The sequence below is a fragment of the Lemur catta genome, chromosome 9, assembly GCF_020740605.2.
Source record: "Lemur catta isolate mLemCat1 chromosome 9, mLemCat1.pri, whole genome shotgun sequence".
NCBI lineage: Eukaryota > Metazoa > Chordata > Mammalia > Primates > Lemuridae > Lemur > Lemur catta.
Genome location: NC_059136.1, coordinates 55,665,979 through 55,738,067, shown reverse-complemented (window position 1 = coordinate 55,738,067; position 72,089 = coordinate 55,665,979). Strand labels below are relative to the sequence as shown.

General features: G+C 39.1%; 1 protein-coding gene across 1 annotated transcript; it reads left to right on the top strand.

Moving 5' to 3' along the window:
- The first annotated feature begins 27,052 nt into the window (after window positions 1–27,052).
- ATP6V1C1 (ATPase H+ transporting V1 subunit C1) lies at window positions 27,053–69,492 on the top strand. Its single transcript, XM_045561906.1, has 13 exons — window positions 27,053–27,219; window positions 43,744–43,912; window positions 44,941–45,008; window positions 50,348–50,433; window positions 52,143–52,237; window positions 53,706–53,797; window positions 54,869–54,967; window positions 56,971–57,039; window positions 64,674–64,766; window positions 64,851–64,944; window positions 66,362–66,459; window positions 67,342–67,468; window positions 68,875–69,492. Exons 2-13 carry the CDS (start codon window positions 43,781–43,783, stop codon window positions 68,968–68,970), a joined length of 1,149 nt encoding a protein of 382 aa, XP_045417862.1. The 5' UTR covers window positions 27,053–27,219; window positions 43,744–43,780; the 3' UTR covers window positions 68,971–69,492.
- Window positions 69,493–72,089: the final 2,597 nt, after the last annotated feature.

Below are 72,089 nucleotides of genomic sequence, written 5' to 3'. Positions count from 1 at the left end.
GAACAGGCATACAATTACAAGAACATACTGATAGCCCACTGAGGGTGGGAAATAAAGTTCATTTATAGGTGTTCACATGGCCCAGCAGGTGGTGAAAATGTACCCAGGATTTTCCCCAGGATTATGAGTCTGACAAATCAGACATTGGTTATAAATCATTTTTGCAAATCAGAACAACTACCCCACCAATACTTATTCACACTTTGGACCATTTGTCTACACTACGGTGAGGTGTGGAGTGTAGAGACTTTAATATTGATCATTTTAAGGACTCAGGGAGGACCAGATAGCTGTCTAGGCTCTCAGTGAGTACACATTTAGTATTAAGTTTGCATCCATTTAAGTGACAATTTTGTTTTTCTAATTTAGGTGTATAGTATTAATATTTTTATTGAATAAATTATTATAGATTTTTTAATCTGAATTCATTTTGTAGAGTTCATTGATTCAAATTGCATATCCTAAGACGTTTAGTGCTTGCTAACTTAGCATGGAAGTCCACTAGGACATCTTGATATTCACGTTCAGTTTTATGAGTGTGAACTCCAATTTTAATAATAGCAGCTTGTGAAGGCAACAAAATAGCAGAAAGGAGTTCATTCACTTGGGGTTCATTTTTGATCATGGTCCCACTAGAAACGAGGAATGCTCTTTGTTTCCAAAACACGCCAAAATCATGGACTACCCCAAGGGCTTATTTACTATCTGTATAAATGTTGTCTGATTTGCCCTTAGATATTTGACAGGCCTGTGAGAGAGCATGTAGCTCTGCTGGTTAGGCTGACCTAAACTGAGGTAGAGATCTATTAGTTCATATTGGGTAGTCATAGTCTACCCTGCTTGGTACTTTTCTTCTGCATTTTTAGCATAAGATCTATCAATAAAGAGTATTAATTCACAGGCTGGGCATGGTGGCTCACTTCTGCAATCCTAGCACTTTGGGAGGCCAAGGCAGGAGGATCGCTTGAGGCCAGGAGTTTGAGGCCAGCCTGGGCAACATAGCAAGACCCTGTCTCTAAAAAAAAAAAAAAAAAAAATTTAAAATTTAGGTGGCTATGGTGGTGCATGCCTGTAGTCCCAGCTACTCAGGAGACTGAGGCAAGAGGATTGCTTGAGCCCAGGCATTCAAGGCTGCAGTGAGCTACGATTGTGCCACATCACTCCAGCATGGGTGACAGAGCAAGACCCTCTCTCAAGATTGTCTAATGGAGCATCTTATAAATCAATGTCAGGGCTCAATAGATGTGTTATGACATTACACAGTTGTGGTCCTTACCATAATCAGGGAAGGGTAGTAGAGTAGCAGGGTTAAGTAGATTGCAGTATTTTAGATGGAGAATAGGAGACAGGAGAAGAATTTCATAAGATGTTAGTTTATTTGCTGAGAAGTGCTGAGTTTGATTGAAATTTAATTGACTTGCCACAGCATGTAGAACTTGCAAATAAAGTTAATTTCCTAAAAGCAGCTCAGATGAAACCTCTACCAATCTGGATGCTGCTGCAACTGCCTTTAAATAATTGTGAAACACCTTAGCTTCTGGGTCTAATTGCAGGCTAATAAGTGGTGGGCCTATTTTTCTCCAGGTTCTTAAAGTAAGAACTCCTGGCTGGGTGCTGTGGCTCATGCCTGTAATCCTAGCACTCTGAGAGACATAAGGCAGTAGGATAACTTGAGGTCAGGAGTTTGAGACCAGCCTGAGCAAGAGTGAGACCCTGTCTCTACAAAAAAATAGAAAAATTAGTCGGATGTTGTGTCACATTTCTATTGTCTCCGCTACTCAGGAGGCTGAGGCAGGGGATCGATTGAGCTCAGGAGTTGGAGGTTGCAGTGAGCTATGACAATGCCGCTGCACTCTAGCCAGGGCGACAGAGTGAGATCCTGTCTCAAGGAGAAAAAGCAAAACAACTCTTAAAGCCTGGTTGTCATGTTCATGAATGGTTTGATATAATTTGGGAGTCCTAAGGCTGGAGGTTGTTGTGGGGCCAGTTTTAGTTGGCTGAAGCCTTGTTCATGGTTGTCCTCTCAAGATGAAGGCTCTGAGACAGAGTTTTTAAATAAATTCAGACCAGGGAGATGGTAGGAAAAAGAAATTTGGGCCCTAAGACCTATAATATCCTGCAAGTCCAAGGAAACCTCTTAATTGTCTTTTAATCATGGATGTAAGGGAAACTTTGAATGGTTTTTATTCTTTCAGGTGAGAGGAAAATTCCATCTGTAGTCAGATCATGTCCCAAATAATGGACCTTTTCTCTGGGAAACTGGAGTTTTTCCATGGAAGTCTTACGGCTTTTGTAAGCTAGTTGTAAGAGATAAATTGAAGCTACTGCTGAATCCTTACTAACAGAACATAGCAGTAGGTCATCAACATACTGAGTAACAGCAAAATTCTTAGGGAATTGTAAATTTGCCAAATCCTGATGCAATGTCTGAGAAAGAAGAGATGGGGCTTCAGTAAACCCCTGTGGGTTTACAGTCCGAGCATATTGTTGATTTTTCCATGTAAAGGCAGGTAAGTGTTGACTCTCTTTATCAACTAGAATGCTGAAGAAAGCTGAGCAAAGGTCCATCACAGTGAAACACTTTGAATTTGTGGGTACATTAGATAACAAGGTATTAGAATTTGGAGCTACTGGAAACCTTGTTATTACAATATTATTTGCTGCATGTAGGTCTTGAACAAATCTCCAGCCTCATCCACTGGGTTTTTTAACTGGTAGATTGGAGTGTTACAAGGGCTAGTGCAAAAAATTAGACGTCCTCATATAATTAGGTTCTCTACAGTTGGTGAGAGTCCCTGAATTGCCTCTAGTTTAGAAAGTGACTTCAAATGATCTATTTGGTTTTTTATAGGTTCAGCACTTTAAATTTTTCCTATGTCAGTTGATGGGGAAGCCCACAAATATTTAGGCTTCAGAAAGGTCAGGGTTTTTATAGGCTTGAGTTTCAATGTTATCAACTTCTGCCTGTAGGGAACAGAGCAGTTCAGCTTCAGGAGAGTCAGGAAATTCTAAGATTATCTCTGCTTCTGAAGAGAATTGTATGTGACCTCTTAATTTAGAGAGCAAATCTTGTTCCAATAGAGAAAGCATGTTTTTCTGAAAATGGTCCAAGTGTCAATTGGATAGGTTTAGACCCTGGGGACATTTTGGACTTGATTTGAAACCCCCACCACAAATATATTCTTTTTACTCCGAGGGATTTATTGATTTATGAAGGTGAGTTTAAAGTGTTCTAGATAAGGTGGCTCCGGTATCCACCAATACTGTATAAGATTTCCCATTAAGCTTAGTCTTTTTGTAGTTTCCCCTTGTTCATTTAAAGGCATTATGGGAAGCAGTTTGGTAGAGGACCCCTTGGAGCCTCCTCAGTGTTGACGGCTATTCTGGGAGGCAAACCCTTGGGGCACTTCCTCTAGCAGGCAAACAGCCCAGGACAAAGGGAGTAGGTCCAGCAGGTGGCTACTGTAAGAGCTGACAATTTTGTTTCCAACATCCTGGCTGTTTACAATAAAGGCAGACACCTCAAGGCACAGGTTTCTGTAGTTTGAGACCTCTTGGTTTTGATTGAAAATACACAGGAGAGGAGGACCTTGGTCCCTGTAGCTGTTGTAACTGTAAGCACATGAGCGTCTTTGGCTTCTGATTTTTCTTTTGTTCTGAGTCCTCTCAGAATGTTCAACTAGGGCCACCAATTCAATCTTATCTAGAACTTTCCACCCTGGTTTATGTTTTCTAATTAAGCTACTAAGTTCAGGATGAAGTCCATTTACAGAGAGCAGTTAATGCCATTTCAGTCCCTGCAGGAAGCAACCCTTGTGGTATTTCCAGTCCAGAATGTTTTATAAATAGTATCTCTAAACAGCCTCTGTAATCTGAAACTGGTTCATCTTTTTTTGTCTACAAGATTGTATGATGGACCAATCAATTTTTTATGGAAAAATCTTAGGAATTGAATTTAAAAGATTTGTGGCAATTCTTCTGGCTCCTTTTGGCTTTTCTCTTGAGGAGGTTTTGGAAGGGGTCTTTAATATCTTCCTCAGGTGTTTCCTGTTCCACTGCTGCCATCCATTTTCAAGCTTCATCAGGTCCCAATATAATAACGAATAAATTGGTAAAGATCAGGGAGCCCTGGATCAAACGCTCCAGTAAGGTTTCTAAATTCCTCAGTAAATTTCTAGGGCTTTTCATTGGGTTAGGGAAGTCTTTTATGACGGCTCTAAGCTCAGTTTTAGACCGTGGAGTAAAGGTTGTTAGGGCAGGCAGGCCTGGCTCCCCAGAGGGGTCTCACTTTGCAAGTATTTGCCTAATTTCCCTTTTTTCATTATCTTCAGTGTGAAAGTGTAGCTGAGCAAAAGTGTTAGGGACTCAGAGTATTTAGGTAAGGACAGATAAAGAGAAGGAGCAGTCGGGGTTTAATTCAAAGAACAGTCCTTTTTTGTAACATCCTCAGTTCTTGTTTTGTTTGGTTTTCTTTAAGAGATAGGATCTTATTGTCCAGACTAGAGTGCAGTAGTGTGATCATAGCTCACTGCAACCTCAAACTCCTGGCCTCAAGCGATCCTTCCACCTCAGCCTCCGAAAGGGCTAGGATTACAGGCATGAGCTACTACACCTGGCCAATATCCTCAGTTGTTGCTTAAGATTTTCATCTGCCTTCTTAAGTAAATTTTTAGGGAAGCAATTTTTGTTTTTGTTGTTTTTAATTTTTTTTTTCTACGTGTTCTTTTTTTTTTTTTTTTTGAGACACAGTCTTGCTCTGTTGCCTGGGCTAGAGTGCCATGGCATCAGCCTAGCTCACAGAAACCTCAAACTCCTGGGCTCAAGCAATCCTTCTGCTTCAGCCTCCCGAGTAGCGGGGACTACAGGCATGTGCCACCATGCCTGGCTAATTTTTTTCTATCTATATTTTTAGCTGTCCAGATCATTTCTATTTTTAGTAGAGATGGGGGTCTCACTCTTAATCAGGTTGGTCTCGAACTCCTGACCTGGAGCGATCCTCCTGCCTCGGCCTCCCAGAGTGCTAGGGTTACAGGCATGAGCCACCTTGCCTGGCTGGGAAGGAATTTTTGATTCATTTTTATCTTCAAGATGCTTCTGTGCATCCTGTTGCTTTTGAGGCATTTTGGATTCTTTCTTTCCTAATGCACCTCACAAGTGAACAATTTTATCTAGGTTCAAAGTTCCCCATTGTGGCCACTCTAATTCTAAGTTATCTTTGTAATATTAATCCATTTTTCTAAAAATGTGCAAGTCCTGGGTCCATAACTCTTATGCATGAAATTTGCTGGAGTCCCAGAAGGTGGAGTGTCAGACTCCTTTGATTCAGACGGACCCATTGCTAAAAGATACTGACCCCCCCCCCAAGGCCTCTAACTGGATCCAAACCAGTTAATTATCAAATCCAATCTGATCCTGAACCCTGTCCAGTCTAAGAATTGCTCAAATAAATTATGGCGAGCTCAAAACACAACTCATGGAGCTCAATTTCAGAGGGAATCCATCATGGCCTCCAGTTACAAACAACACAGCAGTGAGACCTGGAGCAAGTATTGCTCGTCAGAGTTCCCCCAGTTAGGCCCAAATGGCTGTGCCTTTATACCTCACTTCCTTCAGTCACTGGCCTCAGGCTGTCCTGGGCGTGGCCTCAGAAGGCATAAGCTCGGATGAAACAGCTTATGGGCTGAGGCTGACCTTGAAGGAGCTGACAGCTGAAAGCTATTTGCTGACCACACTCCTCGCAGCTGGGCAGCATGCCCTCCTTGAAGGACGATTTGGGTAATACATCTTTGTGTCTACCATATTTTGGGAGTCACACTCCTCACACCCAGCTGTGCCTCAAATAGCAAAAGTGCATTCCAGTTGCAAACCAACTGTAGGATACCCTAAAACTGGAGCACAAATGTAACAGCACAAATCTCATCCTGAGCAGAAAAGAAAGGGTCATTTATTCATACATTTTTTTGAAGAAAAAAACTGCTTTGCTATTTCTTTATTACAACATGGATACTCACAAAGAATAGTCATTTATATATTCCATTCTTTTAAATCTTCTAGAAAAGAAATCTCAAATGATTTTTTTCCTTTCCAGTGTCATTGGGAAAGTAGAGTCATCTGGTAAACCCTGTTACTAATACACAGTTAAATTACATAAAATTAAACACATCTCACATGACTGTCTTGGGTTCCCTCTGAAGAGCTGAGTCACATATACAAAAGCAAACTCCCCTAGAAGAATAACAGAAACATGGAAAATGAGAGGAAGTCTTACTGTTAGAGACGCAGTAGGAAGGGAGCTTGGAGGTTAGCTACGACCTGAATCCCTAATGTGCTATGATAATAAAATGATTTCAGTCCACTGAAAAGTGTTCAATTAGCATCTTCAATGTTGCCTCTAAGGTTCCACAGGTCCTGAGGGGATGCTGGGGACTGCAGGGACTAAATGACTCCCCCAAGGGCATGTTGCTCCTTTCTGGCAAAACTGTGGCCAAGCCCAGCCCTCCTGATTCATAGTATGGTGCATGTTTCTCCTTTCAGGTTGCTTTCTCTTCAGCAGACAGTAAATGGTCTGTTTGGCATACGTACAGATAGAAAATAAAGCAAAGTGGTGGCTTTGCTTCTTTTTTTATTTTCCTAGTATCATTCTCTTTATTCCAAAACAGATTAATTACAGATTTCAACTTTTCAAATGCAACAACTGGGTAAGTTAGGAATATTCACAGCACCTTGCTAGGGCACCATGCCAAAGAAAGAGACTATCTGGGCTCACAGGTATCTGCTCTGTGTGGGGGAAATTGAAAAACAACAAGCCAAAGTATAACCACAATCTCGACTTTTTTCTTTTTAAATAAAGTTTGTTTAATTTCTCTTTTCACATTGTGAATTGTTCTCGACTCCTTTTCTCAACATTCGTTTCCATTTTCAGAATTTCTATCCTTCTCCTGGAACTAATGTGCTATTCTCTTGACTGCCTGCAAGGCCAGTATCCGACTGCCAGCCAGAAATATCACACTGCCCGGCTTTGCTTCTTTTTATGATGCTTCTCCAGTTTCAGGATCACTGTATCAGATGCTGTCAGTGTGTGCTGGCTCTGGGCGTGCTTTCCTCCCATGGCCACACCTTGTCTGCCAGAGCCCACATCACCTGTGATCATAAGATGTGCCTGGGGATTAGCCCTGTCCCCAGCCCCCAGGGGCGGCCCTTAGTCAATGACTGGTGGGTATGGGGATATACATATCCCTATTCCCTTTCCTCTGAGGGGACAACTCTGAGACCTACCTCCCTGTCCCAAGCCAATTCTGCTTGCTATCAACCCCTTCCCTTTTCTGCCCTACTTCCTTATTCCTCTAATGATTTTTCCCGGGAACACTACCTAATAAATCATGTTCACATGAATTCTTGCCTCAAATCTGCTTCTGAAGAATCCAAGTGAAAAAACCATCAACTCTGAATTTATTATTATTATTACAACCACCCTCTTTCTTTTCTTTTCTTTTTTTAATTGATATATTATAGTTGTACATATTTGGGGGTATATATGAGATTTTAATACCAGTATAAAATGGGTAATGATCAAATCAAGGTAATTGGGATATCAGTGACCTCAAACATATATCTTTTCTTTGTATTGGGAACATTATAATTTTTGCCTTGTAGCTATTTTGAAATATACAATCAATTATTGTTAACTATAATTTCCCTATGGTAGTATTAAATACTAGAACTTATTCTTTCTATCTAACTGTATTTTAGTGCCCATTTCTCAATTTCTCTTCATCCCTGGTTCCCTCCTTCCATTCCCAGATGCTGGTAACCATCATTCTACTCTCTACCTCCATGAGATTCACTTTTTTAGCTCCCACATATGAGTGAGAACATTTGTCTTTCTGTGCCTGGCTTATTTCACTTAACATAATGATCTCCATTTCCAGCCATGTTGCTGTAAATGGCAGGATTTTATTCTTTTTCATGACTTAATAGTATTCCATTGCATATATATATATATATATGTATGTATATATATATATGACCTTTTCTTTATCCGTTCATCTATTGAAGGACATTTACGTTGATTCCACATCTTGGCTATTGTGAATACTGCTGCAGTAAACATGGGAGTGCAGATATCTCTTCCATATACTGATTTCCTTTCTTTTGGATAAATACCCAGAAGTGAGATTGCTGGATCATATAGTAGTTCTATTTTTAGTTTTTTGAGGAACCTCCCTACTGTTCCCCATAGTGGCTGTACTACCTCACATTCCTACCAACAGTGTGGGAGCATTCCCCTTTCTGATGACCGCCCTTTCCTGAGTACCTACTGTATGGATCTGGGGATCAAAAAACTTCGGTTAAAATCCTGGATCCACTACTGACTCATTATTTGACTTTGGATGTTATTGAGCCTCTTGTATCTAAGTTTCCTTATAAAACATGGAAAGAAATATCTCTCAAGCATAGTAAATGCCTGTTTTTATGTGGGTGTGTGTGGAGGGCTTGGCACTCCATTAGGCAGGAGGGCGGGTTGGTGCCTTGGCACGAAGTGAGGCTGCAGCTAAATAACTTGCCCAAGTGTCTATCACTGATATCTGTGATCACCGAGTAAAAAAAATATATTCCAAACTTTGCTGATCACTGGGGCAAGAGAAATAGCATTCCTTTGTATCTCTCTATCCCTCCTGGGACTAGAGCACTGAAGTGTTTTGCAAGCATTTGTTGGCTGACTGGTGACTATGACCAGGTGAGTTCCCAGAGGAGACAGGAGCATTCTAGGGAATTGGGGAGGTGTTGTGGGGAGAAGAGGAAGAAGACACTGAAGGGGAGGGAATAGAACAGGCACAAATGGGAGCATCAAGCCTGGTATGTGGAGGGGAAAGGGACCTGGTCCACTGAGGTCCTTGGGAGTAGCTGAAGATTCCAGAAAAGGAGGATGGTGATGGTGCAATGGTGTGGAGGCATAATTGGAATAGGTGAAACTGGATAGGGACACAAGAACACCCAAGAAAGAGAAGTTTTTTCATCTCTTACTATTAATAACTGCCAGGCAAATTAGCCAGTAAGGGTCAGAAACTTATGGCTACAAAACCCACAACACAGAGCTAGTACTGCAAGCCACGATGCCTGGAATTCCCACAATTAATCAAGCCATTTGATCTTGAAGGCAAGATTTCTTAACCTGGGGTCCAAAGACCTTGAATTCAGGGGGTCTGTGAACTTGGATGGGGAAGAAATTATATCTTTATTTTCACCATCACCGAATTGAAATTTTAATTATGAATGTAGTTGACAAAACTTAGCACTATCTAAAACTTTGTCACCAATAGAAATAACAGCTGTTTTCATATAACATTACAGTTGCTATGGATATTTAAAAATATTTGTACTCATCATGTTTTGAAATTAAGAAAACTAGACCTGCCTCTAAATCTTGGTTTTTAATGTATTATTTATATTTTATTTATATTATTATTTAATATTTTCAAACATTTTTGATAGCAGTATTTCAATATAATTGGTTTCCTTTCTGTTTTTTGAGACAGAGTCTCACTCTGTTGCCCTGAGTAGAGTGCATGGCATCAGCCTAGCTCACAGCAACCTCAGACTCCTGGGCTCAAGTGATCCTACTGTCTCAGCCTCCTGTGTAGCTGGGACTACAGGCATGCGCCACCATGCCCAGCTAATTTTTTCTATTTTTAGTAGAGACAAGGTCTTGCTCTTGCTCAGGCTGGTCTTGAACTCCTAGGCTGAAGTGATCCTCCCGCCTCGGCCTCCCAGAGAGCTAGGATTACAGGAGTTAGTCACCACACCCAGACAGTTTCCTTTTTTATGCATTTAAAACCATCATTCCGAAAAGGAATCATGGAAGTAAAAAAATGATTAAAGCCTTGAAGTTCACAGATATAAGCTCATGTAATAGTTTTCCTTTGCGCTCTATAGAATGAACTTCATCCGCTCATGACCAGAAGAAAGGGTCCAACACGAAAGGTCAATTCTGATGACAGAAAGAGAAGGTGAAGATTCTGTGTGGGTGACTGAGCTGGGCGTTGGCACCATGCATGGCGAATCATCAGCACCCTGGAAGGACATGCTTCAGAAAGAGAAAAGCAGAGGATCTGGTACCAAAACACAACAAACAAACAAACAAACTAAAAACAACCCTCTTTCTGCAAAGTGACTGTGGATTGAGGATTGAATCAACCAAAACCTAGGTATTTGTAAAAAAAAAAAAAAATACAGATTCCCAGGCCTGGGGTAGAACGTGGGAATCTGTATTTTTAACAAGCACCCCTGTGATTTGGGGATAAAGCCCAAGTAGGTAGTCTTGTCCATATAAGAATGTCGGGGTAAAAGAAAATGCTCTAGTTTTCCAGGGAACAACTCAGCTGTCGGTGACATTCTAATTTGTACCTGAATTCCTAAGAAATGGAAATTGCAATTCCTGCTGGGTGATAACACAGTCCCCTACTGGGGCAGGTGGACCTTCCACCCCCAGGAATTTTAATTCCTGTGTCTTTCATTAATACATGGTGCCATATTTTTCAAAGCCCCAGGTTAGAGCTTTTCCTTGGACTAGATGAATTTTTTTGAATAGGTGTAAGTTCTAATTATACTTCCTGTCCCTGTTTTATAAAGAGTGAGATATTTACTTATTAGCTGATGCTTATTATGTAAATCACAACATTCTAACATTAGTATAATTGAATACAGTTTTTCAGGGTTTCTTTTACAGGAGCTCTGAGGAGTAAATCCACAGTCTGGTTCAAAGAGAGATTTAAATTGCTAATTTCCCAGCCCTGGAATGTGAGGAAAGATTGTCACAGATTTAGCATGAAAGCTGTGTATTTAACATTCCTATGTAATAACTGTCTCTTAAATTGCATTTTGGTTTGAAAAACAGCAAGAGCAAATTCAGCACTAGGGGGAAACTTTGTTGTTAATTTTAAAGGGAATGAAAATTTTTGAAGAGCCTCTTGCCACCAGGAAAGAGCTTTCTCTTTGGTTCCCCACATGATTTTTTTTTTTTTTTTTTTTACCATTGATCACATTGGAAAGAACTTCTTTTTTCCTAATGCTGTTTGAGTTCTGCATTTTGGTGCCCAGAACAAGGAAGTGAAGGAGACACGTAAGAGACACACATAATAGAAATGTAAAGAACAAAGCGTACCAGCAGACAATAGATGTTTAACTGGGAACAAAGACATTTTTATTGTATAAGGTTCAGAATGTCGTGCCAGGGGATGCTGGGAGGAACTGGTTGGGTCCTTCCTTCCCCACATCACATCCGGTCCTCATTCTCTTTCAAGTGGCCAAGATATGGCATTTTGACTGCTCCCAAAATGTCATTATGACAACTCAATGGCGTAATTAGTGACAATTCAGCCAATTTATGTTGGGCTCCTACCACATACCCCAGGGTCTGGGCTCAGCCCTTTAGGTACATTGGCTCATTGACTCCTCACAATGACTCCACTGGGTAGGTTTTATCACCCACATTTACAGAATGGGTTTTACAGTGGCTATTGTTTTTAATCAACATTCTTACTTTTATGAATAACTTCCATATGAGGTGACAGGAAAATTTCAGATTTTGACTTGGGCCTTGGACAATAGGTTCTGTTTTAGTAAATGAAGGTAGAAAAGAGGCAAAGAGCAATCTAATATAGAGCGCAGGCTGAAGGTAGGAAACTCGAAAGACTGTGTAGATGACTGGGAGCAAACGCATGTGCGTCTGAATTGAAGGGTTTGTATCCAGGCTTATTTGGAGTCATGCTTAACAAGATAACTTTGGGTCTAATTTTGGAGGCTTGCTAGGCCAGAGCTTGGACATGAATTTGAAGGCAGTGGGAACTCACATTAAGGTTTCTGAGTGGGGAGCTGTTCTGGAGTTTGCCAGAAGGATTGGGTGGCAGTGGCGGGGCGGGGAGGGAGGGGGAGGACAAGGAGAGGAATGCATTTTACAGATTGCAGTATTCCAGGCTTAACATGATAAAGTCAGAGCCCGAACCAGGATGTTGGCTGTAAGGACAGAGAGGAAGGGGTATGTGTGAAAGAAGTTGCAAAAGAGAGGCCAGGCACAGTGGCTCACACCTGTAATCCTAGCACTCTGGGAGGCTGAGGTGGGTGGATTGTTTGAGCTCAGGAGTTCGAGACCAGCCTGAGCAAGAGCGAGACCCCGTCTCTACTAAAAATAGAAAAATTATCTGGCCAACTAAAAAATATATAGAGAAAAAATTAGCCGGGCATGGTGGCACATGCCTGTAGTCCCAGCTACTCGGGAGGCTGAGGCAGTAGGATCGCTTAAGCCCAGGAGTTTGAGGTTGCTGTGAGCTAGGCTGATGCCACGGCACTCACTCTAGCCCGGGCAACAAAGTGAGACTCTGTCTCAAAAAAAAAAAGAAAAGAAATTGCGAAAGAGGAGTTCTTAGGACTTGGAGCCAGGTGAAGATTATGAGGAAGATGGAGAAATCAAAGAGGATCCCAAGGTCTTCATCTTGAGTACCATTTTCAGAAAAAGGGGATGGTTTTTAGATATAAATTGGTCTGACTTTGAACACATTGATTTTTGTTAGACTGGACCATGTCGGTGAAACCATCTACTAAGCAATTGCAAATGGAGAATGGCTAACTACTTTAAACTCCAGTAGAACAGAAGAATGGAGGATCCATTCTTTGGAAAGACTCATCTTTTGTGGGTAGAGGAGAAAGGGAGCCATTGAAGGAGAAGGAGGGGTTCGATATGTGGGAAGAGAAACGACATAGAAAGTAGTATCACATAAGTCAAGAGAAGAGACAGATGTAAGCCAGGGGACGCGGAGTGGTCAAAAAGGAAGAGGGCAGCTTTGGCCACTAGAACATCTGTGAGGCCACTCACCTTCTCCCGACCTCTCTGCTTCTGGGTGGTATATAAGAAGGTACTATGACTATGATGTGTTTTATAATACCACACTAATTTTGACTCCAAATGTGTGTGCAATTTCCCATTCTCCACCCCCTGCCACCTACCAATTCTCCAACATTCCAGACCCCAACTGGGTGTCCTACAATTTAATTCTAACACTAATTACCCAGAGTCAGCGCAGACCCCACAGGTTAAGGTCTCATTCCCACAAGAGTGCCCCCACTGCAGATGCCAATCAAAAGTCTGGGCCACCTGTACTGCTAACCAACCAGTTATAAGTCAGGGAGTTCATTCCCACAACCCCACTTTGTGTTTGATAATTTGCTAGAATGGCTCACAGAACTTGGAAAGGCATACTACTTACTGTTACTAGTTTATTATAAAGGATATTATAAAGGATACAAATAAACAGCCAGATGAAGAGGTACATAAGGTGAGGTTGGGAAAGGTTCTCAGGACAGAAGCTTTTGACCCTGTGGAGTTTGGGATGTGCCAGCCTCCCAGCACATGGATGTGTTCACCAACCCAGAAGCTCTCAAAACACCCACACCCCTTCATTTAGGGTTTGTATGAAGGTTTCATTATGACACTATTGGTTAAATCATTGGAATTGATGATTGACTCAACCTCCAGAGGTTGGGAGTGGGGTTGAAAATTCCAACCCTCTAACCATGCCTTGGCCTTTCTGCCAACGAGCCCCCATCCTGAAGCTATCTAGGGACCCCCAGCCACCAGTCATCTCATTAGCATAAACTCAGGTATGACCGAAAGGGGGTTATGAGGGATAATGAAAGATGATTCTCCCTCTCCTATTATTCAGGAAATTACAAGGTTTTTAGGAGTTCTGTGCCAAGAACTCGGGATGAAGACCAAATATGTATTTCTTAGTATATCCCCATATCACAGAAGATTCTAGAGCCTTAGGAGAAAGAGGGTAGCTCTGTGGAGTAAAGGTTGTAGGTCTTGCATGGATATTCTTATTCACAATTCTACAGATAAATCTTAACCATGGTCAGCAGCAACATCTTTGAGGACGGCGATTGTGTCATTTTATTTTCACGTCATTGTCAGCATCTTGAACCGACATTTTCTGAGCCTTAGTTAGGATGCTTTGGATGCAAACACAAAAACAGTCTCAAGCTGGTGCTAACAATAAATTGGGAGTCCTGAGGTAGCGCAGATGTTGCCGTTGATTGATTTCCATTTCTCCTCTCTGTTATCCGCAGTAGAAGCCTCATCCTCAGGCAGGCAGCAAGGTGGCTGCGGCAGTTCCAGATCACAACAGAAGCAGGACTGACTCTCTGGGGGGAAAAGAGAGACCACCTTTTCCTGTCGCTCTCTCCCAGGAGTGGGGAAACTTCAGAGAAGCCTCCTGGCAGATTTCCCCTCGTGGCTCATCTGCCAGAATTAGGTCACGTGCAAATACCTGAAGCAATCGCTGGCAAGGGAAACGGCATTGCCCTCCTACAGCAGAACCGTTCCTGACAGTTTCCTCTGAAATACTTGGCTAAACAGATGGGTCTCTGAACAAAACGGTGATTCTGTTAGAAAGGAAGAAGAGGGAACTGGACCCTACGTGGGACCCTGGGTGGAGGGTACCTTTGTTATCAGTCTCTGGGACTACAGAGAAATGTTTACATAGGATCCCCATCAGAAAGGGCCTTTTAATCTAGTTGCTGGTAGACACACCAAAAAAATGACAAAGAGTTTTTAGTATAGTGCTGGACACATAGCAGGCATCTAAAAATATCCATTGAGGCCCGGCATGGTGGCTCACGCTTGTAATCCTAGCACTCTGGGAGGCTGAGGCGGGACGATTGCTTCAGCTCAGGAGTTCAAGACCAGCCTGAGCAAGAGCGAGACCCTGTCTCTAGTAAAAACAGAAAAACTAGCCAGGCGTGGTGGCGCGTGCCTGTAGTCCAAGTTACTTGGGAGGCTGAGGCAGGAGGATTGCTTGAGCCCAGGAGTTTGAGGTTGCTGTGAGTTAGGCTGACGTCACAGCATTCTACCCAGGCAACAGAGTAAGACTCTGTCTCAAAAGAAAAAAAAAACAAAAACCCGTTGGATGAATGAATACGTACTAACACACTCTATATACTAAGTGAATAACACAGTCATGCCACAGAGGTTCAGAATAACGACTGCTCAACAAGTTCTAGAGCAATGATGTATGGAATCTAGTGAGGTCCTATTACAATGCAGATACTCAGGCCACAGCCTCCTAAACTTAGACGCATGGGCCACAGTTATCTTCATTTTTCACAAGAATTTCAGGGGGTTCCAGTACAAGTTCCATTGATATTAGGGAAGGCAGCAGTAGGGTATGGTTGAGGTAGGTAGGTGTAATTTCCCATCCCTCCCAAAATCATTTAATGAATCATCAAATTAAAGAGCTAGAAGTTTACCTTCTGGTATTTGTAAAGTGATTTCTAAGATCCACAAAACAGTGTTTTGTAGTTCTTACCAAAGAACCATATGTTCAAAGGATTGTGTAACTCTTCCCTTCTGGGCCTAAAGTTATTGACTGCTGAAGAAAAGGTGAATTATGTCTTAATAATTAAACAATGTTTCCAAGTTCAAAGGTATTTGTTTTATTTTAGAATACAATCCTATAAAATTATGAGGCTGCTTTTTGAAAATGAATGGGAAACATTAGCTCATATTTATCTTTCCCTAACACCAGTTTATTCCATTGAATTGCTTTATAGTTTATGGTGCTCGGTAAACTTATAGGTGTCGAGAAAGACTATTATTTCTTCCTTGATTGCAAAATTAATGTTTTCTTTTCTTTCTTTTTTTTTTTAAAAGAGACAGAGTCTTGCTCTGTCACCCAGGCTGGAATGCAATGGCACAAGCATAGCTCAGTGCAACCTCAAACTTCTGAGCTCAAGGGATCCTCCTGCCTCAGCCTCCTAAAGTGCTGGGATTACAGATGTGAGCCACTGTGCCCAGCCCTATTTTCCCCCTCTGTTAATTCACTCTTTTACTTCTGGATTACAGTTATTCCCTTTGCTTAGTGTGTGGGTATGTATATGTATCTCTTTTATTTTCTCTATGAACCCACTGGCATTGATAAACCATTTTGGATTAGATATTTCTAAAGCTTAGCTGGAGAATGTATTTTATAATCATATCATAATTAAAACTATATCATAATTATGATTTCAAAGCACTCTCAATTCTATTATCTCAGACCTAAAACTCATGAGGTGCTAATATTAACACCATTTAACAAGTTATAATCTTGGCATTTTCTCAGGATCATGTAGCTAGTAAACAGTGGAGCCAGAGAAGTTTTTTGTTTGTTTGTTTTTATGTAATGGTGGATTTGGAAGTGTCATATACACTGGATTTAATTTTGAGGGATTATTTTTTAAATGTAGAAGGTTATCTCATACGCTTTTATACAGTATTAGCTATATCTAGATACTCTTTAAGTAAGTTGATTCTTTTAGGGTGTTCTTAATGTCAGGGATTGTTTTAGTGCAAACTGGGTATTTAATGATACTTTAGCTTTGAAAAACTAAAGCTAAAAAAGAAGTTTCAGGCCAGGTGCAGTGGCTCACGCCTGTAATCCCAGGACTTTGGGAGGCCAAGGTAGGAGGATCGCTTGAGGCCAGGAGTTCCAGACCAGCCTGGGTAACATATCAAGACCCCATCTCCATTAAAAATGTTTTAAAAGTGTGTGTGTGTGTGTGTGTGTGTGTGTGTGTGTGTGTGTGTGTTTTAACAGAAAATAGGTTGTGATTGCTCCTGTAAGATCTTTAGGCACTGCTTGTGTTCTGTTTCTGCAGCAACTTTTTTCCTGGGGCTCAGGACTCTGCTCCCATGTCTGAGGCCTACTCTTTGGAGCCACTAGCTCACCACATGGCGATTCCTGATCATCAGCCTTGTGTCTGATTGACCAGCTGCCTCTGTTTTGGTAACCTGGCTACTGCCTTTTTGAGATTCCATTCCCTTTCTTGCATTCTAATTCTATTCATAAACGTGATCATCATTATGGCTAGTGTTCTGTGGGGAGTCATTGGGTGCCAGGTGCTTGCTTAAATGCATTATGGGCACTATCTCATTCAATCCTAATAAGCCCAATGAGGGAGGGTTACAGATGAAAAAATTGTGATTCATACACATTAGCAAGTGGCAGAGCCAGGCCCACCCTACTCATTGCAGGGTCTCTGCCTCCCCACAGTCCCGCGGAGAGAGTGCTTTACAGCCGTCCTTCCCTGCGTTGAATCTATACTTCCTCTCCACAATCATAAAACTCTCATGTCTCCAGAGAATCAGTTATGCCAAGAATATTTTGTCAGGTGTTAATATCTATAATTTGTATTAAACACAATCTGTCTACCCCTTTCCCCAAGTGATCTTATATTAATTTTACTTTTGAAAGTACATCCCCACCGTGTTTAAGGATCCTTACTCTAGAATCTGGGTCCTGCATCCTGCATACCTTTTGATACTGTTTAGCTCAGGACTAGAATCCTACTGCTGGACTCCACGCCAGGGGCCAGAGTCCTCCTAACGGCTCACGGACCTCACTCAGCACCTGCCAGGACTGCCTGGTGCTGTGCTATGCTGACATGACTTACTGTGAGTTGCATCCGCCTTATGTATGCTCCTGACTACATGACTGCAATACCTGAGGTTTGTTCCTGCATCCTTTGGATACCAGGTTTTATTAATCGGTCTAGTCACTCTAGACTTCTCTCACACCCTAAAGATAGCTCTGACCTGTCCCACTCCCCCAGCGCTCCACTTTTCTCTCATTTTCACCCCTACTAATAATCACTTTACTCCCATGGGCCTGTATAGCATGTTCCATTCCCCTTCAATTGAATAAGCAAAGACCTATTGATATGACCAAGTTCTATGCAGAAATCAACCTGACCTCCACCTCAAATTCATTCTACACAGTTGTTAAAATAAATTATTAGCTCATTTTAGTTCAGTTCAATTCAATACGTATTTATTGAACAGGAACTTGTTGCATGCCTTCAAGGAGCTTACAGACATGTGGGGAGTTGGTAGTGGTGGTGGGGTGATTGTCAATAAGTGTGAAGGGTTTGGGATTTTACCCTTTGTGCAAGCTAACAAGTTAGTCTGCCATATTTTAATGGATGCTGGTATAAGACACACGTCTCCTGGGCCAGAGAAAAAGGACTTTATTACTCATGGTATGGCAGCAGGAGGATAATCATATTTTTGTCAGCTCCCCTTGCCACCGAGTCCCTCAGGGTTGACGTGGATGACGATTGGATGCCTCAACACACAGTGGGTTCCATTACAGGAGAGGAACCCTAGGCTTAGGGAACTTGAATCTTTCAGACCACACATTATAAAAGCTTACCTAGATATAAATATGCCATGCTAATGTAAGATGTTAATAGTGGAAACTGAGTGCAGGGTATATAAGAACTCTCTGCTACCTTCATAACTTGTCTGTAAATCTAAAACTATTCTAAAACAAATATTCATTTTTTTAAAAAAAAAATCTTCTTTCCTTTGTTCTGGAGGGAGATACCATCTCTATCTTCCAACACTGTTTGTTATACAAACATCCTTGAAAAGAGTCCAGAACAAAGGCAGAAATGCAAGAAAATGGAGTATTGTCTCCAATTATATCCACCCCTGGTTTCTACACTGTCTTGCTTCTGGTGAATTTTCCCATAAATATGCCACTCCACTGGCTACTCTGATTAACCTGACAGAGGCTGGGACCAAGTCTGTTCAATTTGTCACAGGCAGCATCTTATCAAGGCTACTATCAACAGGAGTTCAAGCAGCAGGAGGAAACCACCCTTTAGCATCAACCTCAAAAATGCCCCTCAGGGTCTCAGAATCAATTCATTGAACAAATACCATAAACCATCAGGATCTGACTTAAGAAGAGTCAGGGATAGGCATCACTCCTTAAGTGTCTAAATTGATCTTTCCCCTTGGTCCAAGGCATTAATGTATGCACGACAAGCTGTATTAACAATTGTACAGATGACCGTGCTTTGGCCCGAAATGCAATTACAGCTGGCCAGTAAGTTGAGGCTAACCTTGGCCTTCTAGGGCCATGGTGGTATCATTGCTCACCTCTGCTAAAGTTAGAAACAGATTTTGTACTGCTTTTTCTAATTGGATGACTTCCATCGTAGCAATAACTGGCTGCTGATTATTCATAAATAATGAGTCAGTTATCCCTTTGGGGGAGTTCCGCCAGGCAATCAGTGGAAACTTCATTTTGGAGAAATCTCCACAGTCATCTGAGAGCTATGTGACCTACTAGTGGTGTGCACCTGAAGGTCTCTTATGCTCACACCTAAGGTGCAAGTCACCAGGTTTTGAGGAGAGACTCAAGACAGTACCTGGCTTCCATGCATTCCTGGGGGTGCGCATGGCAGTCCTGAAAAGAAAGATCGTTGGGACCCCCAAAATGGGACCTACACCATTCAGTGGGCACAGGTAGGCAGGCCACCAACATGGCCTCCCGTCCAGTTGTCAAATCTCCGAGTTCTCAGGTCACTTTGCATAATCGAGTCTAGTATCCTTTATGGAGGACCTGCCTACAGGCAGGCAGCCCAAACACTCCTGTTTGTCCATGTCACCAGCCAGGTGACATTTATCCACCCCATGGAATGAATGAGCAATGGCTACAGAATGGGGCTTAGGAAGACATCAAGAGGTGTTGACAGGTGTTCTGTGTGGGTGGTGCAGGAGCTGGGGCTACCTCCTGCTGTTGCAGATAGATTTCTCAGTAAGGTTAAAGGGAATGATAATCAAACTGTGGTCACAGCCACCTGGCAGGGGATGGCAGACCCAGCCATGAGTTAAATTTAAGTTGCATGCAACAGTTTAGGAGGATCACACTAAGATGTTTTCCTTCCTGAGAAGGCCTCAGGGATGATTCTAAAAGCCACAGATCATTCAGGTCCCTCCCTCCCCAACACCTGCTGAGGTCTAAGGTGTTAATTCCCCAGGTGCTGGGTGGCTGTTCTCCCTCCGCCATCAGAAGATCAGTGTGTCCCTGATTTCAGTAGCTATAACTTCACATTTTTTCCAATTATCCCCTACTGGCCCCCAGACTTTTCATCTGGAAGACTCATGAGAGAAGGACAAGAGCATTTTTGCAAACTTACAGCAACTTATTATGACCCCACTTTGGCCCCCATGGGCCACTGTAGGGGGACTTGGCGAGTAGTGTATTCACTAAGTGGTCATAATTCTTATGAACTTTGTGACTGTTGTTTGATGGAGGTGGGACTTCTGCCTACCTATGAGTAGTCATTACAAAGTACTAGTCATAACAAAGGATGGACTTGCAATTGATTGCCAGAATGACAAGGAAGTGCTTCTGCCTGGAGGAGAGTTAGTACAACCATGGCCCCATATGGAGTCTTTGAGACTATGTGGCCTGCAACCAACCCCTCATTCCTCCTCATTAACAGGCAGTGAAGCAGACGACCATTTATTGCTCAGCAGACCGCATAACTTAGCCTACAAGTGATTCCTAGGGACCATACAATTTGGCTTACTATCAACTCCCATGTTCTTCCCTCAAATTCCATTAGTTGTTCTATGAGATCCTCATCCTTGCTCTTCCAGAAAGCTATGTCTTTGATGTATCTCATCTTTGTTGTCAACACGGTCGAGAACTGGGAAGGGTCTGAGATTTTACCCTATAAATTAGCCTGGCCTTTCGCAGTTTCATGGAGGCTGGTGGCAGACACGAGACCCTTATTCACAGCATGGCCAGCAGCATGAGCATCAGCAGAGCATCAGTTCCCCTTGTGTTCCCATGGGGGAATGGCCTGGACACACAGTTGGTTTCATTATAGGAGAGTAATCGTGACTTAGAGAACCCAACCCTTTTGTACTGTACGTAAATGTGGCTGTCCGTTGCTCCAGAGGGAGATATTATCTCTATTTTCCAATGCTGTTTGCAACCCAAACATCATTGTGTTTGCAACACAAATATTCTTGAAAAGATAGTCTGGAACAAAGGCATTCAGTACCTCTAGTCACGAGACATGCAGAAATGTGAGAGAGCCATAAAGAATTGTTTCCCAACAGAAGTCACATAAATAAAGACATTCAATAAAATAGTAAGAACTGAGATAGAAGCACTCAAAGGACACGTAAGATGAATGTTCATCACTTCTGTTGATAAACATATATTTTTTAAGAGACATGGTTTCACTCTGTTACCCAGGCTGGCATCCAACGGTGTGATCCCAGCTCACTGCAACCTCCAACTCTTGGGTTCAAGCAATTCTCCAGCCTCAGCCTTTCAAGTAGCTGGGTCTACAGGCATACACCACCATGACTGGCTGATTTTTAAAATTTTTTGTAGAGATGGGATCTCACTATGTTGCCCAGGCTGGTCTTGAACTCCTGGCTTCAGGCAATCCTCCCACCTTGGCCTCCCAAAGTGCTGGGATTACGGGCATGAGCCACCACATCTGGCCCCTCTGATGATAATTTTTTAGCCAAACCACCCTCATTCAGTTTCCCTATGTATTATTAACTATTTTCAAAGACATATATTTTTAAATTCAGGAATTAGGTGTAACAATAAATAGGGTACTAAAGAGATGCTGTTAATAATTATTAAATACAGTACATCCATTTTTTTTCCTAATTGGATTGATACATTATAACTACTGAATACTTGCTTCCTGTGCTATCGTTTTTAGACTATTCAGCATAAATAAGATGAAAATTAAATAGATTTAGTCCATAGGCAACCACTCCTAGTACAGCACAGTGGTTGTTCAAAGTCTTTCCCACTGTGTCATATAAAGCTGGATTGAGCAAATTGGAAAGTAGTAATAAAGGGAACAAAATCCTGAAATGAAGGTGGGAGGGCAGAACTAATTTAAAAAAATTATCTTCCTATTTCTATGAACATTTGCTGCTCCTAAGAAGATTTCATAACATTTTTAAGGAGATAATGACAAAGATGACAATTTCTATTAGTTCAGGGACCAAGAATACAGGGAACAGAAGAAAGGAAATGACAGGCTTAATTACTCAGATTACACACTACCTCTTCCCTTCCCCACCCTCTGTCATAAAATGTTTGAAATCTGGCCTTTCATTTGGTTGTGAAATCTATTCAGCTACCACCTATTGAATGCTTACTGTGTACAATGCATATTCAATACTCTGTGTAAAAGATGGTCCTAGTAAGGCTGATAAAATGTAATATAAATGAAATTAGCTAAATGCCATAAGACTGCCATGAAAATTCAGAGTATGGAGTGTGTTGAAGAGACAGTGTGACAAGAGACTTTAAACTGCAGAGGACATGGGTTCACATTAAGAGCGTGGACCTAGGAGTCAGACAGCCTAGATTCAGAATTCATATCTGTCACTTATTAACTTACTGAGACCATGGCACAGGCTGCATATGTGCAAGCTTATGAATAGAAATATTCTCGAAGGGGCCTGGCACTGTAGCTCACACCTATAACCCCAGCACTTTGGAAGGCCAAGGTGGGAGGATGTTTTGAAGCCAGGAATTTGAGACTAGCCTGGGAAACACAGCGAGACCCTGTCTCTATATAAAAAAAAAAAATTAGTTGGGCATGGTAGTACATGCCTGTTGTCCTAGCTAATAGGGAGGCTGAGGAGGGAGGATCGCTGGAGCCCAGGAGTTCCAGGCTGCAGTGAGCTATGATCATGCCACTGCACTTTAGCCTGGGCAACAGAACAAGACCCTATCTCTAAAAATAAATAAAATAAACATTTTTTAAAAAGAAATATGGCTGGGCACTGTGGCTCACACCTGTAATCCCAGCACTTTAGGAGGCTGAGGCAGGAAGATTGCTTGAGGCTGGGAGTTTGAGACTAGCCTGAGTAAGAGTGAGACCTGTCTCTATGAAAAATAGAAAAATTTGCTGAGCGTGGTGTTGTGCACCTGTAGTCACAGCTACTCAAGAGGCTGAGGCAGGAGGATTGCTTGAACCCAGGAGTTTGAGGTTGCAGTGAGCTATGATGACGCCACTGCACTCTAGCCGGGTTGACAGAGCAAGACCCTGTCTCAAAAAAATAATGAGAACATTCTCCATGTTTTAGCCAGTGGTATTTCTTCTTTTCTCAATTGTTTGTGCTTTTTGCTCATGTTTCTTTGGGGTCTTAGTATTGTTCTTATCAATTTGTCCAAGCACGGCTGCGCACGGTGGCTCATGCCTATAATCCTAGCACTCTGTGAGGCCAAGGCGGGAGGATCGCTCGAGGTCAGGAGATCAAGACCAGCCTGAGCAAGAACAAGACTCCGTTTCTACTAAAAATAGAAAGAAATTATCTGGACAACTAAAAATATATAGAAAATATTAGCCGGGCATGGTGGTGCATGCCTGTAGTCCCAGCTACTCAGGAGGCTGAGGCAAGAGGATCACTTGAGCCTGGGAGTTTGAGGTTGCTGTGAGCTAGGCTGACGCCACAGCACTCACTCTAGCCTGGGCAACAAAGCGAGACTCTGTCTCAAAAAAAAAAAAAAATATATATATATATATATATATAAATTTGTCCAAGCTCTTTTTATAATGTAAACTGGATAGCATAAATTTCTACAAAAAAACAGTTCACATAAAGCATATGAGCTTAGACTTTATCAAAGGTTTGGGCAGATGGCAAAGGATTTACATAACAGCAATTGAAGCAATCTAAAAGGGAATTCTGAACACTCCGCTTTTTACAAATCCTTCATCATTTGTCATTTTCTTTCCTCTTTCCTTCTCTTCCCTATGCCTTCCTCCCACCTCTCCACCCCCAATTTCCATTCCTTGCCAATGGAGACTAGTTAGTTACCTCTTTGGTTTCTTTGCCTCTTCTACCCAAGCTCTCAGTTTATCTTCCATCCTACTAGTTTATTAAGGTATTTTCCTAAACAAAGACACTAATTTTTCTAGGGGGAATACCATTAATAACTTTCAAGATATCTTTAATATTATATGGGAGTGAAAAAGGGTTATAAATCCTATTGCCCTATTTGTTTCAACTATTTTCCCACTTTATTTAATTTAAAAATTTTATTGCTGGTGTGATTCCATCCTATGTAGCTGTTCTCTGGAATGTGGTCATTCAGCTCCGTCCAACTTCTCTCCCACCTAAGAGTGTGCCACCACCTCACTGAAGATTCAAACGACAAGGACATGAACCTCCTAAGACCCCAGAGCTATCTTTTGGTAGTGAACTAAAGGCCAATAAAGTTTATCATTTTAGGGTGGATAATGATGAAAATGAGCACCAGTTATCTTTAAGAATGGTTGGATTAGGGGCTGGTACAACAGATGAATTGCACATTGTTGAAGCAGAGGCAATGAATTATGAAGGCAGCCCAAATAAAGTAACACTGGCAGCTTTGAAAATGTCTGGACAGCGAACGGTTTCCCTTGGGGGCTTTGAAATAACACTGCTTGTGGCCTAATGGTTGAACTGTGGTTCAGCACCTCTGCACATTAGTGGACAGCACTTAATAGCTGTGGAGGAATATGCAGAGTCAGATGACTCAGGAGACTCGAAGGGGTGGGGGGGATGAGGGAGTCAATGATGGGAGGTTTCTTGGTGGGTACAGTGTGTGTTGCTCCAGTGATGGATGCACTGAAGCCCTGCATATATCAATGTAACAAAATAGCACTTGTACCCCACGAATATATACAAATAAAAATTTCAAAAAAAAAATCTCTGGCGGAAGAAGTCTCTTTAAGAAAAGAAACAGTTTGTTAAAAATTACTGTCTTATTTCATTTTTGTAACAGTTGATATCTGGCTGTCCTTTTTATAATGCAGAGTGAGAACTTCCCTACTGTGTTGGATAAATATTGTCCAGGTTCTATTACCACGAATGTGTTGTCCAAAATGCCACTTTAGTTTTTGAAGATGGGACTCCACCCTTTGCTTGGTTTTAAGTATGTATGGAATGTTATGACAGGATAATATGACATAGTAGCAGTGGTCAGACAAATGGAAATGGTAGGAAGACAAAACTATACAAGTGAAATAAGTTCACTATTTCAATTAGATAAAAAAATAAATGAAATAAAAATTTCATTTTTTTCCTTTAAAAAAGTTGTGTCTATAGCCATATCACCTTGAATTTGCTTGATCTTGTCTCATCTTGGAAACTAAGCAGGGTTGGGCTTGGTTAGTACTTGGATGGGAGACCGCCTGGAAATACTGAGTACTGTAGATTTTAGATTAAAAAAAAGCTGTCAGGAAAAAAAAATCTTCTTTATGCATCTTATGAGTACTTTCAGCTTAGATGGTGCTTCCAGATGGGTAGTATTTAGATAGTTGGGAATAGAGGGAAAGGTGTAGCATGTCCATTACATACTTACAGACCTAGTATGCTCCTATGTACAGTACAGTATAGAAAAGTTAGCTTCTTCTTTCTTTATAAAAACACATTCTTTTATAATTAGAAACCATTAAAAAGCAATCATTCCCTGCTTATGTTAAATACGTTTGCTAGATTTTTCTTTTCTTTCTTATTTTTTTATCCCCCCCCACCTATTTGCTAGATTTTTAAATGAGATATGCTAGGCCTAATAATAATTAGAGCTAACATTTACCGAGCACTCTACTATACTGCCTCCCAAGTGTAACATGGTAATTAAAACATTGGGAAGTAATGCAAGGTCAGAAGTAGGTGAACTTCGGTTCAGAAGTTAAGAATCTGAGATGAGAAGTCTGCTTCAGGACCACACACAAGTACGAAGAAACCAAGAGGTTTCAAATGCAGACCTTAAAATTGCACTGTCCAAAGCTGTTGTCACTAGTCTCATGTGGTTATTTAAATTTTAATTAAGGTGAAATAAATTTTAAAATTCAGTTCTTAAGTCACACTAGCCATATTTCAAGTGCTCAGTAGTGGCTAGTGGATACTGTACAGTCAGCACACAATAACATTTCCATCTTTGCATAAAGTTTTGTTGGACAGCACTGATCTAACAAAAAGTTGGCTTTAGGCTTATTTTGTGATGGCAGATAAAGCCTCTGGAATTCCTGACAAGTTTTTAAAACTGTGTTATAGAACTGGTTATTGGAATTGCCTGAACTTCACCCAAAACTGGTGGAAAGCATCAGGTTGGGGTCAGTTTGGTTGGTTGTCACTTCCTGTTCAACCTAATACTGCAGCTCTAAGAGATTCTGCGGTGAATTTCTACAGGGACTCACAGCAGAAAAGGCATATAGGATAGGTTAGAAAATCTGGGTCCTATAATATATAGTAATAATGGTGACCACTTACCAGGTGTTTCCTAGGTGCCAGGCACTGTGCTAAACTCATACTTCATTTAATCCTCACAATACCTCTCTACGGTATGCATTATTACCACTCTTTTGCAGGGAAGAAGCTGAAGTTTAGAGGTGTAAGGTCACACAGCTACCAAGTAGGCAAGCCCCGATTTAACACCAGGTGTGTCTCTTCCCTTGAGCTAAACAACTCTGTGCCCTCTGGTTCTTCACTTTCCTCATCTGCAAATCTAAAAGGATTAAATCAGAAAACCTCAAAATTCTCTACCGTTTCCAAAACTCCATGTTCTAAGTTAGAATAATACCACCTATCTTCCCAAGCTAATGAAATATGCAGGGTTCCGAAGAGCAGCTTGCAGCTTACTTTTCCCCAAAGGACATGCTTTCCCCTGTCCGCCTGTCCGGAAACCTTCCTCGGTTTCCCATTATCTAATGTGGTTTGAACTGCTTATGACGAGATCTCGTGGCAGAGTGATTCGCTCCAGTACGTAACCCTGGGAAGAAAGAGCACGTGCCTGGCGCACAGCAACGCTCCATGGACGTTTATGGAATTAAGCTGAAGTGGGCTGCACCGGAACAGCGAATCAGGAGAAACGCACTATTAAGGCTATGACTCAGAAAAGGGGCTGACGAAGAAAACCCCGAGGGGAGAAGCCCGTGTAGGAGGCCGGAGACAAATCCTGACCCGCAAAAACCCGCACTGGGGTCTCGTTAGGCGTGGTGGCGATGACGCCCCACGTGGCCCACGACCCGCCGCCCGGCACACTGTGACCCCGCCCTCCCCGGGACGGCCCCGCCTCCCCAGGCCCCCTCCACTCCCGGCGCCTCCCGGCCCCGCCCCTCCCAGGCCGGGGCGGCTGCGGCTGCGCAGTGGCGCGCGCGTGGGCGGAGCGGCGCGCGCCACGGTCAGCTGACTGTTCCGGCTGGCACGTGACTTGCGCTGTGGGCGCTGGGGTCGAGGAAGCCGTGAGGCCGGAGCTTAGGTCGGGGAGGGATGGAGCGCTGAGCCGTTAACGTCTGCCAGGCTGTCTGCCTCCGTACCTGTTGCTGCTGCCACTTCCTCGTTTGACACCTTTCTGGGTCAGTGAGCGATGGCTCTCCCGGATGGGGAGTCCTGGCCGGGCCGAAGCTTGCGCTGCGGTCGCCGCCTGGGAGGGATGGGGGCGGGCGCGGGGGCCCAGGCCGCGGCGTTGGAGCTGGCCGGCTAGCTGTGTCTGATTTCTGGGCGCCGCTTCACCGCAGCCTGGGGCCTAGGTTCCGTCCCTAAGGAAGAGGAAAGAGGGAAAAAGAGAACGAGCCCTGGGGGTACTCAATGACAGAGGCAGGAAGGAGAGACGCAGCGGTCCGGGACCTTTCTTCTTGGGGAGGGGTCACAGTGAATCCACGACGCCTGATCGAGGGGGATGAAAGGTGACAGAGTGGCCCAGGTGAGGCTCTGGGGTGGTGTGTGTGAGGTCACAGCCAGCGCAAGAGCCTTCACTGATGTACGCGCTTGTGTGGGATTAAGGGGAAGGCAGTTTAAAGGGCCTAGGAGCCGCTCACTGCAGGCAGGGGATCCTCACAGAGGATGCATGGTCCTTCTAGGAAGAGGAAGGAACAGGAATCTAGAGAACTCAACAATTTATTAAAATGGGGGAAGGATAGGCAAAAAGAAGAAAAAACCCTGAAAAGGAATTTGGGAGAGAGTCGCATAAGGCAAATTGAATTATCCGAGAAACAGGAGGAAAGAGGGAGCTAATATTCTTTTCAGATGAAAAATCTGATAGGGAAAAATGAAATATTTTGTATTGCTCTGGGAGTGGAGGAGTGGAGTGTACACAGCCTTAGGAGTTTGCACCAATGTTGGGGAGAAAAGGCACACACAGGACACGCTAAAGTACTATGGAGTTATATATAATTATCAGAAAGAGAACGTGAAGTGCTTTGAAAGCGTGGAACAAGGACAGATGTATGAACTGGCACTATGGAAAAACAGCCTGGAGGAAAGAAAACTGAGTCTTGGCAAGCCTGTGGGATTTAAACAGATTGAGAGAAATGGGGATAACTTTACAGGCAAGGAAGGACACAGGATTTGAAAGCCTGAAGATGAAGGGGGAAGAGGGCTTCTGGAGGGAGCAAAAATCTAGATTTGTGGTGGATTGCATTGTGGAGAAGTGGGAAATAAACTTGAGGTCAGGTAGCAAAGGCTTTTGAATAATATTCTTTTACCTTATTTATTAAACTAAGATGTATTGAGTGCAAACTATATATCAGGTATTGTGCTGATGCTAGGGTTTAGGAAATAGGGTCTCTGCCTTCACAGAGCATACAGTCAAGTGGAGGAGATGGATCTTCATAATAATCATGCAAGTGTGAAATGTGCTTTGAAGGAATAACAGAGAGTTGTGTGAAAGAGTTTACCAGGGTCATGACCGTTATGGAAGATTCAAAGAAGGCATTGCTGAGGATATAACTTTTGACCTGAGATCTGAAAAGAGGCTGAAAAGAAGATGTGAAGGTGTGAGTGAAAAGAACATTCCAGGCTGAGAAAACAGCATCTGTCAAGGCCCTGAGATATGAGGAGGAATAAAGCTTTCGAGAAGTTGTAGGAGGGCTAGCATGGATGAAGCCGGAAGGGAATGGTGTGACAGAGACAAGTAGGGAAAGCTGGGGTCAGGCCCAGCGGGGCATTTATAATATCCTGAAAGCAAAGGGAAGCCAGGTTATAGGCAGTGGCGTGAGTCAGACTGTGGCTTTTAAAAATATAATTTTGTGGAGAAGAGAATACCGAGAGTGGCCCAAGTCAATGAGGGAAGACCAGTGTGTGTGTGTCTGTGTGTGCGCGCGGTGGCAGGGCATTGTAATCCATTGAAGAATTAGAAGGCAGAAAACCTTCTCTCTCTGCTGAGGACTTAAGGAGAATGTTTAACTGTACTCACTTCTACAGGGAATACGGAGTTGGGGAAGGGAAAGAGTGATTAGATTCTGTTTGCACCCTTCACTGAGGGTAGTTGTAACTACCTCCACCCCTAGTAGTCTTGAAGTAAATAGGAGAGGCTTCTTTGCAAAAATTGTTTTGACCTTTCAAATTTATCCTTTTGTAATGCCATCTATTTCAGAATATCTTTCACTGAAATACAGTTGGTTACAGGGAGGGATCAATTACTTTTCATGTTTATTTTGTTCTCACAGGTCTTTGAAAGACAGTAGATGAAAATGCTATTCATTGTACGGATAGGAACCTATCTAGAATTGTAGACCCTTGGAACTAGAAACAGCAGTAAAGTGATTTGTCTAAGTTACTGTGGTGTGACTTCGACAGTTTTCTGACTGCTGATGTATATTGTTCCTGCCAATTACCTACACTGTACTTACACAGTCACATCTAGAGAGAAGGATAAGTGTTTTGAAATGCATTGTAATCTTTGATTCAGCACTTTTAGTGGACTTTTTCTAGCAGGACAGTTTCAAAGGGATTTGGCAATGGTGCTCTATGCTTTTGAAACTGATTCTTTATAATCTTGGGTAAAGCTATTGGATTTACAGTTCAGCTAGAGGAGATTATGAGCAAAAAAGGTGAACTGAAAGTGCTCAGGTTGTCAATCACAGTTCTTTGGCAACAAGTGGGTCTCAAATTGTGCTGAAGACCAAGTCTCAGGGTTGTGTCTCAGAAATACCGGATCTTTTTCTCTTCTGGTATACCTTGCAGGGACTAGATAAAATCTAAAGAAACAGTAGTCAGGATCTCACTAAATGCTGAGAGCTAGGTAGTGTAATTCAGCTTTTAAAACTGGGCAGAAAGTACTCATTTTTATTTTTTTTATATATTAGTCTTAGGAGCCTCATGTACATTAGTTTTTACAATTAAAAAGAAACTTTTGGGTGTCAGGAATCTGATTCTGTGATTATTGTCATAACTTGTGAAATAATTCCATTGGCTAAAGAGCAAGACTGGACTGCCAAAATAAACATTTGCAAAAGGGTCTCCTTGTACGTCTGCTAGCCCCTAAGAAGTAAGTCTTCCTTCTGAACTTGATTCTGCTTAGGAGTAACTGCAGTTTTGACTAAGTACCTCCTACTTAAATTTTGCTCTAGTATGTATTCTGATCTATCTGTGGGAGACATCTTCACTCTTTGGATGTGGAATTATTTATCATTTTATTTATAAAATAATTCGTGTTAGATTTCCAGTTCATCAGTGTTTTTAAGACATAGTAGAAACCATTAGCATAGTACCCTTGGAAAGGACTCAAGCAATGAAATGAACCAGGGCAGTCTAAAATTTCCTATTGACACAAGTGATCCTTGGAACCAGAAATTTCAAACTGTATTCTTGATAATGAAACAAAATTCTTTTCCAGTGGGAGATCTACTTTTAATATTATACCATTGTGCAAATGTGCTATATATTTATTGAATTCAAAAGCAAACGAGGTAGGCAGTGGAGGAGAGCTGCTTTGGTTATACTAGGGGCAAAAAGACAGCATTAACTGTATGTTTGAAGTGAGAGGTGTGTGTGTGTGTGTGTGTGTGTGTGTGTGTGTGTGTGTGTTTGAAAATAAAATGCCAACTAAATCCAAAAATGGTGTTTTATAGAAAGAAGTTAATGTATCTTCTAAGGTATTTTAAACAGGCTGTTAATGAATAGGAAGTTATTTGTAAATTTAGGTAACAGGTGGATTAACTTTACTATGAAAAGCTTTCTTTTGAACCTTCCTATAGTTTACAGTTTCTGCATGGGTGCTGTTGGCATTTTGGACAAGACTATCCCTGGTTTAGCCCCCATCTACTAAATGCTGCTTAGTAACCCCCACATTCGAACAACTGAAAATGCTCCCATACATGTCCAAACTCCTGGAGGAGAGGGGTTCCATTTGGTTGCAAAATATGCATGTGTTGTCATCATTTACTTTTTGGTCAAATATTGTTTGTTGGGGATACCGAGGTTAAGAGTAATATTTTAATAAATTAGCATATAATTGAATTCAAGTCATTTAAAATTCAGTTTTTGGTGTTTTAATGTAACTCCTTTGGTATAAAACTACAGAAACTACATTCTAATATTTCTTTGAGGAACTTGTCTTTTGCAAAAACTGCATGAATAACTCAAATAGGCTCCCCTCAGTCCCAATAAAATGTAGTCACTAGCTGTGTGACTTAGGGCACGTAATTTCAGTAACTGTTCCTTCATCTGCAGGTGGGGGTGGTGATAACATCTACTTTGAAGAAATTTAAGTGCAGAATTGCTTAGTATGTAGAAGTGCTTATCAGTGGACACAGAACATGGTACATATTCAATAAGCGGTGGTTGTTACCAGTAGACAGAATCTCATGCTTACTAGAACGGTGAGCTAGGGAAAATTAGCCTATCTTAAGTCTTCAGATTGATGCATTTCAGGCTAGAATACATTGTATTAGAGATATCAGCACCTTCTAGCAGAATGTGGTATTGTGGTCCAGTCACTATTTTAAACTGCCATCCCAAAACAAAAGGGAAGTGGTGTCTTGGGAGGCATGAGTGTAGATTCAGGGAATCCCCTGGCATGGAAGGAATTGTTTGCTCCCTGGGTCACTGCTGAGTTTTCTGTGCGGAAAAGGAGTCTCTGGAAGCTGAGAAGGTTCTCATGATTACTTTCAGTAATAAGTGTACTACAGTGCCCTCCTGCCAATTCAGATAGCTTTACCAGAAATTACTAGAAATTTCCCATCCTTGTATTATATGTTAATACCTCCCCAAGCCCCGCAAACATATTTCCAGATTTTGTTACAGTCATCCGTGTAAAAGTAAGGCTTTGCTTTGATAAATTAATTTCTAGCTAATTATGGAATAAAAAGATGATAGTTGCTCATAAAATACATCTATTGAAGATTAAATTGCCTTTCATATTTAAGTATATGTATGGCATGAAATTCAGGTAGTCAACTGGGCGCAGTGCTCACACCTGTAATCCTAGCACTCTGGGAGGCCGAGGCGGGTGGATTGTTTGAGCTCAGAAGTTCGAGACCAACCTGAGCAAGAGTGAAACCCTGTCTCTACTAAAAACAGAAAGAAATTATATGGACAACTAAAACTATATGTAGAAAAAATTAGCCAGGCATGGTGGTGTATGCCTGTAGTCCCAGCTACTCGAGAGGCTGAGGCAGATTTGCTTGAACCCAGGAGTTTGAGGTTGCTGTGAGCTAGGCTGATGCTATGGCACTCTAGCCAGGGCAAAAGAGTAAGACTCTGTCTCAAAAAAAAAAAAAAAAAAGAAATTCAGGTAGTCTTCAATGGGATTATAGAGCATTTATAAAGTATTGTTTCAGTTGAAAACAAAACATGCAAAAATTAAGATTTATTTAACTAAAGGTGTGTATGTTCTGATAATTTTATAATCTGGTTACATATGAATCATGGAAGTATTCCTTGCAAGGTAAAATCTTCTTTTTAGTTATTGGAAACATTTAAACAAGTTATATTGTGAGCAAGCCCCCCTCACAATCCCAATTAAGATGCTTCTGTGTTGAAGAATAGAATTTTTACATTCAAAAAGGAAACAGTTATTCTTTTTATTTGTATGGTGTTGATAGTTGATTTCTAGGGTAGGATGTGGCAGCTTTTTAAAATGAATGGATCAATTTTGTTAAAAGTTCATGTGTACATTAGGAAGGCTGTATGATACTTCACTGATAGATCTAAGGCATGCTACTGTCTTCTTGTACTTGTTCAAATAAGCCACATTAGTAAAGTTGGTATTTTCAAGGACTGAAAAGGAAGTTGTTTTGTATGTAGACCACCTTTCAGGATTAATTTATTGTGCAATTTAATTTACTGTGAAAGGTGATTGCATTTCAGAGACTACAGTATTGGTTTCTTGAAAGCATTAAAGTCAGTTAAGTGTTGGAGCTCTTACTGGAGTGCTGTACTGTTTTCTGTGGTCGCCCCATCTTGGGTCAGACTTGTATTTTCCATTCACAGAAGTCGTGCTAGCAGATCTCCTATTCAGGCTTATCCCTCCCACCTTTCGCACTGTTGTAATAGTTATTGCTTTATTGTTTTTATTTTATTTTCAACTCAATTGTGGTAGGAATATAATCCACAGCCTTCAAACTACCAAAAGTGGGAGATAAAGTAAATAAACAGTTCCAGAGCTTTGGACCCAAGTTTACCTATCTTTTCTTCTTTCCTCCCACTTTTCCTTCATTCCTTGTTGAAAAAGAATTGTTACTGCTTTTTTTTTTTTTTCTTTTTAAAGCAGCGCACTTATTGCAGTCAGAGGAGACAGAAATGTTTTAAAAAATTGACTAGTGTTTCCCTTGTGCCTCCACTGTATTCTGCTGAGATTTGTTTTCTATCTTGGCATCTGTGTGGTCTCCTCACCCCTCCCTGCACACGCAGACCTATCTGCCCGTGTAGACCTGCCACCTTACAATCCAGAGTAAGCTCCTTGAGGACAGGGACTACGTTTTATTTGTTTTGCTTCTCAGAGCCTACCACGGATCTGGGGACTTAAGCACCTAAAACATTTTGTGAGATGAATGATATGACCCTAAATGGAAAACAATTACAGTCAAATAAGAGATGTGTGACAGAACACGAAATAGATATCTGCTTTAATGCAGTTAATTACTTGAGTTTAAATGGACATGTGGTTGAGGAAGAAATAGTTGGGATTATATTCGTGGGTTTGGTGCATAGATGGACTTAGTTGGGAGAATTATTTTGTTAAGAGAAGCCTCAGTTGGTATAAACAGGAAGAAAGAGATTTTGTGTAAAATGGACTGAGCAGAGGCAGAGTAGGTAAGAAAACAACGGGCAAGCCTGAAGCCAAGACGGGTAAAGCGAGTTCGGGAGGATTGTGAGTATAAGGCAGGAAAACCCAGACCAGGACACTAGCAGTGATGACTATGAAAAGTGGCAGATTTGAGCTTTATTTCTGTAAAGAAGCAGGAGTAGGGGCACATGCTTTTTGTGAGTTATTTAGCCTTCTGTCAACTAGTGAGGAAAAGCTTTTTGAGGAAAAGTCTTGGGAATTAATTAGGACTCTACACTGTGGTCACAAAGCCACCTGTTACTTAGGGCATTTATATCCTTTATTTTCTGCTCTTCATAAATTAAATAAAATTGTATATTTCTTGAGCAAAGCAAGAGTTTACCCAGATTTCATTTTGTTCTATACTTGATTTCATATCGCTCTTGATTTATTTTTTAAGTTTGTAAGTTGTCATTGAAAGCTTGCAAAAAGTGCATTGATACATTCAAGGTTTCTAAACTCCACCGAGCAAAAATCATTTCTGTATTACTGTGTGGTTCTTGATAATGACACTATGGCATTTAACCCTCTTATTAAAGAGTATTGCCATTTCTTGTAACATTGAACTCACTATATAATCTTAGAAATGCCTATTTTAGTATAGTGGTTCTGAAATTTGGCTGAATTACCTGAGGGGCTTAATAAGAAAATAGAAAAAAAAGACTCCTGGGCCTCACTCAGTATAGATTCAGGGAATGAGTATAGGAGCAGAAAAGGATCCCAGATGTCATAATCCAATCCTCTCATTTTACAAATGAAGAAATTTATGCCGACAATGATATGCAGAACTGGGATTAGATTCCAAGTCTTTGTATTCTCAGTGCAATGCTCTGGCCATTACGCCGTACTTCCTGAAGTTGGCATTTAAGTTTTCTCTGGCCATAATTCCGAGTGAGATAAAAAAGCCCTTTACCAGTCTTGATCTCATGCTTCAGACATAGCTGCTTTTAACTGGCTTTGCCCTTCTCTTTTGTATTATCTCCAGGGTTCTTTGTCATGATGTCATTTAATGGTCTCAGAACTTTTCAATATTTTCAAGTATGAAGATACTGCCCTAATAGGGGTATGTTTTTTTTTTAAACATTTTTATTTTTTTATTTTTTTATTTTATTTTATTTTTCAGACAGAGTCTCACTCTGTTGCCCAGGCTAGAGTGCCGTGGCATCAGCCTAGCTCACAGCAACCTCAAACTCCTGGGCTCGAGCAATCCTCCTGCCTCAGCCTCCCGAGTAGTTGGGACTGCAGGCATGCGCCACCATGCCCGGCTAATTTTTTCCTCTGTGTATATGTTTTTAGCTGTCCGTATAATTTCTTTCTATTTTTAGTAGAGATGGGGTCTCGCTCTTGCTCAGGCTGGTCTCGAACTCCTGACCTCGAGCAATCCACCCGCCTCGGCCTCCCAGAGTGCTAGGATTACAGGCGTGAGCCACCGCTCCCGGCCGGGGGCGGGGGTATGTTTTTTTGGTGTTTACATGTAGTAGTAGTTCATTATTTAAAAATTAGAGAATAACAATATATAGAAAGAATGAAAATAAACATTCATAATCTCCTCCCAAGAGGCAATCATCAACAGATTTTTTATAGTTTAATGCTGAGGTCCCTAACCCGTGAGCCACAGACTGTTACTGATCCGTGGCCTGTTAGGAACTGGGCTACACAGCAGGAGGTGAGCGGCAGCAAGCAAGGGAAGCTTCATCTGCATTTACAGCCACTCCCCATTGCTCACATCACTGCATAAGCTCTGCCTCCTGTCAGATCAGCGGAGGGGACATTAAATTCCCATAGGAGCACGAACCCTACTGTAAACTGCGCATGCGAAGGATCTAGGTTGCGTGCTCCTCGTGAGAATCTAATGCCTGATGAGCGGAGGTGGAGCTGAGGTGGTGATGTGAGTGCTGGGGAGTGGCTGCAGATACAGATTATCATTAGCAGAGAGGTTTGACTGCACAATAAATGTAATGTGCTTGAATCATCCTGAAACCATCCCCCCTCCCACTCCAGCCACTGTGTGGAAAAATTATCTTCCATGAAACTGGTCCCTGGTGCCAAAAAGGTTGGGGACTGCTGATTTAATGTCTATACCTATATCCTTTCTTAAAGTTGGCATAGCCATAGTTTTTATGGCTTTTGATATATATTGCCAAATTGCATTCCAGAAATTGCCTTTTTTTTTAAATTCATAGCATTTTCTTGGGATCTCATGTGTATATAATTATTTTAGAGTATTTTAGATATAGATGATGTAATATATCTAAAATATATTTTAGATATTTTATTAATGATGACAAATTACTATAGCTTTATTAATGCTTTTAAATAACTTTTTATTTTACCTATCAAAATAACATGCTGTACGTTTGCAAATCATCTATTTTATTTTTTTTAAGCAAAAGTGATCTTTTTCTCCCTTATTACTGAAGCAATGCCTGTTTGCTTTTGTGTTCCATTCTTCACAAACACAGTATTACTTCAGTCTTTTAGCCTAGATGTGTTAAATTTTTGGTGTTCATTGTTGTTAATCCTTTTTCTATTAAATGTTGAAACAGGGTTGAGAGAGGCTGGGAGGTTGTAGCTGAATCCTTATATAGAAACAAACACTAATTAGCTAGCAAAACGAAAAACTCATGAATAATACAACAAAACTAGGTGAGACTTCAATTTCTGGCTATAAGGGAGTAACTGATACCAGACTTGCTTTCCCTCCATAAACAACTACAAACTTGGACAAGATATATGAAAGACTGCTTCCACAGACATTGGGCAACAGGCAATATGAGAAGTGAGAGAAAGGAAACAAATGAAGTTAGTTGTATAATCCCTCTGGCTTTCTCCCTATAGACACTCTGCATGTTTTAGGAACATGGTTTAGGAAGGGAAATCCAAGCAGAGCAAGTTGGTCTTGCTGAGTTGAGGAAATTAGATTTGGGGGAAGGCTTGTGTGGCTGCGATTTGCAGGTCAGATTGCAGAGAGAGGGAGCTAGGCAGAGAAATAAACACTGGGAACTTAAGAGGTCTAGGGGAGAATGATTAGAGAGCTTTAATTTGAACAATTGCCAGAGCTCACAGGGCTGGGAGGCATTTGAATTCTGACCAGATAGGGGGAGAAACCTTATTGAATACATGGGGCATTCAGTAGCATCCCCAAAAGGTCAGACCTTAGTAACAGGAACTAAATTAGCCCTAGAGTAAAGCCTTAGACCCATCCTAGCAAGGTTTTAAAACAAGCCTTGAGTGGATCAAGCTGATCCTTACACAACTGCTTGCCAGAACAAAGTACTGAAACAAAACACTCTTAAAATTAAGGAAGACAGCAGAATCCACAGTGTAACATTGTGGATTATAAGTATGCTCAGTGATTTAACAGAAAACATGAATATAAAGAAATGGAAGATTTTGAAAAATGGAACTTAAAGCAGAAAAGTACATCTGAAGGGAGACATTCACTGGATGGGAAGAATAGCAGATTAGATACTCTGAAGGAAAGGTTAGTAAACTAGAAGATATAGCAAGAGACTGTCCAAACTAAAGCACAGAAGAAAACAACTAAAAAAAGAACGAAAACTCAGAGACCTGTGGGACAACATCAAATGGTTTAACATACATGTGATTTTGTCTCAAAAGAAGGAAGAGGGGGAACAAAAAAACTTTTCTGAGGAAAAATAATGGCTGAGAAAATTTTCAGATTTGATGAAAACTGTAAATACAGATTCAAGAAGCTCGACAAACTCCAAGCAGGATAAATACTACCCCTCTAATAGGGTTGTTTTTTTTTACCACTAAATGAATTAATATACGTGAAGTGCTTTGCCTAGTGCTGGTCAAAAGGAAGTGCCCACTAAGTTGGCTGCCTTCTTGAGAATATTCGACCATCCAAATTGTCTAATGCTGCAGAGGCACAGCTGTACTAACTCTGGGGACACTGGAGTAGGACCACATGTTGGGAAGAGGTGATGAATTTGACTAGAAGTGTTGGGTTTTAGCTGCTTTTGAATCATCCAAGTGGAAATGTCTTGTAGTCAGATGTGGATACTGGTTGGGTACAACTCGATGCTGCAGAGGGGCCTGGGCTGGAGATATAAATTTGGGGAAGTGTCTGGCATCTAGACTGGATTGCCTCAAGTGTAGAGGAGATCATCAAGAGAGACACTGTATACACACACACAGAGAGGGACATACCTGGATCTGAGTCTTGAGGAATGCCAACATTTAAATCGATGTGCCTTTTTAATCATTTTCTCCTCTGCTCAGCATATGATTTGCTTACATTTATGCCTGACTTCCAGTATACAAGATTAAACAAAGGAAAATAATTAGGAATAAAAATGGAAGTTATTTGAAGCAGTGAAGGAGGTGGAGTCCAGAGTCTTGGTGAGTTGATAAGTAGTGGCCACCAATTTTGAAAATTTTTTTTCCTTTCAGCAGGGAGAAAGAGGAAATGTGTTTAGCAACATGGATTTCATTTTCTGACCCCCAAAAGCATACGTATTCATCTGCAGAGACACATTTTGTTTGGAACTAAGCTTAAATTGTTACTCAGTTCCAAGGAGAAGTTTTTTTTGTGTGAATTGTGTGACAGGTTGACAGTGGACATTGCTTAAAGATGGAAAAAACAGATTTTGCAAAAGACTTATTGATGCTGTTGTTGTGGGCAGTTCTTCCATTCCTTCTTAGGTACTTAAGTAGCTTGTTTTTCCCATCAAGCTCTTATTAGAGTTAGTTTGCTTTGACTAGGGGTGGAAGAACTGAGGCAGTAGACTTTGCCTGCAGTACAGATAGGTTCTTTCTCAAGCCCTCTCTTTTATATTTTTTGACTGTGTTCACCCTTGAAATGAAACACAAAGGCTTACTTAGGAAACTGCAACTTTACCAATTTTTAATTTATAAACTGTAAAATAAGCATTTGTTTCCTGAAAGATTCTAAATTAAAAAAATTAATAAAAACACTTTAAAAAATATGATTTGAATATTTTTCTTGGCCTGCCTTTTTTTCTCTAATCAGGCTTTTTGATTGGTTCAGGGTCATTGTTATATTTGTATTTCATTTGTTCATTCAACAAGCATTTATTATTAAGTTCCTTCTGTTAGAAGGGATTGTGTATGCTGGCTCTTAGGGTTTCCCAGAGAAGGAGATGAGTCTAGCCCTTCAGGATTTTCCAGTAAGGTGAAGAGGAAGATACATTAAACATATGAGGATAGCATGGTAAGTGTATAATAGTGGCACTTATTAGGTATAAGTAAACAGGATATTTCCCACCTGCAGCACTGGGGAGGGCCTTGGGAGGTAGGATGAGGTGAGGCAGCAGCTAATAAATATAGTCACCCCTAGGAAGGGTGGCTGAATGGAAAAGGGAAGATCTTGGTACATTATTTTATTCATTCCTTCCAACAGCTGTGTGAAGAGATGTGTGTAATTTCTACTTTATACAAATGAAACTAGAAAGGAGGTAGAGTTAGGGTTTTAAGTTGTGAGACTCCAGAGTTTGTGTTCTTTCCTCTGTGACCTGGCAGGCCCCTTGAATCTCTAATTTTTGGTCTTTTTGTTTGGAGTAATCATTGTTCTTTCTAGGAGGAAGGACATGTTTAGGTGCTGGGTGATGCTGTTTTAGAAATTGTGACAATCCTGAATGAAAAGGGAAAGGAAGTGAGGCTCAGATCCCTTTATCCAGCAGAATGAATTGGACCTATAAGGTGCTCTGAGCCTGGAATTAAACATAGGGTAAAGGTGTTCAAGCTTATATGTGGATCTCTGTTCACATAGCAGAGTTCAGGTGCACTTGAGTGCAGAACGTTCTTTTCTCCTAGCATGGCACAATAGAGAGAGTGTGGCCTTTAAAGTCAAACACAACTAGGTTTGAACCCCATCCGCCAGTTGTGTGACCTTAGGTAAACTCTTAACCTCTGTGGATGGAGTTGAGATGGGGTTGTCATGAGAATTAAATAAAATACTGGATGAAAAGTTAAAAGCACAGTGTCAAACATAGAAGGCACCTTTTCTTTTCTCCTCATCGCCCAAAAATTAGGCTCTTCAGAGGGCTCCAGTTAAAAGCTAGAATTAGAGAATGTTCTTTAATTTAACCAGACGTTTCTGGACTATAGTTTTGTTTAGAATTTATCATAATGGTATTTCTTTTGGTCCCAATAAAAGCTCAGTGAAGTAGATAGGGCAAGTATTATTTACAGAGAAATTGGGTCCTCTTTCCCATTTCTTGAAATCCTTTAGAAAAGATTTTGGTTAAAAAGGTTGTCTGGAACTCTAAATGGTATGATAGTGACATCTACTGTAATAGTTCATATTATTACAGTCTTTGAAGAAGCCGCAGTTTAGATAATATAACACTATCATCAGGAAGAATTTAACAGTTGATTTCATTAGCTGCCATTTTGGTTATAAAATGTGAGGAGGTATAAAAATGTGTCAAATATACTTTAACAGAGCCACTTGTATAAAATATAATAAAACCTCAATTTTTCAAGAACTACCATCACTTAGAAGATCTGGATTACTAAAAAAGGTTTAGAGGTGCTGTTGGATTCTCTAATAAACTTGGAATTTTAAAGTTCAGGGTAGCCCTGTGATTGGTGTTTTGGGCTAAAAAAGCTAGATTCTTCTCTCCTGTTTCTTTTAAAAAAAAAACTAGATTTGGTAAGTATAAGAGTATTAGCTGGAGGATATCAGAGATAGGGAAATAGCCAAGGCTGAAGTGGCCAAAGGAAAGTGAAAAGCATAGCAAGTGTTGGAGCATCTTGGGTGAAGCGATCCAGGGTGCAGTGGAGAGCAAACAGAATGACAAGGAGGCAGGAGATAGACCCACAGTATTTCATCAGGAATTTATTTTAAAAAGCAACTTCCTGAGATAGGTTCTGGAGTTAGTATAGGTGTAACCTGAGCTCCTGCCCTCGCAGTATTATACAATTAGAATTGTTGAATATATTGACCCCAAAATACTTTTTAAGAAAAAATCCCCAAACTTCAAAAAGGTTTGTGTTGAAATATTAATACTTGGTCATAATAGAATGTAAACAGACTAGAAAGCATTTCTGCTAGAGGTAAAACAGAAAAGTTGTGCTTGGAGGATGAATTTGGTAACTAGATTATTCTCTGAATATAGCATTTGAAAATTCACTAAAAGTTTACTTTTTTATAAATTTGTTATGCAGTGTTATATTTTAACTTATAAATGAATTACATTCTTGTAACAGTTCTAAAAATATTTAAGTTTGAAATGTTTCAGATAGAAAAATTCAAATATTATGGATTAATAGACATCCATCTACCCACAACCCAGATTTAGTATTAGCGTTTTGCCATATTTGCCAAAGACTTAAATAAAAAATCTTCTATACAAAACTGAAGCTTCTTTCTCCTATGCATGTTTTTGTATTTTCTGTAAGTATGTAATGATGAACAGTATATACCATTGTGTGTCTTTTTAATTGTGGAAATAGAAGTTGTTATTCTGCGGGTGGGAACTTAGATTGGTAATGGCTTTGGAGAATGGTTTGGGAATACTCAATAGAGTTGACATTGGTCTGTGTCAGTTTTGTCATGCTGCATAACAAACCACCCCCAAACTTAGTGGCTTAAAACAGTGATTTCTTATTTCTCCTTATTCTGTGAGTTGTCAAGGTGGTCCCTCTATATGTTTTGCCTGGGCTCATTGAAGCAGCTGCATTCAGCTGGGAGATTGGTTGGACTGGAGGGTTCAAGATGGTCTCACTCACACGGCTGGCAGTTTTTGCTCATTGGTTTCTCTGCCATGTGACCTCTTCTCTTCCAGTAGGCTAGACTGGCTTCCTCATGTAGTAGTCTGAGGGCAGTGCTCTAAAAACAGAAGTGGAAATTGATGTCTGGGACCTGAACCCACACAAGGGTGACTTCCATGCATTTTATTTGTCAAAGCAAGTCACAAGGCCACCTCCACCTGTTGATGGAAGGAGTGGCAGTCACATTGCATAGGAGCATGGAAAGACATGTTGCCTTCATCTTTGAAGACAGTGTACCACATGATCAAACCCTGCAATTCAGGTATTTTACTCCCATCTGTCCTAAAGAAACTATTACAGAAACAGAGACATGCACAGAGTTGTTCACAGTGGAATTGTTTATAATAGCAAAAAAGTAAAAACAGTTTAACAATCCTTCCAGGGAAAATGTAGATAATATATTTTAGTTTATTCATATAATGGGATTCCATGTAGCAATTAAAATGAGTGAACTACACATGGATCATCATGGATAATTCTAAAAATAGATTGAAAAAATTAGGTTGGAAAAGAACATGGGTAGTATGATAATAATAATATGTAATATATAATAACAATAGTCTTAAATTTTAATATTTGAAGTTTCTCAGGCAGGCTAATGATTTTGCTTTTGCTTTTACATAAAGCTTATCTTTGGCCCCATTAGAGCTTGGTGCTCTAAGTGTAGATCTTCATCACTAAAAGCTGATAAAAGTGTAACTTTGTTAGTAATGTTAGAAAAGTCATTGTAAAGGACAATTTCTTGAGATATTCTTTTAATGCCACTATATTTTATACCAGCTTAACACCTCTGCATTTTCAGTTTCTTATGTGCAAATGGGAAGATATTATTTATCTAATTGAGGTGTTGGGAAGATTAATTGAGATGATAATGTATAAACGATGTAGAGCAGTTCTTTGTATATGGTAGATGCTCTATAAACAGTAGTTAGAAAAAATAACAGGTGCATGGGATGGCATCTATGTTAAGTTCATTTTCAATGGTATTATAATGAGTAGGTAGGATTACTTTAATTAAAATGGGCTACTGAAATTGGGAAAGTCCATTATGATTAATAATACTTCACATTTTAAAGGAAATTAACATTTTCAAAGTTTTTTCACATTCGTTACCTGATTTTGTTCTCAGGACCACTTCTTTGTAAGATATTTATATTTAATTTATAGGTATGGAATCCCAGTTTCAGGAGAAGTTAAAGGAATAGTGATAGTAAAAGGTGGCTCTTATGAAGACACATTAAATTGGAAATAATGATACTGTAGTATTTTAATTTTTATAAGTTATTTTGTGTTTGTGTGTTTTACCTACTTAGATTCTGAATAGATTCGTCCCTGTACTTTTTTGCCCCTCTGTGTGTATGGGGAGGGGGAAGAGGAGGAGGAGGAAAAAAGATTGTAGAAGAGGATTGAATGTATTTTAATGGGACTGTTTGGAAAGGGCGATCCACAACCTTTCTCTCACTCAGATCCAATAATGTTGGTATTTTAAAATAACCAGGCAGATTGGCAAGTTTTTTTTTTTTTTTTTTTTGCAAATTTGTAAATGTTTGATGGCAACTTAGTATACATCAAGGATTTGAGATTTGGTGACTACTGTTCAAATGTGTTAATTCAACTAAAGTCTTTCTCAGATGCAAAAGTTATATTTTTTTAAAATTTCCTATTTTGGGTGTATGTTTCAAAAGTTTAAGATAAACCTATAAATTTGTGACTGTCCAACTTCTTTGGTTGAATGAAACTATTGGTGGCTGGTATTTTGGATAATCCCACTTCTGAATAATTCCCATTCTGAGGATGTTTTATAATTTTTTAAAATTAGGTACTTTCCAGTATTAAGTTATTTTCTTTTTTTCCTTGTATTATAAATAAATCACCTTTTATCATTTAGATGGATTTACTTCCAGGTAAGTAAATTTGACTTTGCTTGGGATGGTATGCTGGTATTAATTCTGATTAATTTTGAAACAGGCACAGGTTATATTTTATCACTTATCCTGTGACTCTGAAACACTTTAGAAACAACTGATATTAAATGTATTTTTTTTTGTTTGTTTGTTGTACATTTCAGAGTCTCTTGATTTCTGAAGAAATACCTGGTAACAAACATGACTGAGTTCTGGCTTATATCTGCTCCTGGGGAGAAAACCTGCCAGCAAACATGGGAGAAACTGCATGCTGCTACTACAAAGAACAATAATCTTGCTGTCACTTCCAAGTTCAACATTCCTGACTTAAAGGTGAAGTGGCACTGTGCAGGAGTGTATGAGTTCATCATCAGGGAGGGTCCATTCTTTCTTTTAGTAGAAATGAGACATCCAGTTTCTTTGAGAAGAAAACCTCCTCTCTAGCAATTGGCATAATTTAAAATGTATCTTATTCTTTGAAATTTTAGGAGTAAACTACCAAAATGAAATATCTTTTTCTATTTAGACTTTTTTGCTATTTTATAAATTATAATGAGAAATATTATGAAAATATTTGATATATTACATTCACAAATATTTTCAGAAGTGGAAAATCTTATATATATTCTTAAATATCATAGTGAATTTTTGTTATTAAATTCATATTGTGCTAACATTGTAAATATATTACCATAGCACCTACCTAATCATACTTGTTAATCTAACCTAGTTATTTAATATAGAGAATCTGTTTAACATTTATTAAAGATCAGTAATATAGTAACCTCAAAGCGAAACAGGTTGCCAGTAATCAGTTGACTGAACTTTTGTAAAGAATGTAAAGATCATGATGTTTACATTTTGCTGGTTAACTAAGTGAGGCAGTCATAGGCAGCATTCATTGAAGAAATACTTAAAATTACCATTTCTTAATATTTTTGGAGTTATAGATGCCTTCAAGACAGGACATTTCCTCCAAAACATGCTCATTTATGCATAGTTTTGCGTACAAATTCACTTAACAGACTGACCCTCTAATGCACATCCGTGGACCTCCTGCTTAAGAGCCTATGTCATAAAGCAGAACTTCAAATGACCGACTGTCACAGAACAGTGCAAGCACAGGCCTGTCTTTGAGAAGTCTTCACATCTTAAATGCTGCTTGTACCCATGAATTAGAGGATTATCCTGTACATGTAAATAGCTTTGAAATGTCTGGCAAACGTCTTTTAACCACACTAGCACATTATGAGATAAAATATGGACAGCTTGAGATTTATGGGACCTTCAAGTCAAGACGTATCATCTTATAAAAAAAAACGATAAAACCTAAGTAACAGAATGCTGTATTTCCCTTTTAGGTTGGCACACTGGATGTCTTGGTTGGCTTATCTGATGAACTGGCTAAACTGGATGCATTTGTAGAAGGGTAATGTACTTACATGCATGGAGTAGAGCAAAATGGGAGACAGTGTTGTCAGGCTTCCTGGACATTGTGTTTATTATCACGTGTATACTCTGCTTATTGGAATGGCTTTAGGAAATGATTATAAATCAACTTTATGAAGGTATACTTTACATACAATAAAATGCACCTGTTTGAAGTGTGAAAATAGTGTTTCTGTTTTTAAAAATCTTTATTGAGATAGAATTTACATGCCATACAATTCACCTGTTGAAAGTATACAATTCATTGAGTTTTAGTATATTCGTGGAGTTGTACAACCATTGCCACAATCAATTTTAGAACATTTTCATCATCCCCTGTTCCTGTTCCCATTAGCAGTCACTTCCTGTCCCCAACCACCCACTAATCTTTCTGCCACTATACATTTGTATGGTCTGGACATTTCATATAAATGGAATACAATATGTGGTCTTTTGTGACTGTCTTCTTTTGCTTAGCATGCTCTTTTCAAAGTTCATTGTGCTGTAGCATGTATCAGTATTTCATTTCTTTTTATTACGAAATAATATTCCATTATATAGATATACCACATTTTATTAATCCATTCATCAGTTTATGTGTATTTAGTTTGTTTCTAGTTTTTGGCTTATATAAATAATGTTGCTATGAACATTTCTATACAAATTTTTATATGCTCATATGTTTTTATTTCTCTTGGGTACGCTCCTAGGAGTGGAATTGCTGGGTCATATGGTAACTCTATGTTTAGCTTTTTGAGGAGCTGACAAACTTTTCCAGAGTGGCTACACAATTTAATATTCCCAACAACAGTGTATGAGGATTTGAATTTGTCTACATCTTTGGCAGCACTTGTTACTATCTGTCTTTTTGATCATAGCCATCCCAGTGGGTATAAAGCAGTATCTCATTCTATTTTTGATTTACATTTCCTTGATATGTGGAGTATCTTTTCTTGTGTTTGTTAGCTACTTGTTTTTCTTTTTTAGAGTAATGTCTATTTGGATCTTTTGCCCATTTTTAATTGGCTTATTTGTCTTTTTATTATTGAGTTGTAAGAGTTCTTTATACAGTGTATTCAAGATATAAGTTCCTTACCAGATCTGACTAGCAAATATTTTCTCCCATTCCGTGGGTGGTCTTTACTTTCTTAATTGTGTCCTTGAAGCACAAAAGTTTAAATAATTTTTTTTTTTGTAGAGACAAGATTTCACTCTGTCCCCCAGGCTGGGGTGCAGTGGTGTGATCACAGTTCACTGCAGCCTTGAACTCCCAGGTTCAAGTGATCCTCCCATCTCAGCCTCTCGAATATCTGGTACTACTCGTGTGCCACCATGCCTGTTTAATTTTAAAATTTTTTATAGAGATGGGGATTCTCCATGTTACCTAAGCTGATCTCAAACTCCTGGGCTCAAGTGGCCTATCTTCCAAGGCCAGCCTCTTGCCTTGGCCTCTTAAAGTGCTGGGAATATAGGCATGAGCCACCATGCCTGGCCAGTTTTTAATTTTGATGAAATCCAGTTTGTCTATTTTTTCTTTTGTTGCTTGCGTTTTTGGTATGGCCTAATCCAGGATCACACAGTTTTATGTCTATGTTTTTTTCTAAGGGTTTTATAGTTTTAGCTTTTACGTTGAGTTCTTTGATTTATTTTGAGTATATGTTGTATATACTCAAATTTTTGTATATGTTGAGAGGTAAGGATCCAGCTTTGTTCTTTAGCATGCGAATATCCAGTTATCCCAGCCCCATTCGTTGCATAGACTATTCTTTCCCTATTGAATTCTTAGCACCTTTGCTGAAAATCACTTGAACGTAAATGTGAGGGTTTATTTCTGGACTCTCGTTTTGTTTCATTGCTATTTCTCTCATTATGCCAGTACCACATTGTCTTGATTACTGTAGCTTTGTAGTGAGTTTTAAAATTGGAAAGTGAATTCTCCAACTTTATTTTTCTTTTTCAAGATTGTTTGGCTATTCTGGGTTCTTGCATTTCCATATGAATGTTAGGAACACAGTGTCAAATTTTGCAAAGAAATCAGTTGGAGTTTTGATGAGGATAATGTTGAGTCTCTCAGTGAATTTGAGGAGTATTACTATCCTAACATATTGTCTTTGATCCATGAACATTGGATGTTTATTTGAAGATAGTGATGCTTTTGTCTTCAAAATCTAGTTATATTAGAGGAGTTTTTCTAAACTACAGTTTTTGTCACTTTTGAATATGGTTTAAAGTTTGCTCAAATTTTTTAGGGATGGAATCTAAAAAGTATTTAGGGCAAATGTAATTAGTCTGGTCTGTAAAACTGAAAGTTGTGCAGTTTGTCAGCTATTCTTTCTATACTGCTCTGCAAGCCCATCTTGTGCGGTCTTCCTGAAAGATATGAGGAATTTAAGACTCATATCTGTCTTGTTGTAAGACTCTGGTAGAATTGACAGCTGATAGTTTAATGATTTGTACGCTCCAACTTTTAAAGTCTGAACATTGTGGTATATGGCATATGAGGTAAATCATAGCTTATATTTTCTCAATATTCTAATCATTAGAGCAGATTTTTTTTGAGGTGACAGTGTGTACATTGACATAAATGCTCTTACAGAGATGCACAGGGAGATCATGAAGTTCTGGTTTATGTAATGTTACATTTATAAATTTGACACCAGGAGATTCTACACCCTGAACTATTTCTGTGGTAAACGTGCACATTTTAGAATGTTCATAGCAAATGGTTCTTTTTACAAGATGCTTATCAAGTTATATGGGAATAATGCTTTGTCTCCTTGAGGGAATGGATGAATTTTGGAGACACAGTTAAGTGTATATACAAACCCCAAATTAATCATGCCAAAGACTTACGGCTTACATCATTGTTTCTGAAATTGTTCCACTTTTTTAGGCTTGAGATCACTCAGCATAGAATTGTCGTTTAAATTTAGCCCTTCTGTTACCTTTTTCCAGCCCTTACTAGTTCATGTTTAAACTGTTACAGGAGTTTCTTAATTGTCTTTTAGTTTCCCCTCCCATCTGTTGAGCATATAGTTATCAGAGCAATTGTCCTAAGCCTTGTTTTGACTGCGTTCCATCCCTGTCCTGAGTCTGACATCAGAGGCTGTCTGTCTACAGTCTGCCCACCACCCCCTTCCTATACTAAGCTCCCCCGCTGCTCAGCCTGCCGCTCTGCTCAGTCTGGACTCACATTCTCTGAGTGCCCACTGCTTTTTCACCTCTTCTTACCTTGAATCATATGATGCCCACTGGCAAGAATATACTTTCTTCCCATGTAATCATCCTTTCAAAACCATTCCTATTCTTCATTATTCTACTCATGAGCTGTTAGGCTTTCTTTATTATAGTAACTGGAAGTGATCCCTTTTTCCTTTATGCCTCTCTGTAACCCGGTAAGCTCAGCTGGCCCTCACCTCAGATTGCTTGTGTGTTTAGTCATTTATATATTTTCCTGTGTATCCAATGAGATTTAAGCAATGCAAAGGTAGTGATTTTGTCTTGTATAATTTTGTTTTTTTTTTTTTTTTTTTTTTTGAGTCAGAGTCTCACTTTGTTGCCCGGGCTAGAGTGCCATGGCGTCTGCCTAGCTCACAGCAACCTCAAACTCCTGGGCTTAAGCGATCCTACTGCCTCAGCCTCCCCAGTAGCTGGGACTACAGGCATGTGCCACCATGCCCGGCTAATTTTTTTTCTATATATATTTTTAGTTGGCCAGATAATTTTTTTCTATTTTTTTAGTAGAGACGGGGTCTCGCTCAGGCTGGTCTCGAACTCCTGACCTTGAGCGATCCACCCGCCTCGGCCTCCCACAGTGCTAGGATTACAGGCGTGAGCCACCGCGCCCGGCCTGTCTTGTATAATTTTGAATCTGACCCAGGGCCTAGAAGCAGACATGGAATGGGGAAAAGAACACTAGACTCCAAAATCAAGACACCATGTTTCTAGTCACTGCTTTGCCATTATCTGGTCTTGTGACATTGGATAAGTCACTTATTCTGCACCTCAGTGTCTTATAAATCAAGGGATTGACAAGGTCATAGTTAGGTGCCTTGGTAGTTTTGGCATTATGTAATAGTTTCCAGTATAGCATAGTTCCTTGCCAATAGTAGATGCTTGATAAATAGTTAATAAATAGGCTGGGCGCGGTGGCTCACACCTGTAATCCTAGCACTCTGGGAGGCCGAGGCGGGAGGATCGCTCGAGGTCAGGAGTTCAAGATCAGCCTAAGCAAGAGCGAGACCCCATCTCTACTAAAAAAAAGAAATAGAAAGAAATGATCTGGACAGCTAAAAGTATATATATAGGAAAAAAATTAGCTGGGCATGGTGGCACATGCCTGTAGTCCCAGCTAACTCAGGAGGCTTAAGCCCAGGAGATTGAGGTTGCTGTGAGCTTGACTCCACGGCACTCTAGCCCGGGCAACAGAGTGAGACTCTGTCTCAAAAAAAAAAAAAAGTTAATGAATAAATAACATAGGACCTCATTCTTCATCATGACAGTTGCTTATGTTCTATTGCCTGTGAGATCCCTTTCGTCCTGCGTGAAAGCACAGTGTCTGGCATGTAATAGGAACATGGTGAATGCTAGTTTCCTGCCTCCTCCTTTGTTCTTGGTCCTTGTGGACAGATCTGTTGTTCAGTTTCTTGGCATATCAATATATGCCTATATACAGACCTGTTTCTCACTAGCTTCTCACTACTTTCTTTCTAGACTAAAATATACATTGCATGTAGTCTACTTAAAACCCTGTAGTTATGCAGTTGATTTTGGCATATAACAAAATTTTATCCTTAAAACATTATTTATAAGGTGAGACCCATTTGTTCTGTAACATAAAGATAGGTATAGGCCGAGCGTGGTGGCTCATGCCTGTAATCCTAGCACTCTGGGAGGCCGAGGCGGGCGGATTGTTTGAGCTCAGGAGTTCGAGACCAGCCTGAGCAAGAGCGAGACCCCGTCTCTACTAAAAATAGAAAAGAAATTATACAGACAGCTAAAAACATATATATATATATATAATATATATATATATATAATATGTATATATATAATTAGCCGGGCATGGTGGTACATGCCTGTAGTCCCAGCTACTCGGGAGGCTGAGGCAGAAGGATTGCTCAAGCCCAGGAGTTTGAGGTTGCTGTGAGCTAGGCTGATGCCACAGCACTCTAGCCTGGGCAACAGAGTGAGACTCTGTCTCAAAAAAAAAAAAAAAAAAGATAGGTATAATGGGAGCAAATATAGTGAAATTCATGTTTCAATGTAATATTTTCATTGTGTAGCATGGAATTTAAGTCTTTTTCCTAAAAATGGTTGTTTTTTTTTTCTCCTTCCCAGGGTGGTTAAGAAAGTGGCTCAATACATGGCTGATGTACTGGAGGATAGTAAAGATAAAGTTCAAGAGAATCTGTTAGCCAATGGAGGTAAGCTAATGTTACATGATTTGATCATTATTAACTCTCATAAAGTGAATGGCTTAGCTACAAACAAGAATGTAAAGAAATATATATATGGACATTAAATACAATTGAAAGCCTTTAAAAAATACAGTTATTATTACTGAATTTGGTGATGCTGCCAGTTACATCCTGTCTCCTGAAACACAATCTCACGTAAGACAGTCTTACATAATAAATGATGTAGCTTATGATATGATGTTGAGTCCTCTACAGAAGCAATATTACAGAGATTTACCTTGGCTCTTTCAGGGATCTTTCTGTTAACTCATAAGTAAGTTTCCAAGATATATATCTCTGCATTGTTCCAGTTGAATACCTGCTGTCTTCTCTAGCTTTTTGTATTTAATAGCATACAACTGCTAAATTTATTGCAGTGTAATGCCTCTTCCCCTCAAATTTGAATATGGCATTTCTTAATGTCCATAAAATAGTCTACTGACATTCTCTACAGCTAGAAGCCAATATTTACATAGAGTTTGCTCTGTATAATAATGACTTTATAAAGATAGCTTTGACCTCATTGTTGTCATTTGTACTTTCATTTTTGTTTTCTTATGAAATGTCACTTTAACATTTGTTTCATTTAAAATTAGGTCCACCTTTAATGATACGTCATTATAATAGAATATAACCCTCTCCTTTCATTCTATACTATATTAGCCTGTTCCGATAAGGTCACTGTATTTTATATTCAGTGTTCCTCTAATCTTACTTCTTCTTACAAATAATAGATGTTTACTAAATATTTATTTAATCAGTGAAAACTGTAGTAATTCTTGCTCTTTGTTATAATAGTGATTCTGATCTGATTGTTTACTATTTATGTTAATTTGTGTTTTGAGACAGAACAGAAGGTAAATATATTAATTTATGGCCCCTTAACTGATCTTCTAAGTATTTCACAAACTAGGACATCAATCTAGTAGGTGGAATGCACTGGGGGGCACTGCATCTAGAGTTACTTTTGGAAATATCATCTGTGGTGTTGATTTGTTGGTATTATGTAAGGAGAAATTGAGGAAAGAAAGATATTTTGATGTGAATTACTTTTGTCAGTTAGCTTTGCCATACTTGACATTTGGTTTCACTGACCTTGATCCTATTAGATGTGAGGTATAAAGTCATTTTGATTACTAAACTTCCAAGGAATTAGTTGAGTGTCTCTTTGGCTCTACATTTTTTGTCCTTTCCATTTGAAAGTGAAAGGGTCTATGTTTTGAAAATTGTTGAAGTGTATACTTTTAGAAATAATCATCACATGGTTTTAACAGACAAGTTTATTTTCAATTTGTTTGGGGGAAGTTATCAAAGAAAAAAACGTACTTTTGCTGCCTCCTGTTGAGGAGGCAATTTGAAGTCCTTTTTAAATCTTAGTGTGTCTTCTACATATGAGGCATGTTATGGATATGTACATTTTTCATTAAGTCATCCAATTAAAAGGAGCATCTTAATATATAAAATTTTGAGTAAGGAGAAGAGATTACAAGATAGAAATTTTGATTATCCATGTTACTTAAAATAGTTCCACATTTATTTAATCAGGACTCTTCAGAAATGATATCTTTGTTGATTTTCTCAATGCCAATTTCAACATTAAATTGTATCGCTATGTAAAAAACTGTTAAAAAATTCTATTGCTTCTCCTCAGTAATTAATTTATTTCCCTGTTTCAGTTGACTTGGTTACTTATATAACAAGGTTCCAGTGGGATATGGCCAAATATCCAATCAAGCAGTCCCTGAAAAATATTTCTGAAATAATTGCCAAGGTAAGATAAGAATTGAGACAGGGTAGGACACTTTGATTTATAGTGGCTTTATTTATTTTATGATTTAGCTATGAAGTACTTTTTAGGTTTTTGACAAGGCAGCTTAATTATATGTCACAGATATAAACAGAAGCTATACTTACTACAATTTAGATGTTAGATGTTTAGGTGTTAAAGATGTTAAAAAGAACACTTTCATGTGTAGGTTATTTACATTGCTTACTTATTTATGTGGTTAACTTAAATTGACGATGTTAAAGAACATTTAAAATTCTATAATTATTATTTATATAAATTTTAAGGGTAACAGATCATATAGAATAGGAAATTGGACTCTATTAAAGATTTCTAGTAGGTGATAATATTCACTTAAGTATGTTTATGTATAGTACTTGTTCAAACCTTAAACTTTATGAATTCTCTGATGCCTTCTATTTAATATTGATCCCCTGCCCAGAAAAATGCTCATATTCATGTACCACATGGTTTTATGTACAGTTTCAGGGAGTACATGGACCCTGAAGCCCATCCATGAACTTACCAAGTTAACAGCTCTTTTTTTTGAGAAATCTCTGAGCTTGAGAGAAATTATAAAAGTCTTAACAGGAACTATAAAGAGGCAGATAGACAACCTATTAATTGTTTGCCAGCATTCTTAATGACTTGGATGGGGTGAAAAGGGTGGTTTAAATTATTGGACAGACTTCCCTTGGCTCCCAGTGACTTTAGTTGTACAGTGTACTGTATAGTTAAATGTGAAGGAGTAAACTATCATAGATTTTAACTGAAGTCATCATATAATTTAAAGAAAATGAGCAGTTCGATAATATAAGGTGGTGCTCTTACTATGACTGTGCTTTATTTTCTTGGCACTTACCAAAAATTTAATCATCTGCTTTCTTTTACTATTGTGATAAGGTTACAGACTTAGAGAGGTGAAGTGACTTGCATTAGTGCTACACAGCTAAAAATGGTAAAGCTAAGCTGAAACCAGTTCTTCACATGTTAAGTCTACTTTGCATTTTCTGTGTAAGTAGTTAGTAGTTTTAGTCCTCTTTTGAAAAATAATTGTAATTTTATTGAAAAAATATTTTGTGTAATATTGTATTTGTAACAATGAAACTCTCTAGTAATTTAGTTCCTTCAGCCATGTGAACTGAAGCCTTTTAATTAGGAATCCTAGATTCCATTTCCATGGTTTAAGAATTAATAGAGTCATAATACTTAAAATACATGTGGACTAAAACATTCTTTAGTAGAAAAGGTTTGTATCAAAATTATATTAAACATGAAGTAGGTTATTTTTAAAATGACCTTTTAAAGTTGTGCTTTTAAAATGTTAGAATATTCTTACATCAGAAACTAGTGGTGTTTTTTAATAGAAATTAACGTTTACCTACTTTAATTGTATTAGTAGAGGTAGATTTAGGAAAATTTTGCTTATTTTTCTTCTTTTTCTTTATTGAAGGGAGTAACTCAGATTGACAATGACCTGAAATCTCGAGCGTCTGCATACAATAACCTGAAAGGAAATCTTCAGAATCTGGAGCGAAAGAATGCGTAAGCATATCAAGTATATGTGAATGTTAAGAACTGGGGAAGCACATTAGTGTGCACTGCATGAGATTTTGTTGGGATTTGGTTTAGTAAATCCAATTTATGCTATTTCTGTAATCAAAATGGTGGTTTTTTTTTTTTTAATTCATGGAGAAAAGTTCATTAAGGTAAGTTTACAGAATTCAGACTAGTCAGAACAGATGTGAGGCTAATTTATTACCTTTGTTTCATAAATAATATTCCTGTATCCATTTGATATTTCACTGAAAATTGTCTAAAATTAATTGTTTTAAATCAAAACAGTTTAATTGCATGGCAGTTACCTGCTGCTTAAAAGGATTTTATAGAAGAAGACTCTTTTATAATGTAATAATTATTCTCTTATTTATCTGTTTGCTGAGTTTAGGTTTTTCACACATAAGGTTTTTTAAAAACAGGGCACAATTGTTTTGGTTGATCTTATAGTATGACTGTTACAAGTACAGTGTTGGGCATGCAACTATTCAAATCCCAGAGGGAAGGTTGGTTGAATTCTATCAGTGATACCAACAGGGCAAGGCATTTTTAGTATGGGAAGATCTGATTACTGGAAGACCAATGAAGACTGATTTGAAAGAGTTGATCATTGAGTTAACTAACCACAATTACCTGGTATCAAATGATACCCAAGGAGAGGGGGGAACACTAAAGGTGTTGTGCTTAGATGACATAATTTCATAATTATGATGAAATGGACTTTAATTGATACCTGATGAATAACACTTTCTCAGGCAAGATGTTATACATGTAATCAAGAGAAAAGCAGAGTTATAATAATTAAAGCAGAGTTATAATAATTAAAGGTAGACAGTAGAGGCAAATTTGATAAATGTTGACATTTCTTTGCTTGTAAGAGTGGGATATGTTCACCTAAATGTTGACTTCTTACAAAGTAGAAATGTACAAAGTAGAGAGACTAATCCCTGTCTTGAGATGTGTATGTAGTGTATGTGAATGTGGTTAGCCTGCTGTTTTTTTACTTGTGTTACAGAAGCACATGATTATCAGCCAAATGATTTTTTTCTTATTCCTTAGAGGAAGTTTGCTAACTAGAAGTCTAGCAGAAATTGTGAAGAAGGATGACTTTGTTCTTGATTCAGAGTATCTTGTCACATTACTGGTCGTAGTTCCCAAGTAAGTTGTAACTATTACAAAAGATATTACTTGTTAGAATACAAGAAAAATGTTAGTAACTAGGATTGCAATTGAAATATTTCATAAAATCCAAGTGTAAAAGAAGTATAACCTTGTCATTCATTCTGTCAATCAGCATTTACTCATGTGGCACATGAAGTAGAATTTAGATCATAACCTGGTAACAGAGACATCAATTATAAGTTGAGATTCCAAATCAAATTTAGCAGCTTGGTAGAGTTGGCTCATTCAAACATTAAGTAATGTTAAATTATTGTATTTTTTAAAAATACAGATTTTAGATTTTTCAAAATAGGAAGGTCTTTGGATTTGTTTTTTTGAAAAATCTTTATGACTGGTTAGGATGAATTAAGCCCTACAAGAAACAACGAATGGGATTAGAACAGAATTGAGCAAATTCTTTTCTGTAAAGGGCCAGATAGAAAGTATTTTAGGCTTTGTGAGCTATATGATCTCTGTCACAACTACTGAACTCCGCTGCGTCAACTTTGTGGTTATAGCTAAAGCAGCCATAGATAATATGTAAACAAACAGATGTGGCTGTGTTTCAGTAGAACTTATTTGCAAAAACAGGCTCGGCTATGGACATAGTTTCCTGATGCCTGAATTAGATAACCCTTTGAAACCTCCTTAGATTGAGCCTCCTGTGTTATTAATATTGAATATTTGATCATAGTTAATCCTGGTAAAATGAAACCTTTGGACCCTCATAGGAAGATTAGAACCGCGTGTGGCTTCACTCTTGGCTTACACTGAAGTCTTATTATCAGGGAATCTTGGGGGTTCCAAAGTGAGGTAGGAGATTTGGGTCTTTTTCAGAGCATCACTACATGAAGCCTTCCTTGCTGTGCTCTGCATTTTCGTCTGCATAGGAGACTGAGAATACTGGAAAATGATGTCTCTTGGTAAATGGAGGGAAAACACCTCCATAGAATTTACAGTGCCTACAATATCTGACTTGTGCAGTTTTTCCCCTTTACTGTAAGTATGTTGGCTTTTGGATTTTTCTTTGGACATGAAGATGAGGTAAAGAATTTGGCTCCAAAAGTTTTATTTTGTGTTTTAGTTACATAACTCCCATGCTATACTGAAACTCTGGTTATTTATAGCAAAGTTCTGTGCATCTGTGCTTTTATACTATGTAGGAAAATAACCTTTGCCCAGATAAAAGATTTGTTTCATTTAACCATTGTTTAAAACTTGCATTCAAAACCAGAAATTTTTAGTACCCTGTAATTGAAACATTGGACCTAGGGCACCTCACATAATGAATTATTTTCTATCTTGGCCTACGAACACTATAATTCTTTATTTTAAATCTCAAACATAGTTGTCTCTCCCCATAGCCCCAGAAGCCAGTGTCCTGGAGAGAAGGTTGTTGCACAAGGTTCTGTGGCAACATAGTTTACTGTCACTTCACTTACTCATTACTTCCTGGTACTCTGTGCTTTCTGTAAATAGAGTTTTATTCAGCCCTTCATAATACCCACTGAACAGAAATGATAAGTGATTTCAGCATAGCCTTTTTCTTTTCTTTTTTAATGAGGCATAATGTATTGGCCATACAGTTTGAAAATAATTTAGAATCTGTACTGTGCTTTACTCCCTTTCCAAACCTAGTTCTAGAATGTGCCTCTTTTGCAATAGTTACTGGATGTAAGAGGATGGCGATCTGTATTTCCTGCATTACTCAAGATATTTGAAATTCATTCCCAGTAGGAAACTTGAATTTTTTTTTTGCTAAATAGATTTGAGATATACTTAATCAGAGTTTTAGTATAGCAGGGGAGTTATGTAACTGAAACACAAAATAAAACTTCTGGAGCCAAATCCTTTAAGCCTTTCTCCATGTGCAAAGAAAAATACAAAAGCCCACATACTGTAGCCAAATTTCCTATTGGTCTCATTTTTTTTCTCTTCTGCATATGGAAGGAAGTAGGACTTGTTTTTCTTTTCCAATGCTTATTGTACCTTTTCTTCAGGTTAAACCACAACGACTGGATTAAGCAGTATGAAACACTAGCTGAAATGGTAGTTCCAAGGTCTAGCAAGTAAGTAGTAGTCTTTGTACAACCATTTATTCCCTAGAATTCCTTTTATAGTTTGGATGTTGGATTAGGAAATGTCTTTGCTGTCTTTCCTTTGTGATAAATTTACAGTTTTAAAACCATACTTTTATCTTATAAATGAGGAACTTGGCACAGTCTGTTTGACCCTCTCATGTTTATAGACGTAGAAGTTTGAGGCCAGTGAGGTGAAATAGTTTGCCCAGAGTCACACATCTCATTCGTGGCAGGGCCTGCAACTAGAGCCCAGGTCTTTGGTGTGGCACTCTTTCTGCTGCACTGTGCTGCCTTCTGAAAATTCTTCATTCACTGTTTATTACATACCTACTATGTGTCTGTTATTCCTCATTTTCCCTGGCAAAGGAAGTATACCAGGATGACTGCTAGACTGCAGTGCCGATCTCCAAATGTTTGCCATCACTTTGAGCATAGATTTTACCTAATGTATATATTCCTTAAAAAAACCACATGCACACACACACAAATAACTTTTTTTATTAAGCACTTTTTAAATTTAGAGATTTAACATATATAATCTAATTTGATATTTACAATATTTCTGTGAAGCAGTATAGGCAATTATAATTCTTATTCTCTTAGAAGAGGAAGTCAGAATGCTTAAATAGTTGCCTAAGGCATATGGCTGCATAAGTGTCCTGTGGCTAAGCTAGGGATAGAACTGAAATCTTTTAACTCTAGGTCCTATACTCTTTTAACACTATTTCATGTCATTTTCCCCTGTATTCTGCCATTGCCACATAAGGTGTTCTTTGACAAAATGTTAAATACAGTGTATATACACCCCAAAGTATTCTCTTTGTATATATGTGCCTGTAGAGAAGGTGACCTTATAAGAGAGAGTACAGAAGTGGAATTAGTAAGGTCAGGCCCATGAAATATTTTCTTTTCCAGTTTCATTGTGTCATATGGGAGGTAGCTTAGTATAATGGAAAGAGTCCTGGACCCAGGGATCTGAGTTCTATTGCTGGTTCTGCTACCAACTTGCTGTGTGACTTGGGTAAGTCTTTTAACTTCTCTGGGCCTCATTTTCTTTGTAAAGTGAGCATAGCACCTTCCCTGTATATGTTATGAAGTTATTTTAAGGCTTGTTAGAGTATACAAAATATAAGGTAAGATTATTATAATTTCACAAATGTTGCCCTTTGGGAACTAAACCACAAACCTGTGCTCATCATGAATTTTTTTTTTTTTTTCATTTGGGGGAATACCTTCCATTCACACCAGCCCTTCTCCTGGTAAACTGAAGATGACAGTTGTGTCTTGATATTAGTTTCTCACTCAGGCTGCTTATCTTGGCAGATAACACCTTCTTATCTGGAAGGCATTAAAATTGTAGAAGTGGACTTGAGGAGGCAGTTGGAGGAGGAGGGTGAGGACCTGGCACACACAGAATGTCCTCCAAAGGTCGCATATTCCAAGCCAGATTTCCAGGGAGTGATGTGGAGGCTGGTTAAGTAGGCCCTGATTTACTCTGAAAGAAGTAGTTCTTTCTTTCTTTATTTTAAAGACAGGGTCTTAACTCTGTCACCTAGGCTGGAGTGCAGTGGCACAATCATAGCTTATTGTAACCTCAAACTCATGGGCTCAAGCGATCCTCCCACCTCAGCCTCGTGAGTAACTAATACTACAGGTGTGCACCATCATGCCTGGCTGATTTTTTTTATTTTCTGTAGAGACAGGATCTCGCTATGTTGCCAGGCTGGTCTCAAACTCCTGGCCTCAAGCAGTCCTCCCATCTTGGCCTCCCAAAGTGCTGGGATTACAGGTATGAGCCACTTTGCCCAGCCTGAAAGGATTAAAACTTTAAAAATATTACTTTAGGGATTTAGATCTTTTGACAGGTCATGTTAGTAGTTTAAAGGGAAAATGTTAGGCAGGAACAGTTTGATTCATTGTCTCTGAATGATCCGTAAGTGCACACTAACTCTCTGAGAGTTCCCAGCCCCTCCTCACTCAGTGAAAACATCTATTCTGTGTGTTTCTCAGTTCAGAGGACATTTGGAATTGCTGACTCAAACATACCTATGTAAATTCAATCATAGATAACATAGAAGTCGTTCAAATACCACTGTTAAGAGTATGTGTAGTCCATATAGAACAAATAGGCCTTTTGTGGGTTAGTGTGGAATTTTTTCTGCTATTTAGGAAAGATCTCTGTGACTTGATGTTGAATTTTTGGTTTATCAATATAACTAACTTTTGAGTAATTACTATGTGCTAGTCATTGTTCTAAGTGCTCAACACAAATTTAGTCAATTAATTATAGGTGGTAACACTTGTTACTTTTTGGCATGATACTTGAGTGATTACTCTTGGGAGCAGTGAAGATAAAAAGTGGAATTTTGAGATAGAAGAACGGATTGAAAAATACCATCCTCAAACCCTAAGCAATAATTTATTTTTTAAAAAACACAAAAACTATATATTTGCAAAATAGTCTATCTACATATTAAAAGATTGGACAATTTGAAATACTGCCATTATTGTGTGGCTAAATGCAGGATGTGTATAAATGCCACGTCAAGGTTATGGCCAGAGAAGAGTATGCTAGGCTGCTGTTCTGCTTTTCTTCGAATGCTGTTCAGAAAGAACATGTACTTTTCACATGTACTTTCAGAATCACCACTTTCCTTTTTTGTTTTTTTAATCTGTCTACTTTTACTTGTGTTAAAGTTGTCTGACTGGGTCAGATTACTGGTTAACTTTTGCCTTTTTTCTGCCATTGGAAACAGCACCACAAACACATTGGTGCTTCACAGAGGTTTTTGTTCAGGGAGCTAGGGTTCCAAATGAAGCAGAGGAGCCTGGCTAGGAAGTGCAGAAAAAATGATACTAGCCATTGTGAAGAGAAGTTTCTCTTGTGTTTTGGAGCAGGGGTTGCAAAGGTAACTTTTGTGAAGAAAGGCAGGGAAGAAACAGGTGGATTGATTAGGGAGCAGAGAGTCTTAGGAGAGAGGCAAGAAATCAGATGCAGCAGGAAGAGCTTATAAGCTCCAGAAATCACTGCCGCTCTCATGGGTTGCTGAAAATGTCATGAAACAGCTGAAAAACATTGACTAGAATTGACTTTTAGTTTTCTCTAGGCCCGATTACACTTATGAGAAGATAGTGTTGCTACTTCTACATAACAGTAGAACTATTAATAATTGGAGAGAGTGAGTTTGGCTCATTTATTTGAACCTCGTAAAACTTTTTGAGAGTTGGGTTAGACTAAACTAAGTCCCCTTGCAGGCACAGTTCCTGACCAACAGCATATCTGGGGAGAGATCAAGTCCATGTTTATTCGTGAAAAGATGTGACTTTCTTACCTCTTTCCTCTTCTCCTGGCTTTTGTTTTGTTTCTTTACCTTGGTCTCATGTGCCACTTAAGGTCACTACTGGTTTCAAGTCCATCCCTCATCTGCCTTTGCACCTCCCTGGCAATCTCATGGTGGATCGTCACCACCACTCAGTTTCTGCAGGCTGTTCCCTTGTTCCTTTGGCCTCACCCTCCACAAAGAATCTACCTCTAGAACCTTAGATCTATAATCCAACTCTTTCCCAGACCTCCCCTCCATCTTTCTCATTCTCACTGAATCTGCCCCTTGCTGGTGTTCACATCTCCAGTCCCCCAACCCTTTGTTTGCATTGACTTTGGTGATTTCCTCCAATCACACATCCTGTCCTGATGAGCCTGGACTCTAGTCATGACTGCAGCCATTTTTTTGCCAGTACTGTTGGCTCTGGCCCCTGTGACTTTCTGCAAACTCATACTCCAAATCAATCTATATGCAATCTCCTGGCTTCTAGACCTAAATTGCTTGAGTGAGCAGGAGAGACTCTGGTAACCCTGAATATTGGCCGCTCCAGACTTAGGCTATTCTGTTTCAGGGGGACATAGTCTGTTCTATCAGTGCTGTTTCAACTACACCTATGGCTCTAACCTTACCTGTAGTTTTAGGACCCCTAAATCTCCGTCTGTATCCTGCCTTAACCCCCAGCTTCAGACTCACACACCCAGGTTCATACTGGACCACTCCATGTGATATTCCCTAGGTAACCAACATTATCACCCCAATCTCAGACTCAAACTCTCTGGTTTCCTTGTATATGGCAGCAACGTCTACCTAGTGATCTCTACCAGAAGCACGGTGGTCAGTCATTTTGGACTCTTACTTCTCCTTCAAACTCCTCCCTCCCCCATCTAATCAGTTGCATCATTTCTTCCTTCCATAGTATTTGGTTGAACCATATGAAATCACTGTTTCGTAGGTCAAAAATGATCAAATATCCACAATTTTATATGGTTAAATCTACTTTAAACTTCCTCCCCCCTCCCACATACCTACTGCTGCTACTCAGTTTACACTCGCATCATCTCTTGCCTGGACCATTGTAATTTTCCTTAACTGGTCTCCTTTTCCCCTATATTTCCCCTCTCATTAGTCCTCCACATTGCTGCCAGTTTTATCTCTGTGACATACAGGTCTGTTGGTTATTGCCCTGTTGTTTAAAGCCCTGCTGTAGTCACTTTTGCTGCCTCCCTTACACACACACACACATACACACACACACACACACCCCGCTCCTAGTTCCCTGCATCCCAGCTGTACCCCAAATGCACTGTGTTGTTCCATATGTGTGTTCATTTGCATAGTAGTGTTCTACCTGGCACATTCTCTCTTTTGCCTATCTTTTTTTTTTTTTTTTTTTTTGAGACGGCGTCTTGCTCTCTTACCCCACCTAGAGTGCAGTGGCATCATCATAGCTAACTGCGACCTCAAACTCCTGGGCTCAAACAATTCTCCTGCCTCAGCCTCCTGAGTAGCTAGGACTACAGGTGTGTGCTACCTTGCCTGGCTAATTTTTCTATTTATTGTACAGATGAGGTTGCTCTTGCTCAGGCTGGTCTCGACTTCCTGAGCTTAAGTGACCCTCTCACCTCAGCCTCCCAGAATGCTAGGATTACAGGTGTAAGCCACCACTCCTGGCCTTTTTTGCCTATCTTTCAGACTTCCACTTGACATCACTTCTTCTGTGAAACTCTTTTGAATGCCCTCAGGTAAAGTTCCTCATTCCCCAGTGTAGTATATATATAGCTTCTATTGTAGTACTTACAGCTCTGTGTTGTAGTTACCAGTTTATGTACTCCCTGGACGCATTCCTTGCAGTCAGGGAACGATGTCTTAATGGTTTTATTCCTAATATCTGGCAAGAGCTTGGCACATTATGGAGTCTCAGTACATGTTAAATGACTAAAAGTCCATCATAGTAAAGTATATTTATTTTTTGGAAATGCTTTTCCTGGGGTCGGGAAGGAAAGCAAATGGGTTTTATTTATTTTTTTCTTAATAAAGTGGCACAGTAGGATTTAGTCATAAAACAAGACTGAGTTTTTATCTTGTCTACTTTCACCGTCAGGATTTTGAGTAAGCCGTGCAACTTGGCTGTGTCCCAGGCCTCTACCCGGATAGGTGGGAACCTGCCTGACAGACACCCCGCTCATTGACACAAGGCAGGTCAAGCATCAAATGCTTTTGAAAGGGCCTTCAAAAGAGCAAAGTATTGTATAAGTTTAAAAGATTAATATGACAGTGGTGGGATATATTGTTTATATCTCTGAAGTAGCTTGTCGAGTTAGATTTGGATTTGTTTTGATCTCAGCCATTTTGTACATCACTGCGCTGAGTCAATCTTGGCAGACCAAAAGATCATTAAAAGATGTTTTTATTGAGCTCTGTCCACTGGCTAGCTGCCTTGTGTTAGGTTTGGTAGGCATTAGGAGTAAGAACTAAGGGTAATAACTTTGAGAAGACACAATTTAAAAGACTTAAATGTTCCAAATTTGAAGTAGTTGAGTTTTCTCTAAATGTCAGTTATCACAGTGATCAGTACTCCCAAAAGTATGTGTGCTGCTCATACGCTAGGGAGGTGGCCCCTGCTGGCTGGCTGACCAGGAACCAGGGTAAGTTTAGTTCTTAAAGCCATTCTGTGGTTAAGCATTGTAACTGCTTTCTGAATCTACCTGGCTAACCAGGCAGTTCTTAGGCTTCAGAGAAAACTACACTTGCTTTTAAAAAAAAATTTAATAAAGTGTCTTTGAATTCCACAAGCACTCCCTCTGTTTTTTTGTTTTTCTTTAAGAGATGGGGTCTTGCTCTGTTGCCCAGGCTAGAGTACAGTGGCACAATCATAACTCACTGCAGCCTTCAACTCCTGGGGTCAAGTGAACTTCTTGTCTCAGCCTCCCAAGTAGCTGGGACTACAGGCGCACAGCACCATGCCCAGCTAATTTTTTAATTTTTTTGTAGATACAGGGTCTCACTATGTTCCCCAGGCTGATCTTGAACTCCTGGCCTCAGGCGATCTTCCTGCCTCAGCCTCCCAAAGTACTGGGGTTACAGGCATGAGCCACTGTGCCCAGCCTCTCTCAGTTATGTAAAACTTATTATTTTTTTCCAGTTTCAGAAGTATCACACTATAAGTAAAAACTGAACATTAAAAAACAAAAAAAAATTCCAGCCTGAGCAAAAGCGAAATAGAAAGAAATGATCTGGACAGCTAAAAATATATAGAAAAAAAAATTAGCCAGGCATGGTGGCGCATGCCTGTAGTCCCAGCTACTCGGGAGGCTGAGGCAGGAGGATTGCTTAAGCCCAGGACTTTGAGGTTGCTGTGAGCTAGGCTGACACCACGGCACTCTAGCCCGGGAAACAGAGCGAGACTCTGTCTCAAAAAAAAAAAAAAAAGAACCCTCAGTAATACTCCCCCACCCCCAGGTCATCACTGTTGAACAGTTAAGTGTGCAGCCTTGTAGACCTCACATAAGGGATTCTGTACATAACAGGTAAAATTCTGAAAGCCACATTAGGACCCTGTACCATACATGTGCTATGCAGTTTGCCTTTCCAGACAGTGGACTTTTCCCCAAGGCATTATAAATTTCTATGACAGGTAAAATTTCTTGGCAGTTGTGTCTGGAAAGGTCTTTCCAGTGATAGCCATGGAGCTGTGACTGAATAGAAGTTCTGACTTCACTGGGATCTTCTAAAGCAAGCCTAAAAGGGATGCTGAGATGCATACAAGCACATTTATTCAGAGGTTATTTAGACAGTTGTGTTTGTCATTTTTGACTTAGAGGGCGTGATGGGAGAAATGGAAAAATCTGAGGTATGAGGTGCTGGCAGAACAGAGAGGCTGAGCTGGGCCTCAGCAGAGCTGGGTTGGACTGGGGAGGGGAAGAGAGAATTAGGCTTCCAGAAAAGAAGAGAGTGCTTAGCAGGGAGACCCTGGAAACAAACCAGCCTGGCACTGATGTAGATTGAAAGGCATGGTTCTTAGAGTTTGGATGCTTTACTTGAGTTAATGTTTACTTTTTTTGGTTAGTAAGAAGTAAATGTAACATAGCATGTTAAGGCATCGTAAACAAAAAATATAATAAACAAACATTCAGTGTCTTTAGTGTGTGAGGCAATTCAGATGCATAGCACTGAGGTGATTTAGGAAGGGCCATTATACCCTGCTATTCCTTCTCTTCCTCCTGTTTCTGAATTCTGCCCTTACTATGAAAGAAGCAGTGAGTATAAAGCTTTAAGTGGACTTTTTCTTTTTTTCCGTAGTGTTCTCTCAGAGGACCAAGACAGTTACCTTTGTAATGTCACCTTATTTAGGAAGGCAGTTGATGACTTCCGACATAAAGCCAGGGAAAACAAGTAAGATTATTATTATTATTATTATTTATTTTGTTAGTTCATTTGTATGCAGTATGGACAATTTGTTTTATTCCCCAAATTTAGATTCATCGTTCGTGACTTCCAGTATAATGAAGAGGAAATGAGAGCAGATAAAGAAGAAATGAACAGGCTTTCTACTGACAAGAAAAAACAATTTGTATGTGTTTTTAATATTTAGTATTATCAGTGTTAAGCAGAAGAAAAAGTGGGTATTGCTTTTTTTGATTTAAAAGAAAGCAAAACTTCTATGACTTTGCTTTTAAGAAATTTGATTTTAGTTTTTTCTGTTGAGTAGTCAGAATGAATTTCCTCTAAAGCTTAGATCTGTGAATAGTTATCTTAAAATACATACCTAAAAATTAATTACTCCACCTAAATCCATAGCAGAGATTAATTTTAAATGCAGAATTTTGGTTAATGTCCTTGTAGTGAAGGGTGATTCTACTTAATAAAGTTCTCTCTTTTCAGTAAGAATTTTCATTTTCTTAAGGCAGATTTTTCCAGTGCTTCAATCTTCTGTTGAAGCAAGTTGTATGTAAACTATTGAAGAGTTGGTATGTTGTAGGCATCATGGGGAACAGGGATGGAACTGTGAAAATGGAAGACGACATTGACTTTCTTGCCATCTTCAAGTGTAGGGTTACTGTGAAGACTAAAAGCTTGTATGGAAAGGGAAACATGCAATGAATGATAATGTGTTTCCCTTGTAATATGGGGGAGAAATAAAGGCAAATTCCCTTGAAAATTATTTCTGAGTACTTTATAAACCATATCCTCTCAACTGGGAGAAACCCTTTAAAGAACAAATATTTTGACCAAAGATTTTCACTTTGTTTTGTTATCCTTATTGCTTAAATTAATTGGTTGATACATCAAATGAGCCTATTAACGTTATCCAAGTAAGTGTTGGCTGAATTGGTAATACGTGTGTATGTCTTTTGAGTATGGAGAGACTGTATTATTTGAAATTTGTTTCTTTAAAAAGGTATTTAATTCTACCAGATATTTTAAGTTCAAAAAGAACTTAATACTACATAATAGAAAATCATTAAAAATTTAGAATGTAAAGAGGTTTTAGAGATCTATATCAACTCCCTTATTTTACAGATGAGAAAACTAAGAGCTAGGGCTATTAAATCACTTGCTTGTATAACTATAATATTTACTTTTGTTTCTGAGAAGTTGTTTGTAGATAGAATTCTATTTTAAATGTATTAAATGTTTGAGAGTATTGTGTAGGAAATTCAGATTTTTATATTTTGGTTTTCAGATAGGGCACTCCTATACTTTGTACCACTTTCATTAAAATACATGTCTTTTTTTATATTAGTGAATTGGTTCAGTGCATTTTAGTGTCTGTTGAGGTTACCTAGTAGTGGCTAACCTTTTAATCTAATTTAAGGTGAAGTACCAAGATAATGAGAATAATACTTTAAAACATTTAAAAAGTGATCTATGTGACTTAATTCTCCTATAGATTCCTAGTGGATAGTTACTTCTTTAAAAATAGTTGGTCTGTCAAATTGTCTTTTCTAAGACCAAATTTGTGGTAACTTTTTTTTTTTGTTTTATAGGGACCACTAGTGCGGTGGCTGAAAGTGAATTTCAGTGAGGCATTTATTGCGTGGATTCACGTGAAAGCTTTAAGAGTTTTTGTTGAGTCTGTTTTAAGGTAAAGAAAGTTAATTGCAAAACTTATAACTGAACAGTTTATAGATTTTTTACACTAGACCTCTTAATTAATTGATTTGGAGAAACTAAAGGGCCAATCATGAAGGAGAGATTGTCAGTATTGTAGAGCTTATAAAGTATGTATCAGTCTTGTCCTTTAACACCAGGTTTAGAGAAAGATCCATGCTGATGTGCTCTCAGGTTCTTTGCTTATGTAGTTATTTAAGTTAAAAGTAGATTGTAAAATATTAACCAATGTTTGATTGAAAGAAAGATCTTTCAAATATTTTACATGTATTAATAGTTTGGTGTGTAGTATACTAATGGCTTATTGAAATCATCTCATATTATCCTAAAATATCTTAATATTTTGAAATACTTACAATTTCATGCATCCTGTGGTCCTCTGTACATGTTGCTCTAACTATGTTAGAAATAGTTTTTAAAAACCTGTGTGTAGCTATGCTTACTATTTTTAAATTTCTTCAAATTTTCAATGTAGATGTGGGTAATCTCATGTTGTTTATTATTTATTAACTTTACATGTTATAATTATTTCCTGAGGCTATTTATAGATTACTGTAAAAATTGAATAGTATTAATAATTAAAGTAATTCCTAGTAATTGGCTCATTTTAAAGAGAGATTTCTAGTGGGCAGTGAGGACCAGAGGTTTCCGTTTCTATGTGTATTAGTTTTAAGTTTTTTATGTAAATTAGTTTAAGGTTCTATGTATATTAGTTGAACTTGTGAAGGTAGTCATTAAAATGAGACACCCTTTCCCTGTTAATCATGACCAAAGAGTTTGAAAATACTTGTTTTTAAAAACAAATCTCTTCATGTGCCTGCTTGTGTTGCATACTGTATTTCTGCTTCTTTCTGAGGTACGGCTTGCCAGTGAACTTCCAAGCAATGCTACTTCAGCCCAATAAGAAAACAATGAAGAAACTGAGAGAAGTGTTATATGAATTGTATAAACATCTAGACAGCAGTGCAGCAGCCATTATTGATGTAAGTACTTATTAGATAGCCTGGTAGAGTAGGAATTGGAGTGAATTTCAGGAAAACATGATTGGAAGAAGGTAGAAAAGGGATAGTAAATATCATGATACTTAATCATTTTTTATTACTTTGATGTTTTCAGTTTGTTAGATAAATGTAGCAAGTTATTTACATTGTTGACCCTGGTTTATACTAGTTGTAGCTGTGCTTTTGCTTCTTGATATTTCTAAAACCCAGTCATTATCCTGGTGTCTATCAGATGTTTATAGCTGCAGATACACAGAAAAACCAGTGATACTAGTTGTTTACAAAAACTGTAAATTGCAGAGAGGAAGGAAATAAGTAGTTATTTTAATTATATTTGGCAGAGATAATGTAGTCAATAGATGAGCATTTTGAAAGGAGCTATGATTTTTCTAAAATGGTACATGTTTATATCTTCTTTTACTGAAAAGAAGATATAAACAGATTACATGTGTTTTTTTTGTTGCTGATCTTTAAAATTGTAGTAGGCTTTTATTTTATATTTTAGATTTCAAATTTTTTTTTTGTGTGTGATAGAGTCTTGTTCTGTTGCTGGGGCTAGAGTGCAGTGGTGTCATCATAGCTCACTGCAACCTCAAATTCCTGGGCTCAAGGGATCCTCCTGCCTCAGCCTCCTGAGTACCTGGGACTACAGGCATGTGCCACATGCCAACATGCTTGGCTAGCTTTTATTTTTTTCCTATAGAGATAGGGTTTCGCCTTGTTGCTCAGGCTGGTCTTGAACTCCTGGCCTCAAGTGATCCTCCTGCCTCGGCCTCCCAAAGTGCTAGGATTACAGGCATAAGGCACCATGCCCAGCCTTGATTTCAAATATCTTGCTGATTTTTTTTGTCTTCAGGATGGTAGTATCTCACATAGGCATTAGAATTAGAACTGAAAATTCAATTTTTCTTGATAGAAGAAAATGCAGGAAATGACTTGCTACATTTTTATGGACTTGCAGATGAAATAAGAGATCTATTTGATACATTATTTCCTACCAGTAAATTCTTGTAACATGCACATCTAGTAAGTGTTATCTTTAAAACCATATTTGGTTTATTTTCATTCAACATTTCAATAAGCCTTGTATCCCATAAACTCAATATCCCAAGCCTCCAAAAAGGAATGGTAGGGTCGTGGTAGAAATACAGCAGGCTTTGAAGTAAGAATGCTTGAATCTTGGCTTTGCTACTCTCTGTGTTTCCTAGAGCAAGTCAACCTTTCAGAGATCTTTCCTCATTTGCAAAATGGAGATAATGCCTAACTTAGATTAAATTAGCATATGTGCATACATTTAGCCCAGAGTAGGTGTTCAATAAAAAGGTAAATGGTAATACCTTTTTCTTATGTTAAGTATGTGATTGAATAATTGTCTTGTTTTTCCATAGGCTCCTATGGATATTCCAGGTTTAAACCTGAGTCAACAGGAATATTACCCCTATGTGTACTACAAGATTGATTGCAACTTGCTGGAATTCAAGTAAAAATGAGCTCCTCCCCAGACAATCCTGTCCTTGTGTTGGTGTATGTAACAGAACAAGGTTGCTGTATGGTAGTGCTTTTAACTCTCTCTTATCCTTTGCTTGCTTACCCCTTTTCCTAGGTTAGTTCTCCCATAGTGGTCCAACATTTTCTTTTTAAAGGAAAATATATATATTGTTTCTTTTTATTGATCAGGTCTGTAAATGTGTACTAAAAAAATCAGAGTTTATTTATAAACAGAATAGTTTATTTAAAGAAAAGGTCTTTTCCTTATTGATATCGTGGTATGCATTAATTCCATTTGTTACTATTGTGCACAGAAACCTTGTTTACAAGGAAATGGTGTAAACGTTTATACCATTTTGTTCACTGTATTTAGTAGACATAAGTGTTCAATAGTTATTGAATTGTGATGTAAAGAAATGTGACAATATTCAGGTATGTGCTTTTTGAATGTTTCAAATTACAATCTATGAGCACTGTTGACACCCACAGGAAAGAATAAAATTACCTGTGCAAAGGTGTATTGTGGTGTGTGTAAGTTAAAATTACAATTCAGTTTGAGAGTTTAATAAATGACGTCATAGCTAACTGCTATGCTACTTTCAGGATTTTGTTATATGCTGAGGTGTGACCATTTGTGTCATTTGACTTTCTTATGATTTAATTGTGCCAAATTTGGGTCAGAACACAAATTTGAAGATTATTTTTCAACATATGATGAATATTTACATTTGGACAGTAGACTTTTAGTTTTCTCAAATAATGAAGAAGTAGAGCCAGTTTTGAATAAAGTGTAGCAAAACTATGCAGCTTTAGTAATTTGTTTTGTCTAAGTCTTTATTTTACATGCTTCCTTTTTAAGATCTATAATTATAGAAGCCTTCATTTTGATGTTTATGTCATTTATGACATAGTCTGAAAATAGAGGCATTGCTAGCCTTTGAAATTTCTGAAATGAGGCTGGGCATGGTGACTCATGCCTATAATCCTAGCAGTTTGGGAGGCTGAGGTGAGAGGATTGCTTCAGGCCAGGAGTTAGAGACCCCATTTCTACAAAAAACAGATAAGTTAGCTGAGTGTGTTTGGCATATGCACCCATAGTCTCAGGTACTTGGGAGGCTGAGGTAGGAGGATCCCTTGAGCCCTTGAGCACAGGACTTTTGAGGTTGCAGTGAGATACGGTGATACCACTGCACTGTAGCCTGTGCAACAGAGCAAGACCCTGTCTCAAAAAACAAAAAAAAGCTCTCTGAAATGAATGCCTTAGTGTCCTGAATGAGCCTTTTTTTTTTTGAGACAGAGTCTCACTCTGTTGCCCGGGCTAGAGTGCCATGGCGTCAGCCTAGCTCACAGCAACCTCAAACTCCTGGGCTCAAGCAATCCTTCTGCCTCAGCCTCCCGAGTAGCTGGGACTACAGGCAGGTGCCACTATGCCTGGCTAATTTTTTCTATATATATTTTTCGTTGTCCATATAATTTCTTTCTATTTTAGTAGAGACGGGGTCTCGCTCTTGCTCAGGCTGGTCTCGAACTCCTGAGCTCAAACAATCCACCCGCCTCGGCCTCCCAGAGTGCTAGGATTACAGGCGTGAGCCACTGCGCCCGGCCTGAATGAGCTTTTGAAAGAGGAATTTGTGGCAATGCTGTCCTTACTGTGTACTCACAGGTTTGCAAATGGGAGAAAGAAGTTTACATTTTATTTTAGGGGCATGTCATTATTATTCTATTCTCTTTAAAAAAATTAGCCTCCAAAATTCTTTTTATTTCAAAATTGTATATTGTTATTTCTTAATCAATTTCAAACAAATACAGACATCTACAAAGTGGAACTTGAGAGACACTCGCCCCCCACACCCCCCAATTTCTACCTCCCAAGGGACATTTATGTATTCCTCCAGGCCCTTTTCTATAATTCTACAACATATATCTCTCACATACACACACACAGTTTATTTTAATAAAAATGGGATCATACTACACACATTCTGTCACTTGCTTTTTTGCTTAATAGTATATCCAAGATATCTTTACAATGTAGCTAGAGCCATCTCCTTCTTTTATCCAGCTCCGTGGTATTCCATCATGTGTCTGTGCCATATGTACTATAGATGAATGGATGGATATTCAGGTTGTTTTTAGTTTTTGCTCTTAACAAACACTGCTACAGTAAGCATCCTTGCACGGTTCTCTGTATACTTGTATTAGTACTTCTGTAAGAGAGATCCTTGAAGTGGAATTTGCAGGGTCATATATAAAAGTATATGCATACGTATTTAAAATTTGGGTACATACTGCCCAATTGTCAGAATTCTAAATTCAATACGTGCTTGAAATGTGGATTTAATTTCAATTTTCCTTTGGACAAGAGGAAGCTGTAAAAATTTTTGGTTTTGATGTCAGAAAATTCTGGTTCTGTGTCTTTTCATGTGTTCTTTGAGTCTTAGTATCTGTAAATTGAGAATATCTCTCTATCATAGGGGGATATGTTTTGATTGTCAATAATTTAAAATTTAAAATCCCAGCATAGCTGAGTGCCATGACGTGCTCCTGTAGTCCCCACTACTTGGGAGGCTGAGGTGGGAGAATTGCTTGAGTCCAGGAGTTAGAGGCCATAGTTTGCTATGATCATGCCAGTGAGTAGCTCCTGCACTCCAGCTTGGGCAACATAGAGACCTTGTCTCTTAACAACAACAACAACAAAATCCCAGCATAAGTTTGAAACTATGGGACTTTCACTATACTTTGTATCAGGAGTGCAGTACCTCAGAGTGGCTGAGCATGTGGCTCTGGAGCCAGACCCCAGCTCTCTGCTCATGGGCTCTGTGGTCTGGGCTCAGAGTGATCTCTGCATCCCAGTCCCTTCTCTGTAGGTTGTGCGTAACTAGAGTGCCCACCTCATTAGGGCTGGGTGAGAAGAAAATGAGACCTCATGTGCACAGAAAGTGCTTAGAGTACCTGGTGAGAAGTTGGTAAATGTACTTTTAATCCTTGAGGAGGAGTACATGTAGCTCCCTTTTCACCGTGTTTACTTTGGGAAATTTAAGATACACATCATAGTATCTGAAGGTTAGAAGGAAGTAATTGTGTGGTAGGGTGTAGGGGGTGAGTAATAGAGTTC

Excerpts from the sequence above, each read along its gene's own strand:
- ATP6V1C1 (XM_045561906.1), top strand. The coding sequence starts at position 43,781 with ATGACTGAGTTCTGGCTTATATCTGCTCCTGGGGAGAAAACCTGCCAG. Across the intron at positions 53,798-54,868 it reads AATCTGGAGCGAAAGAATGC|AGGAAGTTTGCTAACTAGAA; the intron begins GTAAGCATATCA and ends CTTATTCCTTAG. Across the intron at positions 57,040-64,673 it reads GTAGTTCCAAGGTCTAGCAA|TGTTCTCTCAGAGGACCAAG; the intron begins GTAAGTAGTAGT and ends TTTTTTCCGTAG.